A 72089-nucleotide genomic window follows, 5' to 3' on the forward strand; every position below is an offset into this window, starting at 1 on the left:
TATGTTAATTATTGTTTTAATATATATAAATAAATTAATAACTTTTGTTTTTTTATTTGATTTAGTTTTAAAAATTTATATATTTTACAAATAAAATAATTTATATGTAATAATTAATAATAGTAATTATTTTAAATTTACAAAAATAAAAATATAATTTAATAAATTAAATAAATTAAATATATTAAAAATAATTAATAAATACTGCTATAAAAATATATTTATATGTATAAAATAAATAATTAAGTGTTAAAAGGTAAATAAGGAATAACCAAAATTAAAATGAAAAAGCTCTTTTAAAATGCTGTGTAGATGAGGTTTTCAGAAATTAGTTTTTTTTTTTTTCAAAAAGCTCTTTCAAAAAGTTAATTTACCAAACAACTAAATTAGTTTTTTAACTGATCAAACAGCTAAAGGCTGTTCAATAACCTAAAACTCTTCAAAACGTTGTTTCCCAAACGTGCATTAAAAATTGATAAATATACTAAATTGTTATAGGACGGATAAAGTATTTTTATATATTTGTATATAATTTATTTTATATTATTTATTGTAGTTATTTATATATATTTTGTATTGTTTTCCAGGCCGATGCTTCTTTTTTTTTTTTGGATTTTATTTTGAATTTTGCATTTTGAGTTTGAGTTTTACTTTAAACAATGCTTTATATGGAATGTTTTTTGAAATAAAATATTACTCTTTTAAATCATTCAAATTTATATTCATTATTTTTTGAATATTTATAAAAAATATATATATTTTTTCTTTTTTAGAAAAAAGTACGTAATTTTTTTATATTTTTTATTATAAAAAGCAAAAAGTAATAGTTATTATTCACTTTTATTAAAACTCGTTTTGAACACATATTTGGATGACGAATGAAGTATATTTTTATGAAATTTTCTAAAACTTGAATAATTATTAAAAGTATCAAGAAAATTATAAGGTGTGTTTGTTTGTAAGGTTTTGGTTTATATTATATTTTTTTAATTTTTTATTACAAAATATCAAATTAAATATTTTTTTTCATTGTATTACAATAAATTTTAATTATATATTTAAAATATCAGATAGCATATATTTATAAAGTTGAATAATACTAAAAAATTAGAGAAAATTATAAAGTGTGTTTGTTTCTAAGGTTTTGGTTTACATTATATTGATTTTATTTTTTTTACAAAAATATCAAATCAAATATTTATTTTTTTATTTCATTGTATTACACTAAAATTTAATTTTACATACAAAATATTGGATAACACATATTTATATTTCAATTCAAAATTGTATTATTCAAAATTCAAATCCAAAACTAAAACATTACAAATAAAAATGATACTTTGGTGTTAGTGTATATTTACTTTTACTAAAATAGAAAATATATATTTTTTAATGAAACAAACGAAAATAATAAAAAGAATATTTTAAATTGATACGAAGTAAGTATATAAAATACTCCCTCCGTCTCGAAACTAAGTATAAATTTGATTTTTGTACGTAATTTTAGAAATATTAGTATTATATTAGGATATAGTAGGAATAAAGTAGAAATGACTAAAATAACCTTATTAGTATGTGTGATACAAAGATAATGACATTTGTGTAATATATTGTAAGTTGTAAGTGTATTTGTAATGTTAGGTAGACAGTACAGTTACTAAAAAAAGAAATGAATAATTTGTTATGGGATGGACTAAAATAGAAAAATAGATACTTTGTTATGGGACCGAGAGAGTAGTATTTTATTAAAAAAATAATTAAATCAACATAGTACAAGAAAAACACATTGATAAAATATTAAAAATAAATAAATATTCTATTAAAGCTCTGAAAAACACATTCAAACATTTATGGTTTAATTAATTCAACATTCAATAAATATAAAAATTAGTTATTCACACGCATTTGAGAAATTATGTATTTTAATTGCAGAAAAATTAAATGTTCATCATTATTGAATTATTAATTACAATATTTATTAACTAAATTAATTATGGTTTCAATGACATTGTTGAGCTAAATTTTATGTATTTCATTTTAAAATATTAGAAGAATTATAAGTAAATAAGTAAAATTTTATAATAATGTAAACAATTTTTAAATACAACAAGACTGCTGTACTACCAAAAATATTGTTGAAAAAAAAAATAAAAATAAAAATTGTTTACATAAATTCAAGTCCAAATAAATATATATTGAAAAATTCAAAATTCAATTTTATAAAAAGCTTGAATTATTTCATGCAATTCGAATATTAATTTATTTTAAATAATAAATTAAATTATTTCAATAATAATTTAAATTTTCCTTTTATGTTTCCATTAATGTACACATGATATTAATAATTCGGTTGACTTTGAATCATTTATTATAGCAAGTTCTTTAATTTACCGGATTTTATTTTAATCCAAACTTTGTAAGAAATTGCAAATGACTCCCCATAATTTTAACAGTCTTCCGATTATGCCTCCTTTTCCCGCTCTTTTGTAAACATAAAAACTACGGTGGAAATTAATTAGGGCTTTTTTGGAGGGGATATATATATTTGCCCGTTCAAAAATGGTGTACATTTGTCGATCGAAACCATCCCTGAGATGGATTCTTTACACTCACCTCCTACATTTTGGGGGATTGTGCCATTCTTTTTTGTGTATGAATTTATCTTGATATTGTGTAATTAAATGTATATATTGGGTTTGAGTAAAGATGAATGTTTGCTTTGTGGACGAGGGATGCATTTAAGGCTCATTTATTGAATATTTACCAGCAGCTTAATATGATTAGTTGACAGCTTGATTTTTGTGTTAATGACTGCAAATCTAGGAGCCAACATTCAAATTTTGGGAGGCCTGGGTGTGTCAGGGGCCCTATGTGTGTTTTCCTATAATATCAGTATATATAGGACTCCATTGTTATTTGTTAGCACTTATTTGGTCTCTCATACACTTCAAGGTAGGTGCATTTGACATAAGCAGTCTACAGTGAGTTTCAGATTGGTATTTGTGGTAATTCGATACAAATTTATTTTATATGATGTGGGAGTGTTGTACTTTTCTGTAGGGTGATTATCTGTGTTTTGTATGCTTATTCATCAACTGAACATGGCTTGGTCGAATAGTGATTGTATATCTCAACAAGATATCTTGATACACATCCATATACATATGGTCATGTAATGTATTTGGGTATGTTGTTGTAGCCTTTGATTATTGTGACCATGGAAGCAAGCTTAGACTAATTGTGTCGTGTTGTAAAATAGTGTTTGTGAAAGCATTATGAGTTTTTATGTCAAGATTCTTGTAATTGATAGATGAAGTTTGGTGGATGAAACTAGAATAAAATATTTCAGATCTTTGTAAAATCTTCGAGGTTAATAGTTAAAACCACAAACATGGCATCCAGCGGATGGAATTAATGTTTTGAAAAGACATTTTCTGAGACTGACAATCTTGTAAAAATTATAGTGTTTCCTGTTGTGAAATGTTTGATCAAGAACCCATTTAATTTTCTATAACTCTTAGAAAATTGACACGTGTTTGGTCGATCTGGCCAGGACAAAATATAAACTAAACGACAACGGTCAGTGGCTTGAGGGACTTAATACTACCGACAACTTTAATGTTACTTTCGGATATTTGCTGGGTTATTTAAACTGGCATCTTGTAGCTTATTTATTTTCTATCTGCTTACATGTATTTATGAGTTGTAGCTCACAAACACAGTTTCTAGTCCAAAAATCTGGTGTAGATACCCTTATAAGCTAAAGGATCCGGTACTGGAGTTTTGGTTTACAATGAAAAGAAGTGGAAACACATGTGGCGGCGAGAGTAGCAAGAGGGCAAATACCTCCACTCAAGAGGTTCGGCGATATGCTAGATACACAAAAGAGCAAGTTGATGCGCTTGAAAAACTTTATACAGAATGCTCGAACCCAAGCCATGGACGGCAGCTACAAATTATTCAGGAACATCCTCTTCTGAAGGGCATTGACATAAAACAACTTAAAAATTGGTTTCAAAACCGTAGGTAAAATATGTACACCTTTATCTTTTCCTTTGGAGTTAATATTTTAACTATTCCAGTTCCTCCCATAAATATGCTTGTTTTACTTTTTTTTGGTTTTGATAGATTTGAAGATATTATAGTAGTAGTGCTTTCATTTTTCTGATTTAGGTAAAAATTCCAATGAAATGTACTAAAATGTTTTAAAGCATAAAGTTACACTTGACACACTATGTTGTGGGCTACTCTCATTATTCAAATCGACTATTTTTCACTGGAATATCTGCTGCAATATATTGAAATCCACTGAATCTTTTTGGAAAGTAGTTAAGGTTGTAAGAACGTTTTCCTTGTCAGAAAAGGGATGGTTGGAGTAGGAAGTAACCCAGCCAACTACCTAATAAAGCGTTACAAACATGAGAAATAGGAGTACCAAAAAATGAGTTGGGCTTGACCGCTTGAGCATTGGGCTAACCAATAGCTCTGCCTAATTTAATTTACCATGGCGGATAGTTCCATCTAGGCTCACTAGTTTTCTATGAAGGCATTTATTTTTATATGTATATCTGTCTCTTTCTCTCTCTTGTGTGTGTGTGGACAAAAAGGGGAAAAAAAAAAAAAGGTATTGTTCGAAAGGTATCCCCTTATTCTTGTTTTGTTTTTAGGAAATGATCCGGAGCTCAATTTTGAGTACAAAAAATAGCATTTTCAAGCACTAAATTATATTTTTCTCATTTTGACTCAATAACAAACACAACACAGTGTTGCATATAATTTTTTGTTGTTCTTTTTCTGTTCCCAGAAGTCGAGAAAGGCAGAAAACTGAGAATGGGCACCTTATCGCAGAACAAAAACAGCTGGCTGCATCAAATAAGCTGTTAAGGGAAGAAAATGAGAACTTGCAGAAAAAGATGGACAAATTAAGATCTGAGAATGAGAATTTGCAGAACCATGTCATCAATGTAAGCTTTATCATATCTAGATTTTCTTATTACGAAAATTATGCTTTTTTATCATTCATTTATTTATGTTATAAAGCAAGCTGTGGTTTCTAACTATTTCAGATAGGTGAACTCTATATTCACAATTAACAAACCTCTGTGCAGTTTATTATGAATATGCTTTTGCTTTGTACCTTGTTATTGCAATATGGTGGTATTTGTGCTGGTACTGTTGTAATAGATGATGGTGAGGATTCAAATAAAGTGTTTCTTGGTTATTGTAATTAGAATAGTTGAATAATCACACAATAAATACACCATGGTGAGTTAGTATTTGGATGGCAGGTTGTGTGGTATCAGAATATATGTTTTAGCTTTGAACTTGTGGAATGTTGTTGTCTTTATTTCTGTGACTTTTTATAAATCAAAACTGGGAAATTGCATATGAATTTGTACTGTAGTATACCATTAACTTTCAAAAGTGAAAATCTAACTTGTTGCAACTACTCTAACTAATCCAAAAGGTTAGTTTTCCCTAAATTTTGAGATATCTTTGAGCACTAACAACTTAAATCTTCCACACTTGCAAGTAATCTATTGTGAAACATGTGTGGAATGAATATATCTGCTAATGAGACATAGCTAAGTTGTTTCTCAATAACATTTTCTTGGTTTGATCATGAGTAATTTTGTTGGGTATATGCTTTTATTTTCAAGATAAGCAATTGAGAAATCAGAATAGCCATTTAAAAAAAATATAGAAGATATGATTGGATCATAGTGTTCTATGTGAAGATAGTTTGATGGAAACATCGAGTCACTTTTTTACGAGAAATAAGAATTGATGTGAAATATATAGGTGGCAAATTGGCTGCATTTATAGAAAACATAGCGATGAAGTATCTTTGTGACTGAAGATAATAACATGGCCTCAGTCACTTACAAAGATTAAATCATATATATGTTATGACTCCATATTGTATGTCTTGTATCCAACACAATATATAAAATGAAAGTATTACTTTCATATTTACCATCTCATTAAAGAACAATTTCAGTTAAACTCTATTTTTAAGATTGATATGTGAACAAATGTCTTGACATGAAGTTTTAGAATTTATATTACAAACTGTTTCACATAAGTTTACCTATGATACTATACCAAGGTGAAATAGAAATTAAATTGAATCCATGGCATATTTGGTCATATTCTAAGTTTCCGCCTTGGTCCAAAAAAAAAGTTGATCGCTTTCCTTCTGTGTTTTTGGTTTTCTTTTTCTGGATTCACTTTCTGAGATTGCCGTCTTATCTTCTGTTTCTCATTTCATGCTCTTTATGTAATTACCCAACATTGACTCTCTCCCTAGTTTTTAAATAAGTCTTGAGATTTAGGAGAGATTGTGTAAAGTTATATGATTAGAGATGTTGAAGTCGTGAAAATGGTTTTTTTTTTTTAGTAACGAGATGTACTATTCATTCAACCTTCCTATTTTTCTCCAAAAACATCACATTCAATGCCCAATTTTCATATAAAACATCGCACCCAACTATTATTTTACCTCATAAAACAACAAAATCAAAACTCAAATAGCAAAAAAACAAAAGAAAACACTAGTAAGCAAACCTAAAATATTACATTTTTGTTGATGGAATAAGTCAAGGAATATCGAATTTCTTAGGTTAGGGAGGAGTTTTTATGTCATTAATTTAGCTTAAAGAAGCCCACAATAATTCTATCCCATTTAAAAACCATGTAGCAAATATGTTTTTGAAAATTTTCCAAGTTCATTATTTCTTTTAAACCATGATGATCCTAACAAGAAAGAGGAACAAAGAATCCCCCGTAACATTCAAAATTTGTATAGATAATAGAAAATAAGAAAAATTGTTAGAATTAAGAGAGGCTGAATGAATATAAGGGAAAAGAGAGGATATTTTCTAGAGTGTGTTCACTTGGTGCTTTTTTCCTAACATTTTTACTATTTAATCTCTCATTTTCTCTAAAAAAAAATAAAAATAAAATTATATCAATCAATTATTTGATCTCACAAATAGCAAAACCAAAAAAAAAAAAAAAGTAAACAAACCATTGGTGTTGATACAAAAAAAACATAAATAGATAAATAACAAAATAAACGAGATTTCTTGTCTTTTAAATCCTTTTTAAAATTTATAAACAAGAAATTGTAACACAGAAAAGAGGCGTGCCATGTGACAATAGTGTTGTAGTGAAATGGAGTTTCCATAAACATCTATAACATAACATTCACTATGGCATATAATAATACATCAAAAAGCCTTTTGCTTGTTGGAAATTTAGTAAGTCAAAAGTGAAATGTCTCCTTTTCAACGTATGCTTTTAAGAGTTACGGTCTTCGAATCCCTCGATCATCCAACAATGTAAAATGCTATGGCTAAGGTTTTTTGAAGTAGTCCTAATTACACATGAGGTTTAAAAGAGTAAAATAGTAATATATTAAAAATGTTTATAACCCGGATACCAGGTTAAATGACTATTTTACCTATAAGTTTAATTAGTTAAGCTAATAAGGTATTTTTTTAAAAAAAAGTAATAATAAAAAGATGTAACATCAATTTTCATTTTACAAATATTTTCAACACTGCAAATTGTTCAAAATTTTATATTTCCTTATTAACACTAAAATAAATAATAGTAGGGCCATCGTCAACTAATATAGCAACAATAGCAATTTCTATGTGCTAGTAAATGTATGACTATCTATTCATTTATATTTAATAATATACAACTATCTATTTATTTGAATTTTCTAGTGTATGGTATTCATAGAAGCAATTACATACATCAAAAAGTCCTAGCGTGTGTTCTTTTTGTGTTTTTTTCAAACACATTTTTCCAAAAAAAATAATATATTACACACATTCATTATTTTTATACTACCTGTACAATTCTCTATACTTAACATAAAAAATATATCTTCAAACTATTTCACAAAACAAACGCACCCGTAATTATATAACAATAATAATAATTTGGTATAAAAAATGAGGACACATCATCGTCTGATGCCGATTTAAACAACATTAATTCTCCACCTAACCCTTACCAAATAAAATGCATTAAACCCACCAAATCTGACAGTACCTGCCTATTTATCCCTCATTACCTTGCATTTTTTCCCATTCTGTAATAATTATTACTTTCTTGAATGTGACGGCACCTGCTTCGATATATATAACCTCTCCTTGTATTTTATATGTGTTGAGAACATTTCTGTTGTTCGATTGTGTGCTTGTCAGCCTGCTGTTCTTCATTAAGGTGAGATCAAAGGCTTAAAAACTTATTTGTACTGTCAAAAAATTGGATGGTAGAAGATAATGTAGTTCTTTCTTTTGGTGAAGATGTTTCCTTACATCCGAAAAGTTAGAAGAAAATGGAGGTTTACCAAAAAAAAAATATAATGAGAGACTCATATAGACAAAAAGAGATTACAACAAAATAAATGGGTGGCCGGGAGATGTTGGTCTAATTATTTGCGTATTACTATTTCTTTAACTTGCTGGCATGAGATTTTTTGTCCATTTATAGGATTATAGCAGTATGTTATTACATGTATTTGGTTTGATTGTTTTGTATCGTCAACATCGTCATAAATCCTTTATCTCACATATTTTGTACATCGATATAATTTTTGTATAATGATTGATGATGTAAATAATGTAAAAATGACTACTAACTTTAATATAGACATTTTAAATATGAGTGTATTCGTATATTTGTGTTTATGATTGCCTTAAAAAATGGAATGATTAAATAATATTTAGATTTCGAATATAGATGTATATATATAGAGAGAGAAAGCCAAAGAAAAGTTGTTTCGGAATGTTCATATCTTCGGTGGTGGTTTTGAAAGTCAAAGGATGTAAAGGAGTCTGAAAACTTAGCCTATCATGAGAAGTTGTTGAGAGTGGCAACCTTTTTCATTTTGAGAAGTTCTTTGAAATTATGTTTTTCCTAGATGCATTCATGGTCTAAAATTTTAAAACATGTTATTTAATTAGTTGGCATGCATGAATAATATTGAAGTTCTCTCCCTGTCCCTCTTGTGTGTTTTCTTTCCATGTATACAGGATTTGAATCTTTATAAGATTGTATGTGTAAAACAATTGTTTTGCAGTTATCATCTTCAACAAGCTTCGAACTGCCCTGTCTGCCTGAAGCCAATAATCTTCCAATACCTGACAAGATGGCCAACACAAGGTATATATTGTTGTGTGTGCAACTAAATTAAAATAATGTTAGTCATCATACTGTGCTTCTTACTTTCTTTGACATTGCTATCATATAGACTTTTCTCACTGGCTGAGGAAACCAAGAAAGAGTTCCTCGCTAAAGCTGTTGGAGATGCTATTACCTGGATACCGGTTCCTGGGCTGAAGGTTGTCAATATTTCAGAGTTTTAGGTGTTAATTTCAGTGCCTGTTGTTGTTTTTTCTGATTCATTTCCTCGTTCAAATTTCAGCTTCAGAATCCTGGCAATGCTGGGACTTTCTATGTCTCATCTGCTTCCATTGGTGTTGCTGCAAAAGCATGTGTTACGATGCGTTGTGAACCTGTTGAGGCATGCGCTATTACTTAATATGATACTCTGTCTGTGTTGAATTATAGGATATATATAAGTTCAACTTGATTTTTTGTGTATTTATTTTTTTCACATAGTATATAGTGCAGGTTATATATTGGAATCAAAGGTCAGTTTGGATCAATAATTCTCTTAAAATTAAATTGCTTTGCTATTTGTGTAGATAATTGAAATCCTCAAAGAAAAGCCATCTTGGTCGCAATATTTCCGCAATATGAGCATCATTGACACATATCAAGCGTCCACTGGTGGAACGATTGAATTTGTGTACACACAGGTAGGTGAAAACTGCAACAATTTTATGCTTCCCTCATATTGATTAGAGTATGGTATGATTTCATCTAACATCTATATTGTTTTCCAGTATTATGCTTCTACAACCATGGCTTGTGCTCGAGACTTCTGGACACTTCGATACACTTCTGTATTAGATGATGGCAGCTATGTGGTACAGTTACCTTTGGAATATGAGTAATATCAACTGATTTACTAGCAGTTAAATATGTTTCAGTTCCAGAATATACAGTTACATGTGCCCGAGCACCATACTAAATCATTATTGGGTTACTTGTGAGGATTAGCTCAACCCTTGTTCCTGTGTTTCTTGTGTTGTATTTTTAAGGTATGCGAAAAATCAATTTCTGACCGTGATGTTGCTCCAACATCACCAACATCCCTAGAGTCTGTGAAAGGAACTAAGCTTGCTAGTGGCTTTATAATTTGTCCTGTTGAAGGGGGATCAACCATATATATGGTTGAACACTTGGATATGGAGGTACTGTTGATTTTCATCATATCAAAGCTGTAACATATCAATCTTACTCAGGATGGATAATATGACTTGGAGGCTAAACTTGTTGCAGGCATCTTCTGTACCAGTGGTGATAAGGCCCCTTTATGAGTCATCTGAACTTGTGGCCAAGCAGATGATTGCTGCAGTAAGTAAACCTTGTACTTGTATAGCTCCGAATAAATCCATATCAGTTATGTATATGTTGTATGCTTGAAATTTGATGACATGGAGTCAACTGTTGCCATTATGTCGCTTAGAAGTTAGAAATATGCTTGATGCTGTTTCTGTTTCACTATGAAGTCATTCAAATTAGTATTGATACGCTGTCATTCTGCCTTCTTTACTTTACCTGGTTTAAGTACAATAAAGAGTTTTTTTATAAGTCAATTGTTATAACAGAGTTTTCAGTGATACAATTTTTTATTGATCCTATGAAATTGACATTAGAAACCTGTCTTCCTTTGTGACTGCTCTGAAGATTTCCTATGTTGAGAAACTAACAATGTCCATATTGTCAGTTTAGTATCTCTTCTTTTCCATGACTGCATTCCGTGTAATGATCTGGAAATTTGGCTGTGCAACATGCTGTAGTACCTTTATTTGTCTTTCCAAATGAGGTTTCCTTTATGATGTGGAGAGTATGATGAGTATTTTGCTCACAAAGATTAATTGGTGTTTCTCCTTTACAGGCACTTCATTATATTGAACATATTGCCAACGAGAAGAATGGCAAAGTGAAAAATTGCTGGATGGAGCCTGAATCTTTGAGATCTCTCAGTAAAAAAATTCACAGGTAATAATCTTAAATACATGACTCAATGCTTATTTTTGTAAATTTTAGAAAAATTTCTACTATTTGGATAACTGGTCTAATCTAGCTAATATTTTTTTATGGACGGATTTCAAGACCATAATGATAATTACATTGGTTCAATTTGGCTGGATCTATTACACTGGTGAATCCTAAGGCTTTAGCTCAAACTTTTCACTATTCCTTAAGTAATTAGGATGGATTTAAATTTGATTTCTTATAGAGCCATTTGAAAACCTTCTTTAAATTCTTGCTTAAATCCAAATCCTTCAATTTAAATGAGGTGGACATAGATCACACAGTTTAACTTTGCATTTGACTTTATTTAGGGGCTTCAATGATGCTGTCAACGGTTTCCCTGAAGATGGATGGACTTGTCTGAATGCTGACAGCACTGATGATCTTATTATGTCCATCAAGGCAGTAAAGTGTCCTGGACCTACTCCAACTTATGATAGTGTTCTTTGTATAAAATCTGCATTTTTAATTCAAGTGAGTAACAAATGAATCGCTATGCTAACTTTAGCCTTTAATAGCATGACCAAGATTTTTGGGTCTCCATATATCAGCTTAATTCCTTTTTCATTCTTCTTTTTGGTAACAGAATGTTATTCCTGCGAACATGACGAGGGTTCTGACAGAGCGTCTCTCATCTTGGATCGACTTTGACTTCAGTAAGCATTCTGAATCATATTCGACTGCTGTTTGCTTTGCCTATCCATCCAAGAGTTCCCATAATCTTTCTGAAGATCCTGCGAAGCTCGGCTACACCAATCATAAGAATGAGGTTGGTTGAAAGTAATGATGCACTGCCTCTTTAAATATCAATCTGTAGGAAATTTTACTCATTTGTTACCATTTTCACAAAATTGACTGCTTGATTTTATTATGGGATTTGACAGGCACTCAAAGTAATGCGGTATCGACGCATATTGGATCGCCTATCTGGTGTTTCTTCTATGGATATCTATCACATGCTGGTAAAAAACCTGTCTTCCCTTAATGTTGACAAAAGTGCTGTCAATAGGTCTTTGGCAGTATGTACAATTTTCACTGCAAATACATGTTGAGATGCTGGATACCATCTAAATATAACAGAGGAAATCACTCCCTTGTTTTATCCTTGTTTATATTATTTGGTCTACATCATAATTATAGTCTAGTCCAAATATTGATTTCTAAGATGCTCTCTGAGAATATTGTATTTACAATCTGATGATTGGAAAATTCCACATTTCTGGAATCTGATATTTCTTCGTCTACTATACAGGTAGTTAATGGAATGGAAGACACTGGGTTTGGGCTTACCTCAGAGCTATTATTTTCAGCACCTGACATGGAAAGCAGCCTTGACGATTTTCAATTAACATTCGGATTTCGAGTCATCTTGTTGGGTTCGATTCCAGTTGAGTACCTACATTGTTAGAGTTTGTACAACAATTAAATCCTTTGATCTTACTCAGTATATATCTTATAAACCTGTAAGTTCACATGTATTTATGTTCAGGGTACTGTTCCATCAGCCATTTTGACACAAGAAGGGCCATCTCATCCTATGCGGACCGCAGTATCAAATTATAGCCTACCACCTGCACTATTGACTCTTGCCTTTCAGTTTCCTTTCGAGGGTGATTGTCAGGGAGATCTGATGGACATGGCTCGGAGCTATGTTCGTCATGTTATTTCAAATGTGAAAAGTATTGCTCTGGAATTAAAGCTGTCAGGAACATATCGTGTGAGGAACCTTGCCAGAGGTAATTCAAATGCAACTGCTGTAACTCCAGCATCAACCTTTGCTGAAAACCTCGCCTCCTTGATATGTCGAAGCTATAAGTAAGTAATTTTCTTGATTTATATAATTCCTTGACTATACAATATCTTAATTACTATTTCATTGATCTGCACAACAGCCGACATTTATGCAAAAGTATGAAGTTTAAGGTCATAACCATAGAAGCATCATGATTGTGTCACCACCCCTTATTCAGCACGTTACAAACAATTTGCACTTCCTAATTTTTGAGCTTCTACTCATGGTTGTCTTGTTATTTGGTATATGATTATTATCAAATGAAAATTGAGTCCATTTTACTGAAACAGACGTGGTAAAATGGCTATCCTGCAATATTTATTCTAATTTCAACTATTTAACAATGTTTAGGTAATCTGACACCTTCTGTTTTTTCCACTTCAAACAGATTGACTACAAATATAGATTTGGTCAGGATCAATCCTCCTACCACCATGTTGCAAGCTGTGTATGGCCACCCGTTCTCTATTACATGTTTTACATTCTCGGTATGTTTATATTGCTTCCACCTTCCTGTCATAATGACTATTCATCTTGAGTCTGAACTATTGTGTTAAGAAACTTCTCCTAAACTTTTATTTCGAATATTTACAATTATCTAAATACTTTAGTGTTTATAAAAGATGATCAGATCCTACACTTTTTTTGCGTAAACTTTCAAAGAAAGATCAGAGGATTATAATACTTCCAATCTTAAACGAATTTTTGTTCTTGCAGTCTATCCCTGTCTGCATATATGCCAACCAGCAAGCGCTCATGATGCTAGAGACGGAGACGAACAACTTGCAGATGATCACTGTGGACAATATACTCGGGGTCTCTCATGAAAACTTCAGGCTGCATTCTATCCTCCCACAGATAATGAATCGGGTAAATTATTTTCGAAATGATTACAACAGCCTTAAGACATTTTTATTAATATTGCAATGAAAATGTGAGCAAAATGACAATGGTGCTGTTGTTCCTCAGGGGTATGTTGTTTTTCCACCGGGATATGGTAGAACAGCTACCAATCGTCGGTTCACATACATGAAAGGGATGGTGTGGCAAGTGCGCGGCTTCGATAATTCCATCCATTGCCTTGCTTTGGCATTTTACCGGTGGGTATTGGTCTAAAATGTTCAACTTGAAATTTGTGTATGTGTGTTGAGAGAGTGACTATTTGTTGGTTCAATTCCGTCTTGTTTTTTTTTTTCTTTTTTTTCTTTGTTTTCATGTATTCAAGATTGAACAATTTTTTTTTTAGGCTTGCTTAAGGACAAACAAGTTAAGCTTGGGGATTAATAAAGTATTTATAATTATTATAGTCTCTTGGTCGAGCTACAGATAAACTATTTTTTCTATTTTGTCCATCATATAACAAATTATTTCTTTCTATTTTTAATAAATGTATTTATTTAGATATAATTAACAAATATAAATCAATTTAATTAAATTCATAACCTGAGTATGATTATCTCATGGATCTTTTATTTCTATTTATTTCCTCAATAGATAAAAATTTAATTCTATATTTAAAATACTTATTTTTATAAAAACTAATTTAAGTTAATTAAAAATAAATAAAAATATTTTTTATTTATTTGTATTATATAAAATTTTAATATCTACAAAAAATAATTTATATTGTATATTTTTATTAAGATATTTTATACATAAATTAATTGTATGTGTAACGGTGAATTTGTAAATTTATGTAAAAATTAAAACACTTGTAAATTTATATAAACATTAAGTATTTTGATATTAATTTATGATTATTCTTACGAAAAAATTGCAAAATATATATATATTATTTATGTATACTCAATTATCACTTTCATCTTCTATTTATTTGGTTGGCAAAAATATATTCTCCTTGTTCCTAAAAATGATGTTTTCTGTGACTTACATCATATACAATCTAACTTATCTTTCCATCTTATTAAACTATATATACAATATATGTTGTAATAATGTGTATGTATATTGTATTTTTTTTTAAATATTTATGGAGAATCGATTAAACGGAAAACTAAAGTGAACAAACCCAAATAACAACATGTAGCCGGGAGGTATGAATCCATAAATTGTGGTAAATTCAATTATAAATGATATGACTTTGACTATGATACGTGTTGACTATTTATGTGTCAATATTTGCATTATATTAACATAAAACACCCATACATTTCACAATTTATAAGTCATATAATGATACAACTAATGCATTCATACAACAAAACTATATATTATATAACCCAAAATGTTTTCTTTGTATCATAGTTTGTATTGACGTTTTCTTTATAATGTATTGTGTGTTGATTTTTTTTTCCTCATTTAACAGAGTAATTTCCGCCTAATTATTTACATTGAGAAATTATATATGTTTCAATTTCAATATTTTATCATTATTAAATTATCAATTAAAAATTTCTTAACTAATAAAATTTGATAATGGTTTTGGATTACATGCTGATTTGTTAAATTAATTCAGCATGTGCCGAATTAATACTAACCATTGATTACAGAAGGATAATTTAGTCAATTCAAATATTTATTGTTAATCAATAGTGCTAAGTTAATTCAGTCATGCTGAATTATTGTGTTCAACATAGAATCCAATCTGTTTTATAATAATGTAAAAGATCTAAATACAATAATATTGATTTATTAAATGTTTATATAAATTCAAGTTAAAATCATTAAAATCAAATCAATATATATAATAATTTCAAAGCTCCATTTTATAAAAAGTCTAAAATTAATATTGCATCCCAATTCACATATTTACTTGTTTTAAATAATAAAATAATTTATTTCAAATTTTTTTTACAATTTTATTCTTCTGTTTCTATTAATATAAACACACTAATGTTAATAATGATTAATTAAGTAAGTTTTTAAAAATAGAGTTTGAATTCCGGAAGATTGCTAGCTTATAATTTCAAAAATGCAAATCAATACTATTTAATCTTTTAAATCATACTTATCCGTTCCAAAAAAATAGGGACATTTGTGAGTTTAAAAGTATTTTTTAAAAAGATTAAAATGCCTCGTACTCATGTAATTTTGGAAAAAAACGTGAAGAGTTAGTTAAAAAATAGAAATGAGACTTGGACGATACGCAAGTGGTAATTATTTTGAAATCGAAAAAAAATATAAATTTTAATAAAAAAAAATATATTTTTTTCAAAGATAATCTCTATCGAAACTAAAAATATGAATGACAGACTGACTTATTAGGATACACATCATTTTTTTATTTATTTATTAAAGACTCAACCAACAATACATAATATAAAATTAATTTAACATCACAATCAAACAAACTTTTTGTTTATAGTATTTTATTTTAATCCAAACTTTTCAAGAAATTCCATACAACCCCCGTAATTTTAACAGGGTTTTGATTATGCCTCTTCTTCCCGCTCCTCTGTAATCCCTCGCATAAATAACTATGGTGGAAATCAATTAAGGCTTCTTTGGGGGGATAGATATTTGCCCCATTTGTGGATCGAAACCATCCCTGAGATGGATTCTTTACACTCACCACCTACATTTTGTGGATTGAGCCATTCTTTTGTAAATACATATATATATTCATTTTAATTTTTTGTGTATGAATTTATCTTGATATTGTGTAATTAAATGTACATTTTGGGTTTGAGTAAAGATTAATGTTTAATTTGTGGACAAGGGATACATTTAAGGCTCATTTATTGAATTTTTATCAGCAGCTTAGTGTGGTTAGTTGACAGCTTGATGTTTGTGTTAGTGACTGCAAATCTAGGAGCCACCATTCAAAATTTGGGAGGCCTGGGTGTGTCAGGGAGTCCCTATGCATGTTCTCCTTTAGTATTAGTATATATTGGACTCCATTGTTAATTGTTAGCAGTTATTTGGTCTCTCATACATTTCAAGGTAGATGTATTTGACGTAAGCAGTCTACAGTGAGTTTCAGATTGGTATTTGTGGTAATTTGATACAAATTTCTTTTATGATGTGGGGCTTTTGTACTTCTCCGTAGGATTGATTATCCGTGTTTTGTATGCTTATTCATCAACTGAACATGGCTTGGTCGAATACTGATTTTATATCTTCTTCATGTAAGAAACAAGATATCTTGATGCACATCCATAGACATATAGTCAAGTAATTTATTTGGATATGTTTCTATAGTCTTGTATTATTGTGTCCACGTAATGCAAGCGTAGACTTATAGGATTATGCTGTAAAACATTGGGTTTGTGAAAGCATTCACGAGTTTTGATGTCATGATTCCTGTAATTCAGAGGTGAAGTTTGGTGGATGAAAGTAGAATAAGAAAGTTCCGATCTTTGTAAAATGTTTGAGGTTAAGGCCACATATTTGGTATCCAGCAGATCAAATAATGTTTTCGAAGAGATATTTGACAATCTTGTAAAATTGTAGTATTGCCCGTTGGTGAAATGTTTGATCAAGATTACATTTAGTTTTCTAGAATTCATAGAAAATTGACACCTTTTTGGTCTGGACAAGCTAAAATGCAAACTAAAAGACAACAGCCAGTGGCTTCAGGGACTTAATATGCCGGCAACTTAATTGTTACTTTTGGATATTTGCTGGGTTATTTAAACTGACATCTTGTAACTTATTTATTTCCTATCTGCTTACATGCATTTATAAGTTGTAGCTCACAAACACAATTCTTAGTCCAAAAATCTGGTGTTGAATATACTTATGAGCTCTAAGTTCATGTCCTGGAGTTTTGGTTGATGATGAAAAGAAGTGGAAACACAAGTGGCGGTGAGAGTAGCAAGAGGGAAAATACATCCACTCAGGAGGTTCGGTGATATACCTGATACACAGAAGAGCAAGCTGATGACCTTGAAAAATTTTATACAGAATGCTCGAACCCAAGCAATGCACATCACCTCCAGATTATTCAGTAACAGCCACTTCGGAAGGACATTGACATAAAACAACTGAAAGTTTGGTTTCAAAAGCGCAGGTAAAATATGTACAGCTTTACCTTTTCCTTTCGAGTTAATGTTTTCAACTATGCTTGTGCCTACCATAAATATGCTTGTTTTAATTTTGTTTAGTTTGATAGATTTGAAGATATTATAGTAGTAGCCCTTCCATTTTTTCTGATTTAGGTAAGAATGCCAATGAAATGTATTAAATATTTTAAAGCAGAAATTTACACTTGACATATTATGTTGTTGTGGGCTACTCATTATTCAATTCGGCTATTTTTCCCGGAAAAATCTGCTGCAATAATTAGGGTCTATTTATAGACATGATACAGAAAGGGTAAATTCAAAATTCTAACAATGTAATCTAGTCAATATGCCTAAATAATACCAACCTAATATAATAGATATGTCTACATAATAAAAACTCAATTTAAATAATATTAACCAAAATATATATATATATCTATAATATATGTAACACCTCGCTTCAAACTCAAGTTGGTGTTGTAGAAACCACCTTGAGTTTGGCAAGAGAGACCCAAGGTGGAGTTTTAGTATTGATGGACTTTATAACCGAGCATCAATTATAGACCATTCAAATCGATTTTGGCCAAATTAAGGTTTCTAGTGGCGGATATCCTCTGTCGCAGAAAGCACCAACGATCCTCTATAGCAATGGCGGTGCTAAATTCTAAGAAATTAAAGTTTTAACCAAATTAGGATTTTTAATGGTCACAATTCTTTGTCTCAGAAGCAATCCTCTATCGTTGCAGTGGCGTCAAATTAGAGGTTCTGATGACGGCGATCCTATGGCGCGGAGGCGGCACCGGCGATCCTTTGTCTCAATGGCAGCGTTAAACCCTAGGAATTAAAGCCTAATTGATAGAAACTTCGGATATATAATTGAGACCAAACTACAAACTTATAATCGAATTTGGAATCAATATGGGATTGATAAAAAATTTAAAAACAACTTCATGGATGGGTTGGAAATGTCCCAGTACATTGTCCTAGGAGAATTCTAGTAATTGGACACAGGTAAAATTTCATATGCTTCCGGAGTCCGCTGCAACAAAATTGTTGACCGTGTTGACCATGCGTTGACCAAATGTTGACCGACGCAAATAACTCACATGTGTTGGTTGACGGTGTCATTTGGTGGAAAATGTCATCTTAAAGTCAAGAATACAGTGGCGGTGGGGGCATAGGTCAGATCCATTGGGAGAGTGACAAATAAATGTAATTAGAATGGATTATATGTTTTCGAAGTGACACTGGATCTTAGATTCAAGAAGTAGTTGTCCAAATACATTATAAGTTATAACAATGTACCCATAGAAAATATGTCTATGTACCATGTTATACTTTGGGAGAACTTTTGAGCTGTTTATTAATAATGAAGTTAAGATCTATTTATAGACTTGATACCGAAGGGAAAAACTCGAACAATAGCAATATAATCTAGTATATATACTTAAATATTAACAATCTAATATAATAGATATGAATTGCTTTGCTACAGTATTCGAGATCAAGACACCAGGGAGACTTAAATATGTTTTGGGAATTGAAGTGGCTGATTCTAAAAAAGAAATCTTCATATCTCAACAAAAGTATATTACTGACTTGCTTAAAGAAACAGGTAACACAACCTGCAGACCAGCAAGTACTCTAGTTGACCCAAATATAAAGTTGAGAAGTGCGAAGGAGGATATTTCCGTGGACAAGGAAATGTATCAAAAACTTGTGGGCAGACTTATATACTTATCTCACATTAGACCAGAAATTGCTTTTGCTGTAAGTTTAGTCAGCCAATTTAGGGGTGTATTCAATATAAATTTTGTAGGATTTTGTTGAACTTTCAAAATCTGGGTGTATTCAATCAAGACTTTTAAAAGTCTTTTAAAATCTAGAGGTATTCAATCAACACTTTTAAAAGCCTTTTAAAATCTTGAGGTATTCAACGTAGACTTTTAAAAGTCTTTTAAAATCTTGAGATATTCAACAATCCATAGACTTTGAAAGTCTATGGATTTTAATGGATTTTAATGGATTTTTGTGAAAATTTTATATAGAAAAGAATCTCTCTTTACCGTCACAGGTTTTGATAGATTCTTAGAATTATTATTATTATTATTATTATTATTATTATTATTATTATTGTTGTTGTTGTTGTATATGTGATCAATAATATGATAATATTTATTACTATTATTATAATTTTTAATAAAAATAATAATTTAAAACTAAAATATATTAGCAAATTATTATGAATTTTTTTTAAATATATATTTTTATATTATAAATATAATTTTAAAAAATATTGTTATCACAATAAATATGTCTTACTGTCGTATTTTCTTTTCAATTATCGAATACACTATATTATCATAACGATAATGGTGAAATAGATATTTAAATATATATTTTTTGTTGAACCGTTAATTTATATTTATATTTATTTTTTAAAAATCGTAGATTATTTATTTATTTTAATATAATTTTTTTACATAAAAAGTAAATACGTATATATTATTTATTAATACTTATATATTATTTATTAATATTAAATATTATCTTATTAATAATTATTTATTATATTTATAAAATGTATTGTTTGATATAAATTTATATAATTAATATATATTCATAAAAAAATAATTTTACAATCCTACAAAATCCATATAAATCCATAAAGAATTCAATAGAAATCCATCTAAATCAATTACTAAAATCCATCAAACTCAACATAGACTCTGTGGATTTTTTAAATTCACATAAATCCATAGACTTTTTAAAATTCAAAAAAATCCATTAAAATCCCAATTAAATACACCCCCTTAAACACCAACCAAAGGAAGCACATTTACAAGCTGCTCTTAGAATTGTCTAGTAATTGAAAAGGACCTCTGGAAGAGGGATTTGTTCAAACGAAACAAGAGTGTAAGTCTTAAAGCATATACAGATGCGGACTATGCCGGGTCAGATCAACCACTGGATACTGCACCTTCCTTAGTGGAAACTTAACAACTTGGAAGAGTAAAAAACAAAGTGTAGTAGCTAAATCAATTGCTGAAGCAGAATTTCGAGCAATGGCCCACGAAATATGTGAACTTCTATGGCTGAAGATTACATTGGAAGACTTGAAGATAAGGTGGGATGGAATGATGAGGTTTTATTGTGACAATAAATCTGCAATTAGTATAGGCCACAACTCGGTGCAGCATGATAGAACTAAACATATCGAGGTTGACAAACACTTTATCAAGGAAAAACTAGACAATGGAATGATTTGCACACCATATGTATCCACTCATAATCAATTTTCATACATACTCACCAAAGGGCTAAACAACATTAACGTTGAAGGAATTATATCAAAACTGGGAAAGGAGAACACCTATTCATCAGCTTAAGGGGGAGAGTCAAAACCGTGATTGTATTTGTGTAATTTAGGAAGTTTTATATTTGGTATATTGTATTTCTATAACAGTTGTATGTTTACATTATAGGTTTATGTATTTTAGGATCAATCCCATAATCATAGAGATTTGATTCCTTTGAACTAGCTGTCCTAAAATAGGCTGCAGGCTCATGTATATATAGAGGTCTAATAATCTAATAATAAAAATAAGAAAGAATACTATTTCTTTCAAATTTGAAAAGGAAAAAGATGGATGACCAAGACGAAAATGAACTTCAAAGGGAGTACGGGTTCTAGAATATGCAACGTGGGACTTAGACTCGGTAGGTGTAGGGATATCAAGGATATAGAGCCCCCTGACAAATGTCCACTACCAATAATCCTCTTCGTCGCACGGTCCTGAAACAGAATGATCAGGGAAGAATGAAACACAACAGTTTAAATCACAAGTTAATTTGCTAACATAAATCAAATTAAACGCAAGGCCAGGAATATATAATATGGACAGTAACAGAAGACTCAATGTAGAATGAGATGAATTAACTGAACTATACTGGGACACAGTACTCCATCCATCACCATCTTTTCTGTTCCTCCAAATTCTGATTCCCTATCTCCCATTATATACACACCAAAAATTCGCCAAAATAGACCAAAATCATACCAAACAAACTACCCAAAAACAGAACAAGGCAGAATAGAACAAAACAGGGCAGAACAGACCCGAACAGGGCAGAACAGTCCAGAACACGCCCAAACTGTATCAACCTGGAACTGACTGGCAGCGGCAACTTCGGTGACAAACAGATCAGCCTCCAAAACAGCCTACCCCAAAACCCTAATATTGCTCTGATACCATGTTAACGTAGGTTTATTCACTAACTTTAAAAAATACAGTAAAGTTACATCGATATATATGTGCAGCCCTAATCTATTTTGGGTCAAGACCCACTATATAATTAGATACTAATTAATATATATACATATGTCCAACACTCTATATGTATATAAAACAGTGACTATAACTAATTTATAAGGTTAGTTTTCCCTAAAATTTGAGATAATATCTTTGAGTGCTAACAACATAAATCTTTCCACATTTGCATGTAATCTATTGTGGAACATGTGTGAAATGAATAGATCTGCAAACTTACATAGCTAAGCAGTTTCTCAATTACATTTTATTGGTTTGATCATGAATAAATTTGTTTGCTATATGCTTTTAATTTGAAGATGAGTAATTGAGAATTCAGAATAGCCATTTTACAAAATGATTGAAAATATGATTGGATCATAGTATTCTATTAGAAGAAGATTTGATGGAATCACTACGATCGCTTTTTTGGGAGAAATGAAAAATTATGTGAAATATGTATGCGGCAAATTGGCTGCATTTAGAGAAAGAATAGTGATGGTGTATCTTTATGACTGAAGATGTTACATGGCCACGGTCTCATAAAGATGAAATTATATACATATTTATATGCTATGACTCCATATTATATGTTTTGTATCCAACACAATATATGTAATGAAAGTATTACTTTCATATTCACTCTTCATTAGAGAACAATTTCAGTTAAAATCTATTTTTTAAGATTGATAAGTGAACAATAATGTCTTGATATGGAGTTTTACAATTTATATTACAAACCCATTCACATAAGTTCACCTATGGCACTATACTATGGTGAACTAGAAATTAAATATAATTAAATCCATGGCATATTTGGTCATTTTCTAAGTGGCTGCGTTGGTCAAGAAAATGTTGATCACCTATTCCTTCTATTTTTTGTTTTTGGTTTACTCTATTGGGGCCACTTTCTAGGATTGTGAGCATATCTTGTGTTTGCTGTTCTTTATCTAATTACCCAATGAAACTATCTCCCTAGTTTTAAAACAAATCTTGAGATTAAAGGAGAGATTGTGTAAGGTTATATATGATGGAAGATATTGAAGTCCCAAAAATGGAGTCTTTACTAACAAGGTTGTTAGTCATTCGATATTTCTAATTCTTATTCAAAAACCATATTCAATACGTAATTATCATTCAAAACATCACATCTTTCTATCATTTTACCTCAAAAAACAAAAAAACCAAAAACCTAGTAAAAAATAAAAATAAATGAAAAACACTAAGAAAACCAAAAATATTACATTTTTGTTGATGGAATAAGTTGAGGAATATCGAAATGCTTGAGTTAGGGTGGAGTTTTTATGCCATTAATTTGGCTTAATCAAGCCTGCAAAATTTCCATCCCATTTAAAAATCAAACCATATATGTTTTTGAAGATTTCCTATATTATTTTTTAAAAGCCATGTTCGAAATGTACTCAACAAGAAATAGAAAAAGAGGAATAAAAGAATCTGACATAGTCTTTTTAAAAAATTGTATGGATAATAAACATAAAGAAAATATGTGAGAACTAATAGAGGCTAATTGAATATAAGGGAAAAGAAAAGGATATTTTTTAAGTGTGTTCACTTGGTGTTTTTTCCATGAATTTTATTATCTCTGGAATTTCCTCCAAAAACATCAAATCAATCAATTTTAATCTCACAAATAGCAAAACTTAACACACAAACCAAAATAAGATTAAAAAAAAAAGACAAGTAGTGAAATGGAGTTGCCACAAACACTAACACAACATTCACTATGACATATTATACATTAAAAAATGTTTTGCTTGTTGGAAATATTCGCAAGTAGAAAGTGATATATCTCCCCTTTTAGGGGGTTTGGTCTTCGAATCCCGCCATCATCCAAAAATTTAAAAATTAAGGCTAGGCTTTTGTAAAGATGTAATCCCATTTACAAGTGAGCTTTAGAAGAATAAACTCTTTATATTGAAAATAATTTGTCTCCAATACCAGGTTTAATGACCACTTCAACTATAAGCTTAATTTCTTAAGCTAGTATAGTGATACAAAAAAGAAAAAAAAATAAAATTGTTACATCAATTTTCATTTACAGACATTTCCAACACTGTGAATTTTAAATAATCTATATTTCCTTATTAGCACAAAAATAAACCATTTTAGGGTCATCGTCAACTAATGTAGAAACAATATAAATTTTATGTACTAATAAATATATGACTATATATTCATTTAAATTTTATAAATTTAGGACTATCTGTTCATTTCAATTTTCCGGTGTATGATATTCATAGAAGCAATTACATGCATAAAAAAGTCCTAATTTATATAATAATAATGATAATTCGGTAGCATAAATGAGGACACATCATCATCTGATGCTGTTTTAAAAAAAAAAAATTAATTTTCCACCTAACTCTTACCAAATAAATTGCATTAAACCCACCAAATCTGACAGCACCTGCCTATTTATTACCGCTTGCATTTTTCTAGCAATTTGTTACAATTTTTATTTTCTTGAATGTGACGGCACCTGCATATATATATCCACCTTTCCTTGTATTTTATTTGTGTGAGAACATTACAACACATTTTCTGTTGTTTGATTGTGTGCTTGTCAACCTGTCGCGCTTCATTAAGGTGAGTCAGAGCTCTAAAATTTGTATTGATAAATAAAAAATTAGATGGTGGAAGATAATGGAGTTCTTTATTTTGGAGAAGATTTTCCTTACATCCAAAAGTCAGAAAACAATGTAGTTGTAGCAAAAAAAATAGAGGGATGATTGGGATATTGTTTGCGCATTTATAGATGGAGAAATAGAGGGATGACCGGGAGGTGTTGCGTTGATTATCTGTACATCACTATTCTTTAACTTGTTTGACGTGAAATTGTTTGCGCATTTATAGGATTATTTTTATTGCCTGTATTTGGTTTGATTGATGATGTAAATAATTTACAAATGACCACTAATTTTGAATGTATGCATCTTAGATATGAGTGTTTGAGCATATTTGACTTTATGATTCCTTAAAAATAGCAAAATGATTAAATAATCTTTAGATTTCGAATATGGTTGTGTATATAAGAGAGAGAAAGCCAAAGAAAAGTTCTTTCAGAATGTTGATATCTTTGGTGGTGGTTTTGAAAGGATGTAAAGGAGTCCGAAAACTTGGCCAATCATGAGAAGTTGTTGAGAATGACACAACCTTTTTCATTTTGAGAAGTTCCTTGAAATTATGTTTTCCTAAAATAATAAAAGACTTCCCAAGCACATCATAATATGTATTTGTTTCGCATGAAAGATTGTATTTATGTTTCTATATATATGTGTGTGTGTGTATATATGCCATAATCTAGTAACCTTCTTGCATTCATGGTGTAAACTTTTAAAACATGTTATTTAATTAGTTTGCATGCATGAATAATATTGATGTACTCTCTCTCTCTCTTGTGTATGAGTTTTCTTTCACTGTATACAGTAGTTGAATCCTTATAAGATTGTATGGGTAAAACAATTGTTTTGCAGTTATTGTCTTCAACAAACTTTGAAGTTTGATCTGCCCTGTCTGCCTTAAGCCAATAATCTTCCAATATCTGTCAAGATGGCGAACACAAGGTATATACTGTTGTGTGCAGCTAAATTGAAATCATGCTAGTCATCAGACTGTGCTGCTTACTTTATTTGACATTTCTATCATATAGCCTTTTCTTGCTGGCTGAGGAAACAAAGAGAGAATTCCTCTCTAAAGCTATTGGAGAAGCTATTACCTGGATACCGGTTCCTGCACTGAAGGTTGTCAATATTTCAGGGTTTTAGTTGTTAATTTCAATGCCTGTTGTAGCCTTTTCTGATTCATTCCTCGTTCAAATTTCAGCTTAATAACCCTGGCTCCGCTGGGACTTTCTATGTCTCATCTGCTTCCATTGGCGTAGCAGCAAAAGCATTCATTACAATGCGTTCTGAACCTATTGAGGTATGCACTACTACTAAATATGATACTCTACCTGTGTTGTTTGTATAAGATACATAAGTTCAACTTGAATTGTTTCTTTGTTTTTTTTTTCAGATAGTATAGTTTGCATCACAATTTATCTTAAAATTAAATTTCCTTGCTATTTGTGTAGACAATGGAAATTCTCAAAGACAAGCCATCTTGGTCATCATATTGCCGCAATATGACTGTTATTGACACCTATCAGGTCAATAATGGTGGAAAGATCGAATTTGTCTACACACAGGTAGGTGAAAACTGCAACAATTTTATGCTTCCCTCATATTGATTAAAGTACGGTATGATTTCATCTAACATCTATATCATTTTCCAGTATTATGCTTCTACAACCATGGCTTGTGCTCGAGACTTCTGGACACTTCGATACACTTCTGTATTAGATGATGGCAGCTATGTGGTACAGTTACCTTTGGAATATGAGTAATATCAACTAATTTACTATCTGTCAAATATGTTTCAGTTCCAGAATATACAACTAAATGTGCCCGAGCACCATACTATATCATTATTGGGTTACTTGTGAGGATTAGCTCAACCCTTGTTCCTGTGTTTCTTGTGTTGTATTTTTAAGGTATGTGAAAAATCAATTTCTGACCGTGATGTTTCGCCGACATCACCAACATCACTAGAGTCTGTGAAAGGAAATAAGCTTGCTAGTGGCTTTATGATTTGCCCCATTGAAGGGGGATCAATCATTTATATGGTTGAACATTTGGATATGGAGGTACTGTTGATTTTCATCATATTAAAGCTGTAACATATCAATCTTACTCAAGATGGATAATATGACTTGGAGGCTAAACTTGTTGCAGGCATCTAATGTACCAGTGTTGATAAGGCCCCTTTATGAGTCATCTGAACTTGTGGCCAAGCAGATGATTGCTGCTGTAAGTAAAACCTGATACTTACATTGCTCCAAACATATCCATATCATTCCTTTATATGTTGTATTTTTTAAATTTGATGACATGGAGTCAACTGTTGTCATTATGTCACTTAGAAATATGCCTTACATGCTGTTTTCTGTTTCACTGTGAAGTGATTCAAATTATTATTAATATGGAACTTTGACATAGATCATTTTGTTACAGCTAGGGGATTTTGTCTCCCTTTATTTTGTCACTGAAACAAATATGTACAAAACATATATATATATTTCAAGCAAGCCTACTTCAGTTCTCTCTCTCTCTCTCTCTCACACACACACACATGCGCGCTTGCACATACGCGCCTTGTTTAACCTTTGTGTTGATATTTGAATAAAAATCATTTTGGAACCAAGACCAATGTTGAGCTCAACTTTGGCGATTTAGATATTAGCCTAATCTTTTATTAGCACTTTCCTTGGTTTTCAAATTATATCCTTTACCTGGTTTGGGTACAATAAATAATTGTTTGATGAATCAATTTCTATTACAGAATCTTCAGTGTACAATTTTCTATTGATCCTATGAAATTGACATTAGAAACCATTCTTCATTTGTGCCTGATCTAAAGATTTCCTGTGTTGAGAAACTAACAACTTCCATATTGCCAGTTCAGTATCTCTACTTTCCCATGGCAGCAAATCAGAAAATTTTTCCATGCAACATTCTGCAGTACCTTTAGTTGTCTTTCCAAAAGAATTTTCCTTCATAATGTGGAGAGTATAATGAGCATTTTGCTCAAAAAAGTTTAATTGGTGTTTCTCCTTTTCAGGCACTTCATTATGTTGAACATATTTCCAATGAGAAGAGTGGTAACGTGGAAGATTGCCGTCTGCAGCCTGAACTTTTGAGAACTCACAGTGAAAAAGTTCACAGGTAATAATCTTAAACCCCCGACTCCAAATGCTTATTTTATTAAAATTGTAGACAACTTTCTACTATGTGGATAACTTGGATCATCTGATTAATATTTTCTGAATGGATGGAATTCAAGACAATAATGATTATTTCATTGTTTTTATTTGGCTGGATCTATTGCACTATTGAACCCTAAAGCTTTATCTCAAATTTTGAAATATGATTCAAGAAATTAGGATGGATTCAAATTTTATTTCTTTTAGAGGCATTTGAAATCCTTTATTTAAAATGCTCTATTAAATCCAAATCGTTCAATTAAGTTGTGGTGGGCAGAGGTGACACAGTTTGACCTTGAATTGACTTTATTTAGGAGCTTCAATGATGCTGTCAATGGTTTTCGCGAAGATGGATGGATTACTCTGAATGCTGATGGCACTGATGATCTTATTATGTCCATCAAGGCAGTAAATATTCCCAAAGCTACTGGTCCAGCTTATGATAGTGTTCTTTGTATAAAGTCTGGATTTTTACTTGAGGTGAGTAACAAATGTTTCGCTTATGCTAACTTTAGCCTTTAATAGCATAACCAAGATTTTTGGGTCTCCATTTATCAGCATAAGGCCGCCTTTTTTTTTTTTTTTTTGATAACAGAATGTTATTCCTGTGAACATGACGAGAGCTCTGAAAGAGCGTCTCTCATCTTGGATCGACTTTGACTTCAGTGATCATTCTGAATCATATTCGACTGCTGTCTGCTTCGCCTATCCATCGAAGTGTTCACATAATTTTTCTGAAAAACCTATGATGTTTGGCTACACCAATCATAAGAATGAGGTTGGTTGAATGTAATGATTGCATTGCATCTTTAAATATCACTCTGTATAGAAATTTTAGTCATTTGTTCTCGTTTGCACAAAATTTTCTGCTTAATTGTATTATGGAATTTGACAGGCATTCGAAGTAATGCGGTATCGAGGCATATTGGATCGCCTACCTAGTGTTTCTTCTACAGAGATTTATCACATGCTGGTAAATTAATCCTCTTCTCTGAATGTATACAAAGTGCGATCAATAGGGGGTTGGCAGTATATACCATTTTAACTGCAAATACATGTTGAGATGCCGGATTCCATCTAAATTAACAGAGGATATCACTCCCTCATTTTGTCCTTGTTTATATTATGAAATGATTTGATTTGGTCTACATCATATTTATAGTTTAGTCAAAATATCAATTTCTAAGATGATCTATTTACAAAACTGATTATTGGAAAATTCAACATTTATGGAATCTGATATTTCGTCTACTGTACAGATGATTAATGGAATGGAAGACACTGGGTTTGGGCTTAGCTCGGACCTATTATTTTCAGCACCTGACAGAAAATTGCCTGCTGAATCTTTTCTATTAACATTCGGATTCCGAGTCATATTGTTGGGTTCAATACCAGTTGAGTACCTACATTCTTCGATTTTGTTATCTTTTTATTTAGATCTTAAGTATTGTACAACAATCATTGTATTTGATCTTACCTACTATACATCCTAAAAACTCGTAACTTCAATGTATTAATGCACAGGGTACCGATCCGTCAGTCAATTTGGCACAAGAAGGGACATCTTATGCTATGAGTGAAGTAGCAAATTATGGCCTACCACCTGCGCTAATGACTGTTGCCTTTCAGTTTCCTTATGAAGGAGATTGTCATGAAGATCTAATAGACATGGCTCAAAGCTATGTTCGCCATGTTATTTCAAATGTGAAAAGTATTGCTATGGAAATAATGCTGGCAGGAGCACAGCATGACAGTAACCCTGCTATAGCTAATCCAAATGAAACTGCTGTATCTCCAGCATCAACCTTTGCTGAAAACCTTGCTGCTTTGATATGTCGAAGCTATAAGTAAGTAATTTGCTTGATTTATGTATTGATTCCTCGAATATGATATCTTAATTGTTATTTCATTGTTCTGCACAATAGCTGATATTTATGCAAAAGTATGAGGTATAAGGTCATAACCATAGAAGCACCATTATTGGTTTATGGATTCGATTTGTGTAGCGCCTTATTCAGCATGTTAGAATCTATTTGCACTTCCTGATTTTTGATCTTCTACTCATGGTTTTTATTTGGCATATGAATATTCATAAATGAAAATTGAGTCCATGTTACTGAAACAGGTGTCGTGAAATCGCTATCTGGCAAAATTTACCCTAATTTTATCTATTTTGCAATGTTTCGGCTACCTGAAACTTTTTTTTTTTTCCAATTCAAACAGATTGACTACAAGCCTGGATTTGCTCTGGGTCAATCCTCCCGCCACTTTGTTGCAAGCACTGTATCGCCACCCATTCTCTATCATATGTTTTACATTCTCGGTATGTTTATATCGCTTCCTTAGCTATGGTAACAACAGAATTTTCTGTTCTTTTGCCACGGGTGCATGGGCAATGTCAGAATGACTAATTCAGCTTGAATCTGAAATATTGTGTTAAGAAATTTCTCTTAAAATTAATTTTCGAGTAGTTACAATTATCTGAATCATTTGAATTTATTAAAAAGATATCAGCTCCTACACTTCTTTCTTAAACTTTCAAAGAGACATGGAAGGATTATAATACTTTGATCTTGATAAATTACACGTTTCCTTGTTGCAGTCTATCCCGGTGTGCATATATGCAAACCTACAAGCACTCATGATGCTAGAGACGACGACAAACAACATGCAAATGGTCACTGTGGATAATCTACTCGGGGCCTTTAATGAAGATGACAAGCTGTATACCCTCCTCCCACAGATAATGCAGCGGGTAAATTTATAAATGATTAGAACATCCTTATGTTGTTTTTATTATAATTGCAATATAAATGCGAGTAAGATGACAATGGGTTTGTTGTTATTCCTCAGGGATATGTTGTTTTATCACCGGGATTTGGTAAAACAGCTGCTAATCGTCGGTTTAGATACAGGAAAGGAGTGGTGTGGCAGGTGCGCGGCTACGACAATTCCATCCATTGCCTTGCTATGGCATTTTACCAGTGGGCGTTGGCCTAAAAGGTTCGACTTGAATTGTGTTTGTCTGTGGAGAGAATGACTGTTTGTTGGCTCTATTTCGTCTTGTCTTGTTTGTTTTTCAGTTATGGTCTTGTTGTTTTTCATAATAAAGGTCTTGACGGTTCTAAGTCAAGTCCCAAATTGCTCGGCTACGCGATGCTGCCGAATGCTTTTGTTTGCGACTTCATTTGGTTTGAATAATGAGAAACTACTATTAGGTTGTGTTCTTTTGTAGATTTTATCATATATTTTTACTATTTTAGTTTTTTTTTTATATATATTCCACTACAAATTTATTTTACAATAAAAAATATCGCATTAACCTCTATTTATATTACATCAAATAACTATTTAAATTAAATTTTTTACTATTTAAAAATTTAAACCTAAAAACTAAAACCCACAAACAAACACATCCTAAGTGTTCTTTTATTTAGTATTGTGTTTTGATGTTTTTTCAGTTTTTGAAGTGTTTCGAATATGTTCTTTTCACATGAAATAATTGTTAAATGTGATATTTTTTATTTTAAAAAAATATATATTATATTTTTATTACTAGAAATATAATTAAGAGATAAAAATAAATAAAGAGAATAAAGTCTTGAACTTTTAACTATTTAGTGTTTTTTTTCTTTTCCAAATACATATTACAACACTATTTGATAGATGTATTGTATATTCAAATTTTATAATTAAAAATTCAATTACTATATATTTATATATTATGTAAGTAAATAATAACATTATTTGATATTTCTATTATATATTTATATTTTTAAAATACAATTACAAATTCAATCAATAAATAAATTGAAATATACATTTATATTATTTGATAGTTGTATTATATATATTTAAATTTTAAAAATAAAAAGTCAATTACTATACATTATGTATTAATAAAGTAAATAATAAATTATATTCATATTTATATTATTTGGTAGCTCTATTATATATTTAGATTTTACAAATAATAATATAGTTATCATATATGTACATGTATATATATATATACACACACACGTACATATATGATAATTTGGTAATAAAAAGAATAATAAAACAAATAATTATTCATTCATATTATTTGGTAATTATAGTCGTATTTAAAAGAATAAAAATAAATATCCAATGACCATATATTGAAAATTAATGACAATACATATATTTTTGGTAACTCTAATGCATTTTCATATTTTTAAAATAGCAAGTTCAATTATCATATATTTATAAATGTGGTAATAAAGGCTGTAAATTTATATCATTTGATAATTGTATATGTTATTATTTATTTTTAAAAATATACAAATTCTTGATTACCGTATATTTAAAATGAATAATAAATTAATTCAATACTAATTTATATTATTCGATAATTTTATTATACAATTCGAGTATATTGTTAGACTTTAAAATTCAGCACAATTTCATTGTTTTAATTTGGCACAGTGACTTTTTTAAGCCCCAAATCCAATACCAATTCTTATAAGTTGTAATAGACCAAGTTCCTAGAATATATTCATATTGGAAAATTTGGAATATTTCACAAACTAATTTTCAGATTATTCAATATTTGTATTATGAATTTAAAACCCATGAGATAATCTGAATTGAATACGAGGATTCTCCACAAATTGTTGTCGGCTACTAGATCCAGTGACGACTACCAATTTTTCCTTGGATCGATAGCAGCATTATAAACGCCAATAAAGTGAAGGTTGTCTGATAAAAACAATTTGTACATTCTCACAGCAACTAGGAGGTTCCTCAAATTGTGTTGAGAATGAATAATTAAAAGACTATTAACTATAGTTTATACGTAGTATTAATTTCCTAGGGTAACAGAGAGATATTCAAATAGTAGTTGGATATGTTATGAGGAAGATTACTCTTCCATATCAAAATGGGTACTTTTGCTTAAGGGATGTGTCATTTGTTGGGCTTCTAAAAAGCAAAACCGTATTACCTATTCGATTATGGAATCTGAAATTTATAGCATTAGTCTGGCAAAGAAGTTGAATGACTTCATGATTTAGTTTATGAGATTTCATTGTGGACAAAATCGGTGTCACTTATTTCTATACGTTGTGATAGTGCAACAACGATGGCCAAAGCATATATTCAAATTTATAATGGAAAGTCTAGACACCTAGGTGTTAGACATTGTATGATTCGTGAACTAATCACGAATGGAGTAATTTTAGTGAAATTCGTTCGGTCACAACATAATCTAGCCGACATTTTGACAAAAGGATTGACTAGGGACTTAGTGCACAAGTTATCTATTGGGATGAGTTTAAAGTCCATTTAAATCTGCGAAGGGTGAAACACCCAGTTCTATCCTGATACAACGTTACGAGCTGAATTCAATGTAGAAATATTACATTTAGTAAATTGGAGCCCATAATGTTTATACTTCCCCAGGTGTGCGTTTGGACCTGCAAGAAAGTTAGGTTAAGAATTTATCTCTTAACATTTCCTTTGAAAAGTCGTCGTGCATGGGTGAGACTAAAAAGAGGTACCTATACGAGTATAAGTTATGCCGCTTTAAAAAGGTTGTGAACTTACTTTCGATGTACTCGTGAACGGATAGGAACACATGACTTATAAAGTGTCAAATGAACTTATAAAAATTGTAAATTCGTGTGTACTTACCTTCGTATTTTTAAATGAGTTGAAATGTTCATTTTCTTAAGACGCCTTGATTTTCGAATATTTGAGACGCGTATTTTACAAAATGAAAATTCAATCTTTACGACATTTTCACTTATGCATGGATTTATGAAATTTGGTTATTGTTAATTGGGTTGAGAATCATGCTAAAATGTGGACTATTGTTGGAAATTTATCATAATTCTGATGTATATGTGAATTTAATTTTATATATTTAATATAAAATGACAAGATAAATGAATACGGAGATGAATTAATTGAAAAATAAAATTTTATATACATTATATACAATTTTTGTATTAATTGATATATATAATATATATATATAGGCTCGAGAGATGGAATAGATAGGGCCCCACAAGTTTCGAATTCGCCACTGGGGAATTCACACGAAAGGGAACGAATACACGACTTTTCACACACAAAAAAAAAAAAACCTAATTCAGAAAGACATCTGCAAATTCTAATATCTGCACAGGGTTTGTCTCTAGGATTTAAAACAAAAAAATACCTATAAGAATTAAAAGGCACATTTTCAATTTCAATGGATGCTTCTGTATTATAAGCAGAGTACAAACACAACACAAAAATATATATATATATATATAACACAATAAGAGAAAATAGAATTCTCAAATTTCACATATTTTTTTTACAAATAAAATATTTATTTTTTGGAATGCAGAAATCATTATGCAACAAAATATATTTACATTCCCAATATTCCCAAATTTTCAGCCAAGCTATCAAATCATTATCATTGCACTCTAGTCCCTATCTTTAACAAAATTTTCATTGGGTTTAATATTCAAATAATGTATAATAGAATATTTTGTGAGAATTTTGTACAAAAGAAAAACATATTTAATTTTTTTATTACATATTTTTAAAAAAATACCAACCCAACTTGATCGAGTCATCTAAAGTTTTCGAGCCCAATCCTCACCGATACATCCAATACAAGTCGACTATGACCTGATTTTAAAATTTTATATAAAACTTGTATTTGTTTGTGAAGTTTAAATTTCTATTTTAATATTTATTATTTTTTTCTTCATCCATTGGATATATTAATTTAAATCAAATAATAATTTAAATCAATTATTTATTATTTACAACTCCAAAAATTACATAAAATAAATAATAGCAATTAATAGAAAATTGAGTACTCTCTTAGTCCCTCATGTACCTTTTATTTTGATGGTAATAGACTTGGATTTTAATCCAAGTCTCCCTTTTATTAATTATAAAATATATTAAATAATTTTTAATATTTTATCAAATAGATATAAAAAAATATTTTTATAAAAATTAAAAATATTTTAATATTTATATATAATTATTTTTGTTATAATAAAAAATAAAATAGATAAACTAATAAAATAATTCATCGAGTTGGAAGGGGATATAATATTTAAATGAAAGATAATATAAAAAAATGAAAAATGAAAATATAATTTGATTAAAAATTATGTCAGCTCAATGGAAACGTCGTCGTACTGTCATGTTGACTTTTGTCGGTGTATTTCAACGCAAAAAAAGCTCGTAGGGGATATTTCGTAATCTTCTGTTCCGTTTCCTCAGAACAACAAATATACGTATCGGTAAGTACACAAATCTTGCTATTTATAGTTTTAGTGATTCTTCGCTGCTGTTTGCTTTAACATATATCCACAACAGCGCTGCTCAGGGTTTTTCTGGGTTTTTTTTTTTTACTTTTCCCGCAATTGTGATGTGAAAGTTCTATACAGTTGTTCCAAATCAACAGGTTTCAGTTAATTTGATTCAATTATTCGTTGAAAAAGATGAGACAGAGACCTAAAGGACCTTCTTCAAGGTCAAAGTTATCCTCTTCTTCAAATTCGAAATTGTCAAGTGATGGTGGCGCCGGTGAAAGTAGTGGCAGCCGATTCAATAATGGCCTGGCGGGTAAGAACGTGGCCCTGAAGGCTAGGAGGTCGGCTTATGTGATACTTGCACTGTTTGTGCTGATCATATACGGTTCTTGGGGTGTGTATTATTATCAGTTTGAGAATCTACCTGCACCGCTGACTCTTGATCAGGTGGGTAAGAGGGGCTTTTCTGAGTATGAGGCTATGAAGCATGTTCTAAATTTGACCCAATTGGGGCCCCATCCAGTTGGTTCTGAAGCTCTGGACAAAGCTTTGGAGGTAGGTAATTTATGATAATCTGATTAATGGCTTTTCAATGATATGCATGTATTGTTTGAGTTTCGATGCTAGAGAGTTATGTTACACGGGCATTCATTTAGTTTGTAGCTACTCAGGTTGGTTCTGATGCTCTGGACAAAGCTTTGGAGGTGGTTAATTTTTGGTAATCTGATTAATGGCTTTTCGATGATATGCATGTGTTGATTTTGTTTGGATTTCGATGCTAGAGAGTTATGTTACATGAACATTCATTTAGTTTGTAGCTACTTAGGCTCTTTTACTCACCTAAGGGCAAGCTTGCAAGTATTAAGATGAAATATGGTTCAGCTGTACTTACTGATAAATTTATGTTGCTCTAGTTCTGTTTGCTCTCATGTATGGACTAGACATTCCCTTGAATAAGAACCTGATTAAATTATTGATTGAAAAGTTGCTTTGTGATGTCTGTTTGTTATCGCTTCTTTATTCCTGCAGTATGTGGCTGATGCGTCAGAGTACATAAAGAAAACGTCTCATTGGGATGTTAATGTGGAGGTGGACTTGTTCCATGCACATTCTGGTGCTAACAATCTGGCCGGTGGCCTTTTTAAAGGGAAAAGTCTTGTTTATTCAGATTTAAATCATGTAGTCTTGAGAATCGCTCCCAAACATGTTCCTGAAGCTGTGGAAAATGCAATTCTTGTTTCCTCTCACATTGACACTGTTTTTTCCGGGTATGTTTTCTTTCTGTTTTACTATTCTGTTACTGCAACTCAATATCATGAATGATTTTATTTTGCATTTTCTCATTTAGATTCTTAGCCTGATCGTTCACTCAGCCTTGGAAGAATTATAGTAACTTATCAAGGTCACTATAGAGATATTCTTTTTGGGATAGCCTGGGAACTATCTATTCTTGTAACTAGTTATTTTTCTTGTGTTTGATGATCATAAATTTGTTCTTGCAATGTGTCTGTTATGATAACATCACATAATCATAATCTAACTAGCATTGAAATAATTCATACTACTATTTCTAAATTTCAATGTGTTGCTTCATTACTATATGTTGTTCCATAGTTGTCAAACTCAGACAGCAGTAAATGGTGGTCAATGCCTAAATTGCTATAGTAAGATAGAGGATAACAGGATGACTCCTATTTAAAAACTTAAAATATACATATAAAAATCACTATATATGCACCATCACATTCAAAATATGTATGGAAAAATGCTATAAATTAATTTCATAAATATCATTCCAACTAATATGTTAAGTTTTACACTAAACAAAATAACATGTTAAAATAGAGGTCATAGATAGTTATATACGAAAACACAATTGGATCATTACTACTTTGATGAATAGATAAATAAAGTTGATCAAATTCAAAAACAATTTTCTTCCTCATTTTCACTCTCCTCATTGCATTCTTGATAGATATAAGCCACATCAACCCGATTTCCCCCGCTGCAAAAAGCTGCTACTGCCATGAGTGCAGAAATGCACCGCAATGGAGGGGGGTGGGGGTGGACAATCGCTCTGCTCCGTGCGGCGCAATGTGCACTATTGCTACTTGTGCTTAAAATGCATCTTATGAATTAAGTGAACATTACAGGTTATTATATCATGTAGGAATGAAGGGCCATAAATTCTCACTCATTATCTAAATTCTGGAGTGTAGTTGTGGTGTTCATTTTGCATTCTATCTCCATTTGTTTTCTTTAAACCAAATTTAACATTGAGCTTATACCTAACATGATTTTCAACACATCATATTGGAAAGTTGTGGAGAGATATTTTTGATTTGTTTATCTTATTTTTTGTGGTAAATGATAAACTTTACATGGTAAAGTTCTATTATTTATTACTGTCAATATATCTAGTTCCAATATTTTTGTATTGTGTAGTAACATTGGTAGATTTTGCATGATATAGTAGGCTTGATTGCTTGATTGCAACATTAACTCCCATTATACATGGCTTAGTCATGCCACAGTTCCTCTTAGAATTGAAGAAAGTTGGATCAGTTCATGTAGGAACTAAGTCAGAATCGGAATCACAACCATCAAATTGTGTACGACATTCCGCTTTTCTATCTTAAAAACTGGAACTGGAATTGGTTGTTCAGTACTTCAGTCTGATTCAAGGCGATATATGCCTAATTTCTTTATATATATAATGCATATTAATTCAGTATATAACAATTCCATGAAATTTTCTTTCCTGAGTATGTTATTTAAAAATAAATTAATTATAAACCTGAGAACTGTAAAGCAATTTTCATTAAGCTTGTAAAGAACTAGGAACTGATAGCTATATTTGGATAAAAAAAGAAAAAGAAAAAGGAAACACCGTTTGCTTAAGGTTCTGTCCTGGCTCCACAGAAATGAGGCATTATAATTGTTGGTTGTTAGATATATTATGTATAGAGGCATTTTTGTATTTATAATAACTAAGAGCTTTTTAGGTATTTTGAGAAATAGGTGTATATTATGTAGGGCTGTTGTATAATGTAAATAAGATTGAATATGATTATACAGAACTAACTTCTTCATTGGTTCAGAACTGTGTCCATGGAGGTTGATCATACCTAGACAAATCTACTTTTGACACTTAATTTGCATAAAGGCATTTGAAAGGTGGAGTGGTCGACAATCTCTAGTTTTACATGTGAACTTTCTCAAAACTTTGGCTCTTAATCACATATCGAAGTTTCTGTATGGCATAGGATAATTTAGTTGCTACTAAAATAGGAGAAACAAATGAACTAAAATTTCACCTTCATATGAAGGTTGTCTTGTTTGTTAAGCAAAATGGCTATCTCTATTCTCCCATTTGAGGCAATAACTAATGATCATTAGAAAGAAGCTAGGCAGTTACATATTAAAGCTTTACATTTCCCTTAGTTGCATGGATCCCCAATGTTAGTGTTGACTAATTCTGCTCTACTCTCTGCGATAAGTGGATGGGTCAAAGTAAAAAATATGAACTGTTTCTTTATGGTATTTCTAGAGAAGGAGCTGGTGATTGTAGTTCATGTGTGTCTGTTATGCTGGAACTCGCTCGAGGAGTTTCTCAATGGGCTCATGGATTCAAGAATGCCATTATATTTTTATTTAATACTGGAGAGGAAGAAGGTTTGAATGGAGCTCACAGCTTTATTTCTCAGGTTTGTGATTGGTGGCCTCTTTATGTCGTAGTTTTATATAAATGTAAATCTATATATATGATAGTTTGCTCTATCTATTATAAAAATTCCAAATTTATTGGAACTTAAAAGGAATATTATGTAGATTATTTTAATTATTCTTTTAGTATTGCAGCATCCTTGGTCTGACTCTATACGAATTGCTATTGATCTGGAAGCCATGGGCATTGGAGGCAAATCTAGTATTTTTCAGGTCTGATCTCGTGTTTGATTGCAATCATCTTTATGATCACTGTTTTTACATGTCTAACTTCGTTCAGAATTTTTACTTTCATGCATATGCACAACAAAAATGTATGTATTACATATACGGTAAATTATAAGAATTTCCAATGAAGTTGGCAGGGTCATTTATGCTATAAAAAGCGGGAAATAATGCTTTTCAGTTCAAATGAAATTACCAAATATACATCGTGATGATATATAGGTTTTCTTCATTATTTGTTTCAAATATTTTCATTTATAAGGTGGTGGTTACACAATTTCTCCTTTTCCTCCCTTCTCTTGTATGGAAGGAGCTCCATTTGGGCTTTTTCTATTCAGCACTGATTTCAGCTTTGTAGATCAGGTTATTAGATATATTAATCTTTTGATTGCATCCGACAGGCTGGTCCTGATCCTTGGGCTATTGAAAAGTTTGCTTTGGTAGCAAAATATCCATCTGCTCAAATAATTTCTCAGGTATTTTGATTCTTTCATTTCTGTATATAACCTTAACTGCTGTTTGTCAGAATATTCTTGATATTATTATTATCTATGATTAGGGGACTATCCAATCTAAGATCATTATCATCTTTATATTTAGATTGGTTTAGATGTGATTTCTCATACCAGGTGTACCCCAAGAATTATAAATACTATGTTGAGGAGGCTTGCATCAATCAATCAAGCTTTTTTTCTCATTTAATGTAATATCAGAGCATACCTGCTAGAAACCTAACCTTCCTAATTTTGTAACAACCACAGCATTCAAAATCATTGCTGAAACCCTAGCCTTTGATTCAGCCCTCTTCCACTCCAGTATTAGATATAAATTCTCTCAATGCAATGTGCCCCAAGCATTATAAATCCGATGCTTAGGAGGCTTGAATCAATCAATCATAACTATATTCTTAATTTACACTGCTACTCCTCAGTTTTGGGACTTAAACTCTACATGTTTATGCTTAGGATATCTTCACTTCTGGAGCTATAAAATCTGCAACTGATTTTCAAGTGTACAAGGAGCTTGCGGGACTCTCAGGGCTTGACTTTGCATTTGCTGATAACACTGCGGTGTACCACACCAAGGTAACATTGTTAGAGTATGTGGTACTGATGTTTTTTATATTAGGTCTTTTCAATGTCAATGCACTTATTTGATATGAAGAAAATTTGGTAGTTTGTTTGATGGACAATGAGCTTACCAATGTAATTACATGTTTCCTTGTAGAATGACAAGTTAAGTCTTTTGAAGCCTGGTTCTCTCCAACATCTTGGAGAAAACATGCTTGCTTTCTTGTTTCATTCTGCCACATCCCCCAGCCTTCCTAAAGGAAATGATATGGAATCAAATATCAAGTCCAACCAGGACACGGCCATATATTTTGATATTTTGGTATTTAACAAGCTTCTTTCAACTATTTTCAATTTTGTACTTTCTTTATTTATACAGTTTCTCATCTTGTTTTCTATGTTTCTTAAATCATTTACTGATCTTATGCTCATTCCAATCTCAGGGAACTTATAAAGTCACATTTCGTCAACAAATAGCCAATATGCTTTACAATTCTGTAATACTGCAATCTCTTTTGATATGGATTACATCAGTGGTGATGGGTGGTTTTTCAGCAGCTTTATCACTGGCCTTATCTTGTTTCAGTATTGTACTTATGTGGATATGCTCCGTTAGTTTTGCCTCTGTTGTGGCTCTTGTCATACCCCTTGTAACTTATTCACCAGTGCCATACATCTCTAGCCCATGGTTGGTAGCTGGTCTTTTTGGTGCACCTGCTCTTCTGGGGGCATTTCTTGGTCAACATGTGGGTTATCGTTTGCTTGTATTATATTTATCCCGTACATCTGGTGGAAGGAGGGGTCTACCTGCTAACTTACAAGCCAATGTGGCTAAATTAGATGCTGAACGATGGCTCTATAAATCAGGTTTACTACAATGGCTTGTTCTGCTGGTGGTTGGAAATTATTACAAGATTGGTTCTACTTATTTAGCTCTTGCGTGGTTAATGTCACCAGCTTTTGCATGTAAGTTATATTCACTGCCTGAAACAAGATCCACTAATAGACTATACAAAATAGATTAACTGGTGCTGTAAGGAAATCAGAGGAAATGTTTGATGAATTAGTAACCAGTATTTGATTAAGGAAGTGAAAGAATAAACCCTGTAAATCCCATACTGACTCATAATAACTAAACATACCCTTATGTACCAAAGATTTCTAACATTTTTTATTTATTTACTTTTATTTGCCCAATCTAACTTTATCTTGTCGATGGCCAGATGGTCTGCTTGAAGCAACACTGTCACCTGTAAGATTGCCTAGGCCACTCAAAATAGCAACACTGCTAATCGGCTTGTTTGTTCCCTTTCTACTGACATCTGGATTGGTTATTAGATTGACAGCTACTATAATTGGAACTAGTGTGCGCTTTGTGAGGTACTGCCACGTTCATGCATTGCCTTCATCTTTTCTATTTTTTTCTTCTCAGATCATATGACATATGGATTAGTGTTCTAAACTGCAGTTATAAAGTTGTATTCTTAGGATCCATGACAAATACCTAAAAATTGATGAATGGGCACAATTAACTTTAAAGCTTCCAAGGCACCTTCGTGCATGATACATCTGCACTTACTAATATTATTTTTGTTTAATACAATTTAGTATATTGTATAAAGTGAAGATAATAAAAACCAAGAAATTGATGTGGTTAGATTTTTTGTTTACATCTGTGGAGAAAAGCAAGGGCTTGCAAACTTTTTTATTTCCCCTTGATTTAGGATTAAAATGATTTCCTACTTATACAAGTGCATGCTGAGATACTGAATGGTGAAAATCAAGCCCATGTTAAAACTTGTAAAGGTAAACATTAAATAGAAAAAGAAAAATAATACTCCTTCCGTCCCACTTCTTATGTCCACGTTTCTATTTTTGTTCGTCCCACTTATTTTGTCACTTTTCTTTTTTGGAAAAGAATAATACACTTTAATCTTATTTTAAAAAATTTAATTTATAATTTTTTTAATTTTAATTATACTAATCAATTATCTTAATCTTAATCTATAATTATTTTATTATACGATAATTATTTTCACTAATACATTTTTAATTATTTACTAATTATACCCCTCCTAAATTCTAGTGTCTACGGTAAACCGGACAAAATATCAGGACGGAGGGAGTAATAAATTAAGTAAATCAGTTACACTGTTTTGTTTTTGTTTTCCCTTAATAATATTGAAGGTTTTGGTTTTCACCATTTCCTTGTCAAGTTAGCATGAAATACTAATAATGCTTAAGTTAAACAGTCTTGGATGCCTTTCAGTATGTTATTGATTATCCATGGCGAGAAGAAATGGTTAGATAGATCCATTATGAACTGTAAGCTGGAATAACTGCAACCACTGTGATAACACATAACCAGAATAATGCCGGAAGTAAGCTTTGCTATATGAAGAAGAGCATGAAGCATTGAAGCATGATTAACATAAGGTTTGGTGCATTAAAACCTGAGAAAATGAAGACAGGAAATCGAGAATATAGTTGGCTGAACTTATTGGCCTACATTAATTGAAAAGTTCCAAAAGTAGATGCAAAAAATGCCTAACTAAAGAAATGGATGTTCCTAAAAGGAGATGGAAAATGGAAGTAATCTCTCGAGTTTAAATTATGTTGGATCAATTGTATAGTGGGGATGAAATAAGAATATGATATTGCCTTGTGAGTGTAGCTAAAAACCAATTGTTATTCTTGTGAATAGGATCCTATTTAGATCTTTACTGTAGAAAAGAAGCCATGTTGAAACCTCCGGTGTTACTTTTCTCTTAAAGAGAATTAATTATCCGTTAATGGGTTATAAAAATCTACATCGCTTGCCTACCAGCACGGTTGATTATTGACTGTGGCAGGTAGTTATGTGTGATATTGAATAACTGCATTTCTGTTGGGGGCAGGCTTTCTGCATCAGTAATGTATATGAACACATGTCCCTCTTAATTGCACATATTTTAGATTCAAGGCAATGTAGATCACACCATGATTTTCTTACCAAATTCTCCTTCAATGGAAGCATTTATGTTTTTTTTCTCCTACAACTTATGAGTTAGTAAACTGGATTATGTTTGCAGGAATCCTGGTACCACTCCTGAATGGTTGCAAAACGTAATAGTTGCTATGTTCATTGCTGCTGCTGTGTGTTTAACACTGGTGTATCTGCTGTCATATATTCACTTATCAGGTTTGCTCAAAATATTTCAGTTTTTCCCCATGTTTCTTGTTTTTGTTTTGCTGCTGCTGTGCTGCACCAATTTGATGAAGCTAAAATTCACTTTTTGAGGTGTTATGGTGTCAGAATATTTTGTCTTGATACCACTAAAATAGTTATGTTTGACCCAGGGCACGGCTTAGGAGCCCTGCTTGTGTGGAATATTATGTTGCATATTATGTTGACAAAAAACAGATAACATCTGGTGAGGCATACAAGGAAGCTGCCTGAGTTCCTAGGTAAAAGGTGCAGTGTGTGCAGCTTTTGAAGTGATGCAATATAAACCTTACAGCCATTGCAACATTTTTTCATTTTTTTTTCAAAATTTCAATTCCATTCATCCATATTTGGGATAGAGAGGCAAGGTGAAAAGGTCTGGGCTTAGTTTCAGTCTTGTTTTTAGTTGACTGCTACTGAGCATAGCGGCATTGGATGGAAGCTACAAAGGGCAGGTGACAGGTCTTTTGAGCAGTGGTGCTATGGGTAATGGTTTTTGTTGTCTGTCGGTGCCTGTGATGTGCAGCTTAGGCATATGAGGATCTCTAGCCTCTCTCTCTCTCTCTCTCTCTCTCTCTTTTAATATTTTAACAATTCAATTATCTTTTTTGTCTGAATGTAATGGTTTTGGTTTTGTGCAACTGTGCTTTGGTGGTTCTGCAGCTTAGGCATATCGGAATCTCTAGCGTTACTCTTGTTTCAAACTATTTTTATATTCAATCATTATCTTTTGCCTCAAATGTGATTCTTATTGCTTCATTTAAACCTAACATGCGTGCTCTCTATATTATGTCTTTATAATGACGAAGATGATTATGTCTTTTCAAACAAGCAGAGTTTAGAAACTGATCATATTTTTGTTTATCTTAAAAGTTTCTTCTTGATTGATTTGGATGAAATACTTAAATTATATACCCTATTTGGTTGTTTATACAATTGGTCTGCTGTAGTTTGATACGGGTGTGATGTTATAGAGCATTTGTGCTGTCCTATGCCATTTAGAAATGTCCTGGTGTTTTTGTTTTAGTATCCTATAAAACCTGTTGTGTTCTTTCCTTAGGTGCAAAAGTACCAGTTATCATCACTACAGGGATTCTGTTTGCACTTTCTCTTGCTGTAGTCTGGAGTGGGGTTGTTCCACCATTTACAGAAGATACTGCAAGGGCTGTAAATGTAAGTAACCTGTTCCTAGTATTTTACGTTCTTATCTATTATTTACTTGTACGACTGAAAATCTACCTAAAACTGCTATTAATATAGTTAAATATGAATAAAAAATACTCTTACTTTGTTGCATCTGCCATAAATTTTTAGAAATTGCTTAAAGATGATATCTCATATTTCCATATGTGAAAAGAAGTATAAATACAAACTTTTCTCATGACCGGGGAGCATTGCACTTATGATGGTTTCCTATGTTCCAAAAGGACCAAAATGTTTACAACTGGATGTCCTTAAAAAGAAGCAACTTATTTTTCCATGCCAATTTGAACAGCACGGCACAGCACAGCCTTTTTCTCCCTGCATATTCTCCAGTGGGAATACTGAATTTCATGAGATTAAGATTTATAAGAAATAGAGTAATTGCTAAGTTATTATCCTAAATGTTCCATCTTTGGATTTTAATTTATAGTTCCAGTAAACTGCTAAGTTATTTTGCCGGTAGGAATAGTATGCTGAGAAACTTATCTCCAAATGTTCATTGCTGAGTTTCTTGTCCAGAGGCCAATTCCCAATTCTCATTTAGAGTTCCAGTTTCCCTTTAACCACGTCAATGTCTGTGTTATGGTCCTTCCACCATAGCCCAAGTAACCATTAGGTGATGCTATCTTGATGAGTAGAGTTTAAAGGAACATAGGATATTTCTAACAATTCTTATGGTTCACAGGCTGTGCATGTTGTGGATGCCACTGGGATGCATGACCTCAGTGGTGGAAAGCATGAACCTACCTCATACATATCTTTGTTCTCAACTACTCCTGGAATCTTGGAGAAGGAAACCAATATTATTGGCGAAGAATTTGTATGTGGAAGGGATCGATATTTAGATTTTGTTACTTTTTATGTGAACTACAGTTGTTGGACAGATAAGAGTGCTGAAACTGGCTGGAAAAAATCGGACATTCCAATAATTCATGTGGAGAAGGATACAAAGGGAGAGATGCGAGAAACTCAAGTACTAATTGACACTAGAGTTTCTACTCGCTGGTCCCTTGGAATCAATATGAAGGAGATTGAAGATTTCCAGATGGAAGGTATGTCTACATTCTTCCTCCACCGTGCACATGCATTATGTTTCTTCATTTTTTTTATTTCCATACACTATGACAAGTTTTAATTGGATTTAAGACCTTATCATGTTCTATCTTATTGTAATAGTGTATTTTCTCATTACCAAAAAGATAATTACATTATCACAGTATGTGGCAAGTGTCTTACAGCAGGTGTACAATAGTTCTTCCATTGAGTTTTCAACAACCACTTACTCATTCTATTACCCGTAAAACTTCACATACTTTTTCAGTAGACTTTGCTACCATAAATGATTTATTACATGACCAAGTGACAAGCATACCTTCAAGCTATGTGTTCTACGCTTTTCTCTGATCCTTTAAATCAAAGTAGTCAGCGATCATGTGGGCTCCACATCTGAGATGCTCGGTATCATGATTAGGCCTTCTCTTAATCTATTTATGTTTCTTATTAGTATTTTAAGAGAATCCTAATTTATGAATAGATCTAGAATTAAATAATAATTTTACCGAGGATCCCTATGGAAAACAAACAAAACTCAAACTGTGATCTCATCTCATTGTGGCTCACAAGTTTCTCCAACAAAGAGAATTAATTTTTAAAGTGTAGTTGGTATGCAAGTTATCCATGATTAACAGCAATGAATATAGAATCCTAGTGGATTATAGACGAGCTAATTGTGAGAATATCTCATTTTAGCTAGCACTTATCTGCATATGCTTTGGTAAAACCCTTCAGAATCGGACACATTTTGCGTGGACATACTTAAGCAATATACAAACAAACAATCAACCAATAAGCCTTTTCCCTATATTCCTTTTGTTCAAATTGAAATTATAATGTTGTTAGAAATTAGTTATGGTTTATGAAATCCACCCTTTTGAGGAGTATCCAATAGTTAATAGTAAATTAGTACATGATTTATAAAAAAAAACAGTTGATTATTAAAATTACTAACAACACAACCTGTGTCGAAAGCATGAGCTTTTTTTTTTTTTTTTTTTCTTCCTATCTGTTTGGCGCAAGTGTAATTTTGAAATTTTGTTGTGAATATTTAAAACTTTAGTTGTGTATGAACTTCTCCTTGGAGAATATAGGTTTTCGCATGGGCTGTTTGTAATATCATTGCAAGCATTTTTAACTTAAATCCTAAATCTTACATTTCTCGTGGCATTTATGCAATGAGGAGGAAACACTTTTGCATCAAGTGGATTAAGTCGTATACTTTCAATGGTACAATAATAAATGCTTATTTCGCTTACAAGTTGTGAATCTGTGGTTGGTTTTGCTTATTTTCTTATGGTACATAAAACTGAATTGCAGTTTGAATTGCTAATACTTGTTTTGGTCCACAGATGCTGATGGATCAGAGGAATTGATTCCACAGGGTGAAAAGAGCAGTGTCGATGGATGGCATACCATTCAGTTTGCAGGTGGTAAGAAATCGCCGACCAAGTTTAAATTCTCCCTGTTCTGGTTCAAAAACAGTACCCAGACAACACCAAACAATCTTCTTCTGAGACTTAGAACGGATGTCGACAGAATAACACCTCCCATGAGAAGTGTTCTTGAGAAGCTCCCTGCATGGTGTTCCCTCTTCGGAAAGTCCACATCTCCCTACACATTAACATTTTTGATGAGTTTACCGATCTCTATCTAAGCCTACCAAGTTCGACCTTATTCTTGTGGAAGCGCTCGTTGAATAAAAAATAGTTGTGTTATTATTTATCTGCGATGATTCAATGTTTTTTGGGATAGTTGTGTTATTATTTATCTGCAATGATTCAATGTTTTTTGGGACAGGCAGTACGAACATAGTTATTTATGATGCGAAGAAATTGCGTCTTGACGAAATTTTTGACATGAAATTTAACAGATGAGATGCTTTACATGTAGTCCATGGGAGTTTATAATAAATTAGCATAGCTATTCATTTTATTTTATTAGCATCTAAACTGCATAATCTATCACTGCAATTTCTACATTTTATCATCAACACAACACAACTAGTTTTTGGTCCTTTTATCATTTTCAATTATCATTTTATCATCAACACAACACAATTTCTAATGATCCTATTTACTTTTTGGGCAGTAGGCGAAAAAGGTAAATATGAAGTTTAGAACCGGACAGAGATAGTATTATTTTTCTTATAAAACACATCATATCAAAGTACTATTTATAAAAAAAATTTAAATCTAACATTTCATTTCAAATTAATTTCAAATTATAAATAAACAATATATTGTTAAAGCTATTAGGCTTGGCTCATCAAGCTAGAAATAGAAATAAATACATATTAGACTGGACTTGTTTACACCCCTAAACACAACTCTAAAACAAATATGTTCTGAGGTAAGGAGTAAGAAAATATGGAACCAATTCATTACCTTAGAAAATCCCCACAAGGATGAATCAACTGCAAAAATAATTTCACATGAAATATGGAAATGAAATGAATTGACCAAAAAAAAACACATAATTTAAGATGTTCTGAGGTAAGTAGTAAGAGAATATGGAACTAATTCATTACCTTAGAAAATCCCTACAAGGAAGAATCAACTGCAAAAAAAATTTCACATGAAATATGGAAATGAAATGAATTGACCAGAAAAAAAAACAACACATAGTGTAAGAAGCTCTTGACCTCTGTTTCAACACTTACTCCTAACCCCTAAAACTATCTTTTATCACTAATCTTCCTACACTCTATTCTTTCCTCTGAATCTTCTCTCTCCGCTACCTTAATTAATACTCCGGTGAATCGCTCCTACCGCCGCCGGACAACCTTAGGATGAAGAAATCGAATAGCCTGCAAGAATATAATAAGATAGTACGTCGACGCCACACACACATATATATATATATAGTGAGCGAGACTATTCATTTGAGACCAATTCGGGCTTTTCCGTGATGTTTCTCATTTCGAGAACTTTCTTGTGGGAGTTTGAGTGGACGGAGGGGACAAAAGTCGGACTTGCGGCCGGTCGGTACTCAGGAAAGAGTCGTCCGGATTTGTAGCGAACTCCACAAGCATTGCAAAGTGTTTTCGGGCCCATAGGACCAGCTCTCCATTGGGGAGTCTTTGTTATCTCACAATGCAGACATTTGCGCACAGGAGGAGGCGGGTTCTGAAGATCCTCCTCTTCCGAGCTCACCTTCATTTTCTCTATATTCATCGTTCCAACTCCCGGTGTGCTCCCAATCTTCTTCTTCTTCTTTTTCTTCTTGTTCTTCAGACACGATGACTCACCAAAATTCTCGGAGATCTCAGAGGACGATGTAAGAATCTGCAGAGAATCTATGAATGGCTGAATCAGTGGCCTTGGGTTAAAAGTCGTCGGGCGGGGTCGCTTGCTCCGAGCTCGCTGGGGCCCGCGATGAGCTGCGGCGATCTTTTCCGCCGAGCAAGAGCTGCTGGTGCTGCTGCTTTCTAGGACAGAGACGGGGCTCGAGGTTTGGAATTGGCTATGTAAAGGCTCGATGTTGGTGCTCGAAATGTCCTGTCCGATGGTCAGCCCTCCGCCGGAGTATGAGTCCTCCACAAACGTCGAAAGCCACTCCAGCTCGGCGACATCCTCGTACTATGCAAGAGAAGAAAAAACAAACATACGACAGAAATCAGGCCATTGTCATAACGTGAAAAGAAAGAGATTTGAATCAATCCACCGAATGGAATAGTATATTTTTAACTGTACAATAGTGCGATATTGTCTGTGCCAAAATCTACTTTTGACTTTCCCAAAAGACTTCGTACTACGTAATTTTTCTGATGTGAAATCTGAGTTTTGTTCTGTTTCTTTTATTTGCCCAAAAAGACTCGTACAACGTAATTTTTCAGACGTAAAACTTGAGTATGTTCTGTTTCTTTTATTTGCCTAAAAAGACTCGTACTAAGTAATTTTTCAGACGTGAAACTTGAGTTTGTTCTGTTTCTTTTATTTGCCAAAAAAGACTCGTACTAAGTAATTTTTCAGACGTGAAACTTTGAGTTCTTTTTTTTTATTTGCCCAAAAAGATTCGTACTTATTGAATATATTTCACATTGGAAAAATGTGAGATCTCCCCTTGGCTTATAAGGGTGAAAGATCACTCCACCTATCACCAATTGGTTTTAGGTTGAAAGTCTGGATCCCTTCTTAACAGTATTACGTAGAGTTAGATATTATCTTATAATTAATGATATTTTTCATTAATTTTTTTCGATGTACAATTTAAATTTGTTTTTTCTAATATGTCAAAAATCATATATAGCTTTTATCATCAAAGGAACTCGCTACCTGACCATCGACTTAAGCTGACCATCGACTTAAGGTAGGAGGACTTTGGGATTTTCGCAACCATCCATTAACTAACTCTTTCTAATTTGACTATCATACCAATTTGTTGTAAATTGGATTAACTTTTGCTAGTATAAATTTGCTTTTGAATTTCACCAAAAAATTTGGTACTATTATGTAGAGTTAAATATTATTTTACAACCAATAATATTTTTCTTTTATTTTTCGGACATGCAACTAAGCTTGGTTCTTTGTTTTTTCTCAAAATTTTATAAGATTTTAAAATTATTTTAGTAAAGTAAAGTATGCTAAATGGATATTAATAGTGTTATCTCTAGTTATAAATATTACTGGCTAAATATTAATAATGTATTATTTGTAGTATTGTCAAAATTTTAAATTATTTTAACCAAAAAAAATATTGAATGAATGTTAATTATATATATTTTTAAGTAAATATTAATGATGTGTTGTGTGTGTATATATATATATATAACATAAGGCTGTCTAAATAAAAACTTAATTATGTTACCAAAAGTGTTAAATGAATGTTAATTCTGTCGGCTATATGTATTTATATATAGTATTTACTAAATATTAATCTGCTTTGTTCATTTGTATTGACGTACTTTTATGGTTTTTTTTGGAATATTTTGAAGAACATATTATCATCTTTTGAAAATATAGCTTTTAATCCTTTCAAAATTATTTATATGTAGGTCATTCGGCTATGTATGACATTGAACTTAGCTTTTCAAAATCTGTTCTTTCCATTATTTAATATTATATATATATATATATATTATTTATAGTAAAGCTACAACTTTGTCTTGAATTAAATTGTCTATTTAACCTTAAATAAACATGGTACCTGTTTCGAAATAAACTTGTGCAGCTTAAATAAAGTTTAAAAAGTCCAGATTTCTTTCCGTCCAAATACTACCTATCTAATATAATAAATATTTTTCTAATTTACAATATATTGTCATTATTTTCGTATTACACAATAATAATAAAGGCAATTTTGTTTTTTCACTGCAATCCAATATAATACTAATATTAAAAAATCCACGTACAAAAAGCAAACATTAATTGAAACAGAGGGAGTATAACTTTTAGCACAATAGCCCAAAAACAAAAAACAAAAAGAACTTGAAATTCAAAAAACATTCCCAACAACATGGGGATTGAATGGACCACCTAACCAACAAGTTGAGTATTGTAATTGCCGTCATTTAGGTTGTGTTTTTTTGAGAGTTTTAACCTCATTTTTATTATTCAAAATTCTTTTTTTCTTTCAAAAAATATCAAATCAAATAATTATTGTAAACATATATTTACATCACATCGATCAAACAACTATTCAAATTCAACTTTTTACGATTCAAAAAATCCAAACCAAGAAACCCAAGCCCACAAACAAACACACCTAAGTATTATCCTATTTATCATTACCAAATCCTTTTCCTTAGGAGCTGAAGAATTTTCAGAATTCCAAGAATGACAAACCATTTCTTAAAACTCAAAACTAAACAAATAAGGATGAATTATGTGTTTATGAATGATATTGTTGACATATTTTAGATATTTAATTTTTAGATTTAGTTGATTTATATTTAGAATTTGATCTTATCCATACATTAGATTACTTATATTTGAATCTATCGGGTCGATTTTATATTGCCTGTGTACAGGCTACTTATTTATTTTGATCATTAATAAGACAAATCTCATTATTTCTAACAGATATAAATTAGCAACTGACCGGGACTGAGAATTCGAGGTCATTGTCATGGGAGATGAGAAGAGGTTCCTCATTAGTACTCCACTGCAGGGTGGGGATATCATCATCTTTGTGGCTCTCATCGGAGTTTGCTAAATGGCCATTACAGTCGAGAGGGAATTCGATGATGAAGTCGTCAATTTGATCGTATAACTGATCACTCTCATCCATCAAATTCTGGACACAATTACAATTACAACAGAAAATGAATGAAAAAAAAACAACTAAAAATAAAAGAGGAAAGAACATACAAAAGTTGATCAATTATACATGGTGTTGCTGGACAGCTGCTCAAAGGAATATTACTAGTAGTATTTATTAGGTAAAACAATTTATGGGGTGGGGTGGGGTGGGGTGGATTCTTGATTTGTTCCCAAGAATTTGTGCAAAAGAATGCAGCAAGCAAGTGGACGAGCTGAGTAGTACTTGAGTTGTGTCCGAACAAGACATCAAAATAGAGAGAACAAAGCATAATATACAATCGACTATATATATATATATATATATACATACCCCTCCCTTTCTTCTCAATCTTCTCAAACCCTTCAGCACTCTTAAATTAATTCTTCCTGAAATGACAGTCAAAGAAAAAAAAAAAGGGTAAATTGTGCATTCTGAGACAAATTAAGACAATGAATAAATGACTGAATGATTTGGTAAAAACACAAGGAAATTAAATGACAGTGAGAGAAGAAAGAGTGGCCAAGTAACCTGCGATTTATTTTTGCTTCAGAAAATCAAATCAAAAGAAGAAGAAGAAAGAGAATACAGAAAGAAAGAAAATTGGGGAATGAGTGAGTGAGTGAGAATGAAGTAAGAATGCAGAGAGAGAGCTAAAAAAGAAGTATGGTATCGGTAGGTGAAGGAGGGAGCGTGGGTGGGTGGGTGGGTGTGGTTTCATTGCAAGCTGTCTTAATTCCGACACTCTTTATTTTCAAGCCTGCGTTTTCTTCTTCTAACCTTTTTCTTTGGTTTAGATTTTGGTTCTATTCCTTTCTCAACTCTATATTATTAAAAGAAGGTTAAATTGTACAAAAATTTATATGTGATTTCGTGAAATTGTGCCAAATTCTTTGCGTCAAATTTTTTTGTGATTTTATAAATTCTGCGTCTAACTTCTCGGTGTTAAGAAACGGTATTTGACCTAAATTAGAACGAGGTTAGACGCAGAGTTTATGAATCCGAGTTTGACGCAGTTTTAGAAGTACGAAAATTTGGTCGCAATTTCGTGAAATCACATGTGAATTTTGTACAATTTAACTTTAAAAAGTATAAAATTAAATTTATAATTTTTATATTATATTAAAAATTAATTTTTTATTTAAAATATCGAATCAAATTATATATATTATACCAAATAAATATTCGAATTAAAAAAATTTAGATTTCATAAATTTCTAATTCAATTCTAAAATCCACAAACAAATGCACATCCTTTACAAAAGTTTGTTTGTTGGATTAAGAATTTCATATTAAAAAAATTGAGAATGCTAACATTAAAATAATTATTTGATATTATATAAATACTTAATAATAAGATATTTTTAGAGTAAAATTAATTTTAATACTCCTTCAATCTCAATTAAATATAGGGAATGTAGATATAGTATAATGGCCAAGCCTTCAACCCTTAATTTTTAGGTCGCCATTTTTATTCATGGTGTGGGTTTCCACAACCTCGGATTTGTATCAATTTCTTTTTTTTTTTTTTTTTTTTTTTTGTTTCGCTAAAATATATTTATTTTTTATTATAGTAAAAATAATTTTTATATATAAGTAATTTATATATAAATATTAAAATACCTATAATTTTTACAAACCTATTAATATTCTTTGTACTTGTAAAAATAAAAATATCAAAATTATTTTACATAATTTATTTACTAATGAAATACTACTCTCTTCGTCTCATAACAAAGTATCCATTTTTTTATTTTAATCCGTCCTATTCATTTCATTTTTTAGTAACTCTACTATGTACCTAACATTACAAATACTCTTACAACTTACAATATATTACACAAATGTCATTACCTTTATATCACACATACTAATAAGGTTATTTTAGTCATTTCTACTTTATTCCTGCTATATCCCAATATAATACTAATATTTTTAAAACTACGGCAAAAGTTTGATGTTATTTTACATATTTTCACTAATTTAAAATTGTGTGTGAAATATTTTATTGTAGGGTTTGGATTATTAAATCAGCACACATGTTGATTAATGCAAAAAAATAATTATATATTAATATATTTTATAAATTATATAATTAATATAATTATATATAATAAATTTTATCTAAGAAATCAGCATCCCATCTATTCACAAAAATCAATAATTTAATATAAAATAATGTATTTTATATTATTAATATACAATTTTCGTTTCTAATATAAAAACTATATCTATTCAAAAACGGAACAAACCCAATATTAAAATAATATTTATAATATTATCTAATTTTTATTGCTATGTTTAGTTCCAATCCTTAATACGCGGTTCATTAATTTTTTTTTTTAAAAAAATAATTCTTATTAACTAACTAACTCAAAGTTTAAGATGGAAATTAAATTATTAAAATGTTTAATAAATTTAGGGTGTGTTTGTTTGGGGGCTTGCATTTTGAGTTGGAATTTGAATAGTAAAAATTTTGAATTTAAATAGTTGTACGATGTGATATAAATAGGTGTTGATGTGATGTTTTGAATATAAAATTTTTTTTAGTATAATATAAAAAAATGAAAAATAGATGTTTAATTTGATGTTTATTTTTGGAAAAAAAATGAGATGAATAGTAAATTTAAAATCCAATCCTCAAAACAAACAAACGAGGAACTCAAGTTTAACAAATGGCATGGATTTGCTTGGTTTTAGTTTGAAATTGAATTTTTAATTTAAATTTTTGTTTGATTGATATTTTAATAATAATAATAATAATAACAATAATAATAATAATAATAATATATTTTTGTTAATTTAAAATGATAATCAAATATATTTCACTTTATTTCTCTTTAGAATATTAGTGCAAATTAAAATTCAATTTGTACACATCTCAAATTTGAACCAAAAAAACTAGTTCATCATATATATAACACATAATTTTTTATTATTTAATTTATATTTAATACTAATTTGGTATTAAGGATATATCATCAATTTTCATAAAATAGTACATCCAACAAAATACATATAAACAAACCATAGCCACTTTTTAAACTATTTGAACCATTCATTGGTCAATTAGTATGTATTATTGGATAAATTTGTATAGACTATATATATATATATATAATTTACATTAAAAAAATATACAAAAATCTTTTTTTTTTTAATATTAATTTTTGTGTTATGTTGTGTTGTGTTATTATTATTATTTTAAATCAAAATTTTTATTATTTATCCCAATAAACATATATTGTTTTTCATAAAATATCATTTAAATTAAAATTTAAAATACTAACCCACCTATTTTAAAAGTTATAAGATTCTCGTTGCTATTTATTGAGAATTTCGAAAATGTTTTTAAAATATTTAACTATTATTTTTTAAATATCTATAAGAAAAAAAAATTAAAAAAAAATTGCATTTTATTGGCAACGATGTGTCTAAAAACAATAAAAATGTGCAAACAAAAAATTCTTTTATTTGACCGCCTAAGGATTATATGGGCACTATTTATTTTGATATTCTAAATTTTACTTACTATATAATTTTTATTTAGTGTAAAATTATATTATTTTTATATAAAATATTATACTTAATAATTATATTAAAAAATAAAATATAAATGAAAAAATAAACATAACTTAGACACATCAATTGAAATTTCGATACAACCTAAAGCTATCATGATTTAGAAAATGTTTGAAAATTAGCTTATTCACTATAGCCTATTATGGTTATTATAATAATTCACTCTCTTTATCTCACTTTATTATTTGTCCGATTTTTTCTATAAATATAAAAATACAAATAATAATAATATAATTAGTCATTTAAAATTTATATTAATATAATATAAATAATTATATATTCAAATTAAAATAACTAATTAATTTAATTAAAATTTAAAAAAAATAGATTATAAAATTTAAAATATATAATTATTTATTTCTTTTAAAAAACAAATTATGTAAGACACGTGAAAATAAAAAAAATATTCCATCCATCTATTAAAAAATTGCCATAAACAAAGTTACAATTTTCATTGTAATACTTATATAACATAATAATAATAATATAAATATTTTTGTCTTTTTTATTACAACTCAATATAATATTAATATTAAAAAAACTAGGTACACAGAATAAATGATAATCTTTCTAAAGAACTTGGGGAATATAAAAAAATTATATGAAATTAAATAAGTATTTTTTTTATAATAATAAAATATAAAAATAATTTGTAGGCCTGAATTGGGGAACAATTATAAATTTATATTTATATATATATATATATTTAGATAGATATTATAGATATGTATAATTAGAGGGATATAAGAGAGACTACTGAATCAATGATTCTGTGTCGGTAAACCACTGTCGGTGACAAATGATTATTATTATTATTATTATTTTAAAAGAAGCATTATATCGAAGACGGATTCACTTTTGACTTTATAATTCTATCTAAATTAAATTTTTTATTTACTTTTAAAATATAATACTTTCTCCGTCCCAAATATCATGTCCACGTTATCGTTTCTGTCCGTCTCATATACCATGTCACTTTCCTTTTCTGAAAAATGATTATACACTTTAATCTCATTTTAAATTTTTTAATTTTATTTTTTTTAATTTTAATTAAATTTATCTTAATCTTAATTTATAATTATTTATATTATAAAATAATTATTTTCTTTAATACATTCTTAAATCTACTAATTACATCTCTCCCAAAATACTGTGTCTACGATGTAACAGTCACGATATATGAGACGGAGGGAGTAATTTATTTGCGAGCATTCAAAACTTGTTTTAAGTCTGGATTTTAAATTTTAAAAATTTAAATTTAAATTTAAATAAATATGAATTTGTTTGCTTTGTAAAAATCTTGTAATATATATATTTTTAAAACATATATTCTCCCACCTATCTGGTGTAAGGTTGCAGTTTACTTTTTATACGTAAATTTTTTTAATATTAGTATTATAATAGGTTGTAGTGAAAAGACGAAAATACCCCTATTAGTATTGTATAATATAAAAGTAATGATATTTGCGTAATATAGTATAAGTTTGAAGGATATTTATTATATTAGTTAGGTAGTACAATTATTAAATTAGGAAATGTTAACCTTATTTTGAGACAGACAAAAATAAAAAATGACTAACCTTTCAATGAGATGGAGAAAATATTATTTTTATATTAAAATACCCCTATTAGTATTGTAACCTTTTAAATAAAAACACAAAACAAACAATTTTATACGATGTAATATTAATAAATATTGATACCATATTTTAAATGAAAAAATTTAATTTCTAAGTATAATAGAAAAAATAAAAATAAAAATAAGAATAAAAATTTAATTTTAAATTTTTAAAAAATAAAAAAAAATTAATAAATAATAAAAATTTAAATAAAATCTCTCAACCAAATACATTTGTATAAAGTCATTTTTAAGATTTAACTCACTGCTATTTTAGGTTGCTTCTGAAAAGTATGATGTTTTTATTAGTAGTTATTACAAACCGGAAACAATTTATTTAAAATATTTATTATTATTATTTTTAAATATTTTGTTAAATTAGTTAATACATTTTTATTGTATATTGGTGTGTTTGTTTTATGAAATAGTTTGTAAAGATAATTTTTTTTTTAGGTGAAATATAAGAAATTTATATATAATATAAAAATAATATGTATATAATTTCTTTTATATAAATAATTATGTTTATATGAATTTAAAAGAGTATATATTTTTTTGGTTCGGAATGATTTGATTTATATATTATATTTTGATATAATATTTCATAAAAATACTATATATTTTTTCTTTTAAATACATAATTTAAATAGTAAAATTTAAAGAAAATATATTAAAGAAACACACACCCAAATTTTATAAAATACTAAATTGATAATTAATCATATATATATATATATATATGAAAATATTAAGGTTGTTTACTTTGTGTTTTTTTATAAATGTATTATTTTTAATGTTAAATATAGAGAATTATATTGATAATATAAAAAATAATATTGTATAAATGAATAAACTATATATATTGTGTTAATATATATATTATATTATATTTATAATATTGATAAGGAATTGTACCATAAAAAAAAAAAAAAAATTGTGGACAATCCCATTGTGTAATAATAGCCTGTAATATACTACATATCTTTAGTTAAGAATATTTCTATATATAAATACTCCTTACGTTCATTTGATCAGATATGTGTAGTAAAGAAATAAGAAAAAATAATTTATTATTATTTTTTTTATAGTAAAGAAAAAAAAATACTCCATAGTAAAAATAAAAAATAAAAAAAAAAATACTTCCTCCGCCTATCTTTAATGTCACATTTATCTTTTACGTTATTGTACTTAATATTAAAAATATATTTATATTTGTATAATTTTTTATACAAATATCCTTATATTAGTAGTATAAGACATTAATTGAAGTATTTTTTCAATTTTTTCTTAATTTGTATTATGTTTTGATATAATAATTAATATTTAAAAGATCAAATGCAAAAAGTAAATGAGATCGTTAGAATCGGACGAAAATAATATTTTTTCCTAAAAAAATAAACAAAAATATTTATTTGTATGACAATAAAAAAAATTAAGTGAACGTAATTTAAACGATATAATAGTAGTAGTATATATTGAAGTATGGCTACAAAACTACATTTGCGGGGATGTCCGGTTGCGCCTAAATCCTAATCAAGGCGTCGGTCAAATCTGGACCGTCCGATGTCATTACGTGTCATGAAAAGAAGCCCCCAACTCAGACTCATATAATCCTAGTAATATATATACACAATTATATATTGTTAAATATATATATTTTTTATTTTAATGAAAAAATATAAAATATTGTGTATTTTATTTATTACATAATTTTTTTTGTTTTAATTTGAACTGCACACAAAATATTTTATTTTTCTAAAATTAGGGTTTGGTTGTAAATGCCTATCTAATCATACAAATTTTAAAGGCATATCTTAAATAATACTTTTCTGAATCAAATAAATGAATAATTTACCAATTATCAATTTAATTTTTTTTTTTTGAGATAAACTGTTATTTTTTTTACAAAAAAATTATAAAATAAATTATTGATCAATTATTATTATTTTTTTTAATTCAAATAAAGCTACTTAAGATATTTGATTTTTTTTATTTGTATCAAAATTACATAATTATGCGAATATTTACAATCAAACTCAATTTTGAAAAGAGTCTGTTTTGTATATAGTATAATTTAATACAAAAAATTTTACAAAATAAATAAAATATAAAGTATTTTATATATTTTTACTAAAACACAAGAAAATATTATATATTTTACCATATATTTTATAGGTTTTTGTGTGCATCAATTTATATTGTTCCCTCCAAATTATTCATTTTAATTTAATATATTATATACAAAACTGTTTTTTTTTTTTTTAAATATGTGCAGATTTATTGGTGGTGAATTGAAATTGAGTTAAAATAAGATATTAATTTCTGAATTTTTATTTAAATACTATGTTGATATTGTTTAAAATTATAAAAAATATCATATGGTACATTTGGCGACAGCTATACGTGCTAAAAAGTACATCGTGTACTTTATGACAGCACACAGTATTATTACAGATAACACATTGTATATGTTAATATAATACAAATACAACACATCAACTAATAACACATGCTATAGTTTTATACAACATACACAACAGTTGATCTTAGTACATAAACATATTATTATACATCATACACAAAAGTTGACTTTAGCACATACATACTTTTATATAGCACGTATGTTGTTCTATGAACAAACAACACATGTCTTTATTATACACAAATATATACTGTATCTAATAAAAACATGTGTTGTTTGTATATATTACGTACGCTGCTGAAATTTTTTAAATTAGCACCGTAACCATTCATAATATATTTATTTTAATCTATTTATTTATAGTTTTTTTACTATTTTAACAACATTTAAAGTGTATTTCTTTAATGTTTGGATTGAATTTAAAAATTGAAATTGAAATATTAATTTAAATAATATTGAATTTGATATTTTATATTTAAAATATATAATTGAAATCATAAAAAAAAATTAAAAAATTATTTTTTTGAAAAAAAATATATTAATATATGTCTCATATTATTCATAAAAAAAAAAAATTCTTCTTTAATGCTATCAAATCAAATATATATGTAATTTTATTTAATATACTATATAAAGAATCAATTTTCATCCAAAAAAAAATTAAAAATCCACATTATATATATATATTATATTAAACACTATTTTAATTTTTATTATTTTCAAACCACAAACCTTAAACACAAAATCAAATTTTGCATAAACACCTTCCAGAAAAACCAAAATAAACCTAATGTGTTTTTTCTTTTTATTTTAGTTTATTTTAGTTTAAATAGTGATTTGAGTATGATATTTTAACAAATATATATATATATATATAATGAATGTATGTTTTTTATACAATAAAATTAAGGACAGTAATAGGAGGAAGTGGTGCAGTAAATATTAATTATTTAATCAATTTGAATTTAATAATAATAATAATAATAACAATAAGAGGATGTAATAAGTGGGACATATGATGCATGTGGGAGGTTGTGAAAACATGAGACTAAAATCATTCACACATTAATTATTGCTTGATTTACTCCCTCCCTCCCTCACTTACTAATTCAAATCATCCATAATTTCTTCTGTCTTATTCATACCCATGTGAATCTCAAATGGTGACACAATATATATATTAAAAAAATAATATTAATATTTATAAAAATAAATTATTATTAATGATATATAAAATAATATTATAATACTATTATATATATATATATTTAAAATATAAATTGATTATTTTTATTGGATTGAATTTTAATTATTTGGATATTCATGACAATTTAAAATTTAAATAATCTATTAAAATATTTTTGGATAACAATGACATTCAAATTTGAAGTGAAGATACTCAAATTTTTTAGTGGTGGCACAATTATTTAATTATAAAAAATTTCTTTTGGTGTGATAAAATCAGTGCCTTCTACTTGAATCCGCCCCTGTGTGAGAAATGTTTTTAATTAGGTCTTGTCTGTCACATATAGTTTGTTCAGTATAATTTATTTTTATCAAATTTAGTTTGCACGTTATTAAGTTCGACCAAAAATTTACTCAAAACGCACCCGAATAGTAGCAATTGTGAATTCTTACATTACTGTATATATTTTAATGAATAGATCATTTGTTGTAAGTTCATAATATACGTGGTGTTAACATATTTTTTGTGCTGAAATTAATCATAATACGTGATGTATAAATTATCATCATATATATATATATAATACCCCCCGTCCCACTTCTCATGTCTATCTTTCCATTTTCGTCCGTCCCACTTATTTTGTTACTTTTCTTTTTTTGAAAAATAATTGTACACTTTAATTTTATTTTTAAAAATATAATTTTTATAATTTTTTTTTTAATTTTAATTATACAAATCAATTATCTTAATCTTAATCTATAATTATTTATATTATACGATAATTATTTTTGCTAATATATTTTTAATTATTTACTAATTATAACACGGACAAAATATCAGAGACAGAGGGAGCAATATATACGTAAGGAATTCATATGCTGTATTTAAATTACATCAACACACATTTTATATTGTCACTTTATGCCTTATATGCTACGGTAGTGGTGTACATGTTACTGTCGTATCATATACTGTGTGTGTGTGTGATGGTGGCTGAAAGTAGTGAGTTAGCACTAAGAGAGCATGATCATAAGTGAATATATACATATACATATGCTCTTTGACTTTTTTTTCTTTGGTTTGTAATGTTATAGATGAATTTTAATTTTTCTTAATTTTTTCCCACATAATTTTATAACTTATAATAAAAATATATTAAGTTATGTTTTTTCAAAAAATAAAATATACTTCCTCGGTCGCCTCTAAAGTTATATTTATCTTTTGCATTATTATATTTAATATTAAAAATATTAATATTTTTTTGTACAAATATTCTTCTATTAATATTATAAAACACTAATGGATGGAAGTATTTTTGTAATTCTTTTTTTTTTTTTAATTTGTACTATATTTTGATATAATAATTAATATTAGAAGATCAAGTCTAAAAGCGCAAATGAAACGCAGCCAACAGAAGTAGTACTATTTAATCATGATTTCACTTTTAAAATAATAAAATTTAAAATGTTTAAAAATGCATAAAAAAATAAAAATTAAAATATTTAAAAAATGTATAAAGAATGTTTTGAAGAAATATCTATTGCTGATTAGTTGAAAATAAAATTTTAGTTCGATTTAAAATTAATACTCCTTCCGCCCGCAATATATGACTTATTTTTTTTTTGTTCGTCCCATAAAAAATGATCGCTTTTTATTTTTACTAAATTTATTTATCTTAAATAGACTTAATGATTATAAATCAATTTAATTAAAATTTTAACTTATTACACGTAGTAACTCAAAATCCCTTTATTTATATTTTTCTACTCAATAAACATATATTTTTTTAATCTATATTTAAAACTTATAATTTTTTATAAAAATAATTTTAAGTTAATTATAAATAAATATATATATGTATTTTTATTCATTTGTATTATATAAAATTTTATTATCTATAAAATAATATTCATATTGCATATAATCAAAAAATATTTAAAATACGAACAACACTATTCATATATATATAAAAAAATATCATAATTTATTATTAATAACTTACTAATCTACACTATGTCTCTAACAAAAAAGTTCATCTCTCGTGAGATGGAGGAAGTATTAGTTTAATATTGTTGTTGCTAAAAATCGACATTGATGGGCCCACTTAATTTAAGCCCGTCGGTATCGATACAAAAATAGTTCTCCTGTCTCCTTAGAAAATTATCTAGACTTGTCTTGTAGTGAAAAATTGGAGCGGTGGAAGTTATCACAATAAACAATTTTTTGGAACCAAACTACCATGATAAAAACAAATAAAAACTAGATCGAACGGATGAAATATGATGTAAAGAAAATCTGGAATTTGGATTTCATTTTAATTGAAAAATTAGGAGGTTGAATTGTAAAAACAAAAATATGAAGTTAAAGCAAAGCAGGAGGAAAAAATGTTAACGAAAGTTAAGTATAAAATAACACTCAATTCCAATATAAGAAGTAGGGTTGGTTTAGGGTTTGTTCGGTGCCACATATCGAAATTTATACCATATATCGCATATCGTATTAAAAAATTTGGTATGGCAATTTACCACATCGTTACCGAGCCGAGAAATCGGAATATCGAAAATTCGATAAGACTTATATTCTATATCGTATCGTACCATACCGATTATTCAGTATGCCGAACTATCCGTACGTTATCAGTATATATCAATTTATACCGAAATATCAAAATTTAAACGGTATCGATTTACACCGTATTATACCGAAATACTCAAATTTAAAGGGTATCGATATATACCGTATTATATCGAAATGCCAAATTTGAATGGTATTAGCATATACCACATTATACCAAAATACCGAAATCGGTATATACTGCATTATACCGAAATATATAAATACTGAACTTAAACAATAAGTTAATAACACATACCGTTTCGTACAAAATAATAACATACCAAATTTTGAAACAATTTTGATTTATAGACAATAATATATATTAAGAAATAACACAAAAAAATAAATAAAAATAAGCATAAATTCCATCCAAATAGGAGTTCACAATAACTGAACATTTCTCTTCTGACGTCACCGGTTAACCCATGCTAAAAGGTTGTGCAAAGATTAGGATAAAACAACATTTAAAAAATGCAAGTAAAACCATTCTTGAAATAAGCTAAGAAAAAATATTTCATTTATGTAAATTGTATATTAAATTTCGTACGTGAGACAGCCATATATGCATTTTTTTTTCCCAAATAATCTTATATGATGACACATTTTTGCATCAATATCTGCGTCCATAATGCCCAACTAAAATAGTTAATGGCAAAGTAAATAATAAGTTCATAGACAAACAAATGTCACGTCAATATAAAGAAAAATATATACCTAATGGAAAAAAATAAACCCAAAGATGAACTAAAATTCAACATGATAAAAAAAATAAAAACTTAAAGTTTATTTTAAACTTAAGTGCTAGACAAACTAGTAGATACTGTGGTTAGGGGTGGAAATAGGTCAGCTTTGGCTAAATAAGCTTGGTCTATTTTAAAAATATCTGGTCCAAGTCTGGTCTGTTAGCCTGAATTTTTTTTTAAAAAAAAAAAGCATAGACTTTTTGAAAGTATGGCTTGCCTTACAAGCTTATTTAAAAGACTGTATAATATTTCTATTTATTTGTAAATTTAATTAGTAATAAAAAAATTAAGTACATATAATTATTTAATATATATAAGTTAAAAAATTCTATTTTTATAATAAATTTATAATTAAAATTATTTAATAAATATTATTATTAGATAAAAAGTTATTTTTAATATAATCATAATAGTAATAATATTTTTATAAAAAAATAATAATAATAAATAGGCCGGTCTGTTAATTAAATTTTTTATTTTTAAGTCTAAATCTGTTCTATTTAAATAAAAAGATTTTAAAAAAATTTTGACCTGACCTTTTTAATAAATAGATTAGGCGGCCGTAAGCCTCTGATACCCTGGCCTATTCCCATTCCTAGCTGGGGTAAAAGATCTTAAGTGGTCTTGAACAACATTTGAAACTGCAAAGTATAAATGTATCATTTATTAATAATTTAAACTATAATAACAAAAATATAAAAATAAATTATTGTAAGTTTATACTTAATAATAATAATAATAAAAAATTTACACTTCTCAATTTCTTCAATCTCCATATTCAATTGAATCCTTATAAATATTGAATTCCTCAATTTTAAGCCAATCATTAATGCATACTAGCGCCTCCACCATTTTCGAACTTAGACTATTTCTAAAAGAGTCAACAACTCTTTTGCCAAATTAAAAACCGACTCACTAGCAATGGTCAAACTTGGTATTGCAAACACATATTTGCTAATAAGTGAAAAGATCGAATACCTTATTCACTTCCTTTCTACTACTCCAAAAAAGAAAAATATTGATTAGATTTTTTTTCCATCTCATCGAAAAAATATTTTTCCACTTCGTTATATATCACTTGTGCATCCACCTTATTGAACAATTCTTCACAAAGGCCACAACCAAACTTACTAGTTTCATCTTACTCATCAAAATTACCCACACTTTGCTTCTCAATTTGTAAGATATCATTTACTCATTTGTATTCAAGCCACAAACTAATCAAGCTTTTTTTTGACATTATCTGTAAGTTCTTAAATCTTACTATTAGTGCCTCCCAATTTTTTGATGCCAATTTTGATGATTTGAAGTTTTTTTCTCAGATCCAAAACATTCATATTAAAATCAAAGAATTCATATTACTAATCCCCCCAATACTTGGTAAACTTCAATTTCATCGAATTTGCTACCTTTTGAAGTGTCAAGTTCGAAAAATCATTGACCTTTTTTTTTTTTTTTTCAATCTCAACTTATAATGCAATAATTGTTTGATAAATCAACTGAGATGTAAGAATATTTGATCCACTTAACTCTAAAGTGCATTATAGAACTTTTTCAAAAAATGAACAAATGCTTTTACATTCTCCAATCTTTATTAGTTGGAGGCTCTATCCTCTCTTTACCATTATTATCATTTTCATGAAAATAATTTATAAAAATATATCAATCTTCATCCATTCTTTCAAATACCCTTATATATGTCAAAGCAATATTTGTAAGTAGAATTTCACATAATTTATTCAACTTGGAGGGAGAGAAATGAATAAAAACAATTGCATTCCTTATGGCTTTGATAGAATAATTTAACCATTTCAAATTATCCTTAACAATTAAGTTAAAGATATGACATACACATCTTAAATGCAAATAATCAAACAACAAAGTATATTCACTTTTAATCATTTTATTTAAATAATGAATTGCAGTATCATTTGAAAAAAAATTATCAACAACAATTGAAAATACTTTATCTATTCTCCACTCTCGTAGACAAATCTTAATTGTCTTGCCAATTTCTTCACCCACATGACTAGTGATTTTTGTGAAGTTAATTATTCTTTTATGTTAACTTCCAATCACTGTCTAAAATGTGAACTGTTATGACCATATAGTAGTTATTTTGGATAGATGTCCAAGTATCAATCGTGATACTTACTCTATGGCCACTAATAACACTTTTTATCTTGGTTTTCTCAATTAAGAATAATTTATAAATCATACCAGCAATTTTTTTTTCTATCTGGTATCCTAAACTTCGGTTGAAGTTCTTTCACAAAACCTTTAAATTCCCTTTCCCTCAACAATTCGAAAAGACATTTCATTAGCAATAAAAATTTTTTGTAAGCTTCAATTCACACCACTTTTGATTAAAGATATGTGAAATAAGAGAACTTACCAATCCCATATTCTAAGTTGTTAATGTAGTTTGACATTTCCTCACTCCACTTTCTTTGTATAATGGACTTGACTTGCACCTCTTTTCCAAATAATTTTTAAGTTCATTAGTACTTTCATAAGTCGTCACCGGAATTTTCACTTTACAGTACTTACATACCGCCAACTATTGAACAGTCTTATTTTCCAACTTTTTTGACACTATATCGAAGTGCTCCCAATATGAACTCCTTTGTTTCAAATATTGGGGAGGCTTTTGTGTCGCAGCCATTCGTGGTCATTTTCGATTTGTAGAATCATCACTTGTTTCAATGTTCATTGTCTTTAGTGTTTCAGTTGGAGTTGGCAATGAATGAGAAGATTTTAATTCCATTCGTAAATTTGAAAATATTTTTTAAAAAACAAAAATTATTATTTTTTTTTTAAAAAAAACCACATTGTATAAATTACAAAAATTCAATAAACTATTTTGCATATCAAATTTACCTGAATATATAGAAAGCTTGCCAATAATACTATTTTTTTTTATAATAATACCAACTAAGTTCTTCCTCCACAGTGAACATTGCTAACACAAATTATAAACAGTAAATTTATATATAAATATCCAGAAAAATAAAGAAAAGTGCATTTTTTAATGAATATTTTACATGAATTTAGATTACCCTCGTTACCATAAAAATTTCTCAAAAAAAGGCTATATTTACTTGTGTTGTTAACTTTATTTCAACAATATTCATAAAAAAAATTGTCATAAAAAATACTCCCTCCGTTCCATAACTACGTATCCGTTTGCTTTTTGCAAAGAGTTTTAGAAATATTAATATTATATTAGGATGTAGTAGAAATAAAGTAAAAATAACTAATATAATCTTATTAGTATTATGTGATATAAAGGTAATGACATTTGTGTAAAATATTGTAAATTGTAAGGGTATTTGTAATGTTAGATAGATAGTACAATTACTAAAAAAAAAAATGGATACTTTGTTATAGGACAGACTAAAATGGAAAAATGGATAGTTTGTTATAGGACAGAGGGAGTATTATATTCAACGTAAACATTTCATTCAAAATATTACATAATAAGCTCGAAAACAAATATTAAGCTAAAAAAAATCTCACCAGAAATTGTCTAATAGAAAATTAGATCGAAGCGGTGGGAATAATAGTATTTGAGCGTCGCAGCTAGCGGTCTGGTGGGTGATTAACGGCGCAGCTGGAACGGTGATGGAGAACGGCGGTGTCGTCTAAACTAGCGGAGGCGTGGAACAACCGAGTGGGACAACGACTTTCGTTTGTGTATTTAAGTAGAATGAAAAATTAGAGTTTTAGATATAATTTGGGGATTTTTATTTTTATTTTATTTTATTTATAAAAGTAATTTACCAATTTGCCCTTTCTCGTATTTTATGTGGTAGACCGTGGATTGATGTGTAAATTGTGTGATAATTCATTAGTATTTTTTTTACTATTTAGAATTATTAAGAACATATTACCATATATTAAATATAAAAATAATAATTTCGATATTTCGGTAAATAGCAAAAATACCGAAATATAACAAATAATTCGGTATGTCGGTTTTTTGGTATATATCCGAACATACCGAAAAAAATCGAAAGTGCATATTGTTATCATACCGAAATTTACAGTATACCAAAAAATTGATATTTTCGATTTATTTTTGGTACGATATATGCGATATTTTGATATATTTTCCCACCCCTAATAAGGAATGAAGAATGCAAACACTCCAAATTACATTTATTAAGCTAACTAGTACTCAAAGGAGGCGTGTTTCAAACATTATATGCCTTGATCACAGAGGATTCAAAAAATATATAAATAAACTCATGAATCAACTAAGGAAAGTCACTATGTTCTTACATAAACACTCAAATACCATCTTAATCAAACTAAATCAACACATAACCAAACAAAGTGAGCAATACAATCAAACCAGGGAGGTTGCAAGGTTGTTGTTTAGTTAGGTGTTTTCTTGGAACTCGTACACTAAGCAACTAGAAGTAGAACTTTGTTCTTACAACCAATCAAATTAAGTATTTGTGGAAGATATAAAAAAATGAAAAAAAGAACAAAAAATGTGTTAGTAACGAAGAACAATGAGGCGGAGTGAAAAACTAATCGATAGAAAGATCGATTTTAGTATGAAGGAAACGTAGACGAGATGAGTAGTTTGAGTAATCATAGTAAAGTAGTGCTCTGTGTGTGGATACCGATGTATCCAGGATAATAATGGCGGAGGACGTGTGCACAGTCAAGATAGTGTGTGAGAGTGAAAAACAAGATTGAGGTAGAGCAATTCGATGAAATGAACTGAGTGTGAATGTGTATAATAACCTAGGTATATATGTATATATATGTGCGTGGGCTGAGTCCACAAGTACAAAATGGACTTTACCTAATAACTTGTACTACTCACACGGCCGAAAAGTGAATAAAAGATCAATAAGACCCAAATTTTAACACCTCTCACTCGAAGGCCCGTCACTAGCAACCTAAAACAAGTCAAACAAGTTGTTAAGTTTGCGAATTTGGTAAAGGTACTTACTGTGAAGTTTTTTTGTAAGCAAATTAGCGTGTTGTTCATCAGAAGGAACAAAGTGTGTTGAAATGATTTCCTTCGAGATGTAATTTCTCACCACGTAACAATCTACCTCAATGTGTTTAGTTGTTTCATGAAATATAGGGCTAGCAACAATTTGTAAAACAACTATATTATCATAGTAGAGTTCCTACAGAATTGTCATTAATAATATGCAAATTACTAAGTATGCCAAGAATCCAAACTATTTCAGCACAAGTTTGGGCCATGACCCTATATTTAGCAGACAATCGTGAGTCTGGCAACTGCTTTTTACTCCTGAAGGAAATTAAGGAATTCCTAAAAAATACACAGAACCTAGTTATTGATTTTTGGAAATTGCGTAAGATACCTAACCTAAGTCACAATAAGCTTTCAGGCATAATTTATCACATTTTGAAAACAACAGTCCTTGGCTATGACACTCTTTTAAGTGTTTTAGTACCTTTAGGACAACTATCATATCTTACTCTTTTAGTTTATACATAAACTAACTCAAAACTTGAATGTTAAGGGGAATATCAGGCTTAGATAGAGTCAAGTAAATTAATTTTCCAACTAATTGCTTATATATATATAACTGCTTTAGGCACCGAAAGATCAACATCACTTTTTATACTATCAAGCTTTAGGTGTTGCTTCATAGGAATTAAGGAAGGTTTGCAACCCAAAACTCAACTTTAGAAATCAATTAGAGCATATTTTTGTTGAGAAAACACAATTCATCTATTACATATAACTGCTTCTATTCCTAAAAAGTAGTAAGTATCCTTAAATATTTTATTTTAAAATTTTCATTCAAAAAACTCTTAAATTTTGTGATCTTCCCAACATTATTTTCAATAACAAGAATATCATCTACATAGACTAGAGTTATGATAATAAAATCATGTTCAACCTTATCAAACAAAGAATAGTAATGTGAGCACTGTTTGAAACCAAATTCAGCCATTGTTGATTTTAATTTCTCCCATTGTCTAGGGACCTGTTTCAAATCAAAGACTTTTGTAGAAGATAATGTTTGTTTTGAAATATTTCTGCATACCCTCAAGAGGGGTCATATAAATAGTTTCTTAAAGATCACTACACAAAAAGGTATTATTCATATCCAATTAAAAAGTTTCTCAATTAAAAGCAACAACAAAAGAATTCACGCATCGAACAATGGGCATTTTGACCACTTATGAGAATTTTCATAAAAATCTAATCCTTTTTTTATGATTAAAAACCTTTAGCAACAAGTCTAGATTTATACCTCTCAATTGTTCCATTTGTATTTAATTTTAAACACCTATTTACATCCAACGTGCTTTCTATACTTAGTAAAATTACAAATAATCCAAATTTTATTATCAATAAAAGCCTTCATTTCGAGATCCATAGTCTATTTCCACTTAGGATCAAAGATGGCTTCTCTAATATTTTGGGGCTTAAGTAACTTGTCTAAGTTGTCCAACAAGTAGAGGCTTTCTTTAGATAGTTCTGTTGGTGGATAACACACAACACTTAGGGGATACATAATAGCAGTATTTCCTATAGAGACTTGATAGTTATGAAGGTAGGAATGGAGGTAGTGTCTTTTGCTTGCATGTCGTTTATTGGGAAAAACCTCATAATTTAAATCAGTTGTCTCTATTACAATGATAGGGTTAAAATACTGATTGTGTTGCTACATTGGTAACACTCAAATACATATTTAAAGAGACATTTTGAACCTCATCCTAGGGTGTCACCAAATGATTACCTTCACATATCTCAAGAAAATCATCGTATGCATCAAGTGATGGCACATATTTATAAGCAGATGAGTTAGAAGTATATGCAATAGACTGGAAAGAAAACACTGATTCATAGAAGACAACATTATACAACACAACTCAACAAAGCTTTCTAAATCTAGAACTTTATAACCCTTCTTATTCTCAAAATAGCCAAAAAAGTAGGAAAGTTTAACTTTAGGATGAAACTTATCAAGAGTGTTCAAGTTAGTAGCAAAACATAGGCACCCGAACACCTTTATTGTGTTTAATTCTTAATTTCGCCTATGGACAACCTGGAAGCGACTTTTCTTGTCAAGGAGAGGTGTTAAGAGTCTATTTATTATGATAATTGCTGCAAGCATTCAGTTCCCCAAGAGGTTACCGGGAGAGGAGCTTTGGAACATAAGGGCTTTAGCTACATTTAGGATATGACTATACTTACGCTTAACAATTCTATTTTGTTGAAGAGTATAACTACAAGAGGGTTGATGGAGTATCCCAAGCCCTTTAAAAAGATTAGTGAGAGATGATTTCACAAACTCATTTCCATTATCAAATCTAAAGAACTTGACTCTCCTATCAAATTGATTTTTAGCTAAGGCAATGAACTTTTTCAAACAGGTAAATACTTGATACTTATTTTCTATAAAGTAAACCCAAGTGACACAAGAAAAATAATCTACTAATGTAAGAAAATATCTAAAATAATCTATAGTTTCTACATGATAGGAACCTTAAACATCACAATGAACTAGTTCGAATATAGTTATTGATTTGTGAGCAATGAAGGGGAAAATGTGTTCTGGCTTTTCCAAATGGAGACTTACTCTGACATGCTAGACAAACCAAGATATTTCTTGAGGAGGTTTGACACTTTATGAGAGGGGTGTCCTTAATGAAGATGCCACAAGGTAAAACTATCATTTTTCGTAATGTTAAAACAGAAATTCAGCTTGAGACAAACTGGAAGTTATTGTACCTACTATCCTCTAACAAGTTTAGCTGATCCAAATGGACTTCCATCTAAAACACTTTGTATTATGGATGCGTCTTTCAAGAAATTTACAGTGAC

The 72089-nt window shown here is 29.6% G+C and overlaps 4 protein-coding genes across 6 annotated transcripts; 3 read left to right on the forward strand and 1 right to left on the reverse strand.

The window, feature by feature from the left end:
• The first annotated feature begins 3244 nt into the window (after nt 1-3244).
• LOC127244780 (homeobox-leucine zipper protein HOX9-like) lies at nt 3245-14252 on the forward strand. Its single transcript, XM_051265272.1, has 18 exons — nt 3245-4026; nt 4805-4964; nt 9101-9183; nt 9272-9362; nt 9446-9544; nt 9729-9842; nt 9930-10013; nt 10188-10340; nt 10429-10503; nt 11048-11151; nt 11499-11661; nt 11774-11956; nt 12072-12149; nt 12440-12574; nt 12677-13002; nt 13368-13467; nt 13697-13849; nt 13949-14252. Exons 1-18 carry the CDS (start codon nt 3794-3796, stop codon nt 14093-14095), a joined length of 2481 nt encoding a protein of 826 aa, XP_051121229.1. The 5' UTR covers nt 3245-3793; the 3' UTR covers nt 14096-14252.
• Nucleotides 14253-16367: 2115 nt separating this feature from the next.
• LOC127244782 (homeobox-leucine zipper protein REVOLUTA-like) lies at nt 16368-31284 on the forward strand. The gene is made up of 17 exons (XM_051265278.1): nt 16368-17951; nt 25751-25840; nt 25927-26017; nt 26100-26198; nt 26350-26463; nt 26551-26634; nt 26809-26961; nt 27050-27124; nt 27936-28039; nt 28392-28557; nt 28673-28855; nt 28973-29050; nt 29337-29471; nt 29602-29924; nt 30301-30400; nt 30680-30832; nt 30931-31284. Exons 2-17 carry the CDS (start codon nt 25827-25829, stop codon nt 31075-31077), a joined length of 2019 nt encoding a protein of 672 aa, XP_051121235.1. The 5' UTR covers nt 16368-17951; nt 25751-25826; the 3' UTR covers nt 31078-31284.
• Nucleotides 31285-35393: 4109 nt separating this feature from the next.
• LOC127244774 (uncharacterized) lies at nt 35394-47740 on the forward strand. 2 transcript variants are annotated; one of them, XM_051265264.1, is made up of 13 exons: nt 35394-35921; nt 36396-36634; nt 38917-39073; nt 39228-39305; nt 39719-39793; nt 40283-40402; nt 40545-40709; nt 40831-41353; nt 41611-41767; nt 43459-43568; nt 44653-44765; nt 45481-45847; nt 47201-47740. In XM_051265264.1, the coding sequence occupies exons 1-13, from the start codon at nt 35556-35558 to the stop codon at nt 47503-47505; spliced, it is 2775 nt and encodes a 924-aa protein (XP_051121221.1). In that variant the 5' UTR covers nt 35394-35555; the 3' UTR covers nt 47506-47740. The 2 variants fall into 2 exon arrangements, with proteins under 2 accessions (XP_051121221.1, XP_051121220.1); XM_051265263.1 differs by lacking the exon at nt 35394-35921 and adding an exon at nt 36045-36070.
• LOC127244775 (GATA transcription factor 8-like) lies at nt 47272-52771 on the reverse strand. 2 transcript variants are annotated; one of them, XR_007837329.1, is made up of 5 exons: nt 52620-52771; nt 52422-52477; nt 51891-52085; nt 48379-49429; nt 47272-48264 (listed from the first exon to the last, which is right to left on the reverse strand). XR_007837329.1 is itself a non-coding variant. In XM_051265265.1 (4 exons), the coding sequence occupies exons 3-4, from the start codon at nt 52077-52079 to the stop codon at nt 48725-48727; spliced, it is 894 nt and encodes a 297-aa protein (XP_051121222.1). In that variant the 5' UTR covers nt 52080-52085; nt 52422-52477; nt 52620-52771; the 3' UTR covers nt 48349-48724. The 2 variants fall into 2 exon arrangements, 1 of the variants encoding a protein (XP_051121222.1); XM_051265265.1 differs by lacking the exon at nt 47272-48264 and having other exon boundaries at nt 48349-49429.
• Between the last annotated feature and the right edge of the window lie 19318 nt (nt 52772-72089).

Source organism: Andrographis paniculata, unplaced genomic scaffold (assembly GCF_009805555.1).
Source record: "Andrographis paniculata isolate CXL003 unplaced genomic scaffold, ASM980555v1 Contig21END, whole genome shotgun sequence".
In the NCBI taxonomy this organism is placed as follows: Eukaryota; Viridiplantae; Streptophyta; class Magnoliopsida; order Lamiales; family Acanthaceae; genus Andrographis; species Andrographis paniculata.

Bases quoted from the DNA above. Each gene is read 5' to 3' on its own strand.
- LOC127244780 (XM_051265272.1), top strand. From the start codon at position 3,794: ATGAAAAGAAGTGGAAACACATGTGGCGGCGAGAGTAGCAAGAGGGCA. The intron at 10,014-10,187 runs GTACAGTTACCT...TGTATTTTTAAG, and splicing joins TAGATGATGGCAGCTATGTG to GTATGCGAAAAATCAATTTC. The intron at 13,468-13,696 runs GTATGTTTATAT...TTGTTCTTGCAG, and splicing joins TTACATGTTTTACATTCTCG to TCTATCCCTGTCTGCATATA.
- LOC127244782 (XM_051265278.1), top strand. The intron at 26,199-26,349 runs GTATGCACTACT...CTATTTGTGTAG, and splicing joins TGCGTTCTGAACCTATTGAG to ACAATGGAAATTCTCAAAGA. The intron at 28,856-28,972 runs GTTGGTTGAATG...GGAATTTGACAG, and splicing joins ACACCAATCATAAGAATGAG to GCATTCGAAGTAATGCGGTA.
- LOC127244774 (XM_051265264.1), top strand. From the start codon at position 35,556: ATGAGACAGAGACCTAAAGGACCTTCTTCAAGGTCAAAGTTATCCTCT. The intron at 41,768-43,458 runs GTACTGCCACGT...TTATGTTTGCAG, and splicing joins ACTAGTGTGCGCTTTGTGAG to GAATCCTGGTACCACTCCTG. The intron at 43,569-44,652 runs GTTTGCTCAAAA...TTCTTTCCTTAG, and splicing joins GTCATATATTCACTTATCAG to GTGCAAAAGTACCAGTTATC.
- LOC127244775 (XM_051265265.1), bottom strand. From the start codon at position 52,079: ATGGATGAGAGTGATCAGTTATACGATCAAATTGACGACTTCATCATC. The intron at 49,430-51,890 runs GTCAGTTGCTAA...TCTCTTGCATAG, and splicing joins ACCTCGAATTCTCAGTCCCG to TACGAGGATGTCGCCGAGCT.